This window comes from Oncorhynchus clarkii, chromosome 24, assembly GCF_045791955.1.
Source record: "Oncorhynchus clarkii lewisi isolate Uvic-CL-2024 chromosome 24, UVic_Ocla_1.0, whole genome shotgun sequence".
NCBI lineage: Eukaryota > Metazoa > Chordata > Actinopteri > Salmoniformes > Salmonidae > Oncorhynchus > Oncorhynchus clarkii.
Window position 1 is genome coordinate 31363679 of NC_092170.1, and position 58186 is coordinate 31421864.

At 42.9% G+C, this 58186-nt stretch overlaps 1 protein-coding gene and 1 pseudogene across 1 annotated transcript; both read right to left on the reverse strand.

Moving 5' to 3' along the window:
• Positions 1–1470: 1470 nt before the first annotated feature.
• LOC139382632 (von Willebrand factor A domain-containing protein 5A-like) lies at positions 1471–12362 on the reverse strand (annotated as a pseudogene).
• A 4418-nt stretch (positions 12363–16780) lies between these two features.
• Positions 16781–54715, reverse strand: LOC139382310 (von Willebrand factor A domain-containing protein 5A-like). The gene is made up of 18 exons (XM_071126213.1): positions 54578–54715; positions 48849–48899; positions 48524–48726; positions 48026–48248; positions 47519–47694; positions 44315–44429; positions 43943–44118; positions 43648–43736; positions 36213–36357; positions 26118–26197; positions 21573–21687; positions 21282–21440; positions 20980–21083; positions 20160–20410; positions 19626–19778; positions 18718–18875; positions 17636–17759; positions 16781–17367 (listed from the first exon to the last, which is right to left on the reverse strand). Exons 2-18 carry the CDS (start codon positions 48889–48891, stop codon positions 17288–17290), a joined length of 2394 nt encoding a protein of 797 aa, XP_070982314.1. The 5' UTR covers positions 48892–48899; positions 54578–54715; the 3' UTR covers positions 16781–17287.
• Between the last annotated feature and the right edge of the window lie 3471 nt (positions 54716–58186).

Genomic DNA, 58186 nt, shown 5'->3' on the forward strand with positions numbered 1-58186 from the left:
GCTCACTAACAGGGATGTAAACACATTTCTGCATATAATTTGAAAGAAATAAGCTTTTTGTGCATATGGAGCATTTCTGGGATGTTTTATTTCAGCTCATGATACATGGGACCAACACTTTACATGTTGCATTTATATTTCTGTTCAGTATAAATAGCTATACAACAACAGTAAATTACAGTAGTGGTATTATTGGTAAGAGGTTAGTAATTAAGCTTGTTCAGACTGGTACAGTAACTAGTTCCACCATGTTGTTTTGAGGAGGGGACCAAGAACCCGATGGTCACTCTGACAGAGCTCTAGAGTTCCTCTGTGGAGATGGGAGAACCTTCCAGAAGGACAACCATCTCTGCAGCACTCCACCAATCAGTCCTTTACGGTAGAGTGGCCAGACAGAAGCCACTCCTCAGTAAAAGGCACATGACAGCCACCTTGGAGTTTGCCAAAAGGCACCTAAAGGACTCTGACCATGAGAAGCAATATTCTCTGGTCTGATGAAACCAACATTGAACTCTTTGGCCTGAATGCCAAGCTTCACGTCTGGAGAAAACCTGGCACTATCCCTACGGTGAATCATGGTGGTGGCAGCATCATCCTGTGGGGATGTTTTTCAGGGACACCTTCCAACAGGACTGATGGTAGCGCTCACCTTGTCTTCTCCGGACAAGCTCGATGGAAAAATTAACAGAGCAAAGTACAGAGAAATCCTTGATGAAAACCTGCTCCAGAGTGCTCAGGAACTCAGACTGGGGCGAAGGTTCACCTTCCAACAGGTCAATGACCCTAAGCACACAGCCAAGACAACGCAAGAGTTGCTTCGGGACAAGTCTCTGAATGTCCTTGAGAGGCCCAGCCAGAGCCCGGACTTGAACCTGATCAAACATCTCTGGAGAGACCTGAAAATAGCTGTGCAGCGACACTCCCCATCCAACCTGACAGAGTTTGAGAGGATCTGCAGAGAAGAATTGGAGAAACTTCCCAAATACAGGTGTGCCAAGATTGTAGCATAAAGAGTAAAGAATCTGATTTTTTTTTTTTTTATACATTTGCAAAAATGTTTTTGCTCTGTCATTATGAGGTATTATGTGTAGATTAATGAGGGGGAAAAAACAATGATACATTTTAGAACAAGGCTGTAACGAAACAAAATGTGGACAAAATCAAGGGGTCAGAATACTTTCCAAATACGCTGTATATACCTATTAACACGTCTATCAATAATAATTAAATATTAAAATTACAGTTTACTTCTATAAAAAATAAATCAATATGAATTATGTGATTCAAGCACATCTGTAAAGCTTATGAAATGTGAAAAGGATAAAGCTATAAAAATGTGTATTATCAATTTAGCATTTTGTCAAATTCAATTATTATTTGAATTGACTGTGAAATGAATAAAACATGTGGTTTCATCAAAACATGCAGACTTAAAATGTGAGTACATACACTTGGAGAAGTCAGCCATGCTTAAGGGACCACAATCTACACAAAACATGAACACAAAATCAACATAATCCACAGCCAAAATTATAAAGTGGTTATTTCCACCCACACCACCAATGGTATTACTTAAAAAAATATTCATACAATTGACCTTGTATAATGACATTGTCAGTCCAAATAAAATGGATCAGCAACAGTAATTATGTAAAAGTAGCAAAGTAGCACAGAGCTGCTGCCATCGTGCCTGGCAGTGAAAATTCATAGCTTAAAGGGGGTGTAGCTAAGAAGATAAATGAACATTTAAATTAGTCTTTTATTTAAAAAAAAAATCTCAATTTGAACTAAGTTAGCAAATTATACGCCTTGTTTAGAGAAGAATCGTTGCAGCAGCACACAATAAACCAGGTAAAGGAGAAAGAGTAGTATTAGTAACTTCCTCAATCATTCAACATGATCACTCAAATTTAAACTTAATTTGTTTTTAAGACTAAGCAATGTTAAAGAATGCTTAGACAGTTTAGCTTGATTTATTTGTTCAAATAAAATTGATTGGAAACAGTAACTTGTCGAAGTGGCAAACTAGAACAAACCTACTGCCATGACTGGAGCGAGAGCGGAAAAGTCTGATGGGACAGCAAATGATTGAAACAGTTACATCCTGAACCTAACACCTTAACTGCTCCATTATAGCGCCAGTGGTTAACTGGATCACCCTAACCGGAACCCTAACCCTAATCCCAATCATTGCGGTAAATTCTTTGTGCTGTGAATAAAGTAGCACAGACCTGGTGGCCATAAAGCTCCAATTAGACTCCTGTCCATCCTCCTGGTCATAGCCTTGGGCATAGCCATACTACACAGCATCATCCCGCACATGGGGCTGTATACTGAGAGAAAGATGGAAAAACACACAGGTCACTGGGTTACAAACATAAAGGAACACATTTATGAATTAGCTCGCACCTATCACACATTCCACACTCTATACATCAAATCTGCATTAAATAATTTCTTTGCTCAGCCTCTCTGTCACATACACTCACTCACACACTTGGCGTGGGGACTTATCTGAGTAGCATTGGTCCTTGCACAGCCTCTCCATCTACTTTGTGGACAGAGATGAAGGCAGTAAAGACACTGCTCACTCCTGATTGGATGCTGAGCTGAGCTGAGCTGAGCTGAGCTGAGCTGAGCTAGCTAGCTGTCTGTCTGTCTGTCTGTCTGTCTGTCTGTTTGTCTGTCTGTCTGTCTGTCTGTCTGTCGACGTGACTCCCAATTTTTTATTTTTTTTGCAAATAAGGTAGCGACTTACCAGTTTTTATTGGGGCACTCGTCTTAGAATCTTGACATACTGTATGTTAAACAATATTAACACATAACAGTAGAAGGCAGAGCCCTCACCTTCCCAGTGAGCTAGGCATATAGCAGTGCCCTTTGACCCTGGAGGAGAACTATGATTGGTGGAGACAAAGGGGTGACAGACACCCCCTTTGGGGCATTCCACTTGACTGAGATGTCCACCACAGTCGGCTGCAGGGCAAACCGGAGGGACTGTATCCCCTGAGGTAGGGAGGGAGGGAGGGAAGAGGGAGAGAGAAGAAGCAGTAGAGTTAATTATTATCATAATTATAATCATATCAGGGAATAAGGAAGCCGTCACTTCACTTATGCGAACATGCACACACATACGCATACTCTCACATACAGTCGTGGCCAAAAGTTTTGACAATGACACAAATATACATTTTCACAAAGTCTGCTGCCTCAGTGTCTTTAGATATATTTGTCAGATGTTACTATGGAATACTGAAGTATAATTACAAGCATTTCATAAGTGTCGAAGGCTTTTATTGACAATTAGATGAAGTTGATACAAAGAGTCCATATTTGCAGTGTTGACCCTTCTTTTTCAAGACCTCTGCAATCCGCCCTGGCATGCTGTCAATTAACTTCTGGGCCACATCCTGATGCTTGGAGTTTGTCAGAATTTGTGGGTTTTTGTTTGTCCACCTGCCTCTTGAGGATTGACCACAAGTTCTCAATGGGATTAAGGTCTGGGGAGTTTCCTGGCCATGGACCCAAAATATTGATGTTTTGTTCCCCGAGCCACTTAGTTATCACTTTTGCCTTATGGCAAGGTGCTCTCGGAGGATGAGTTGGTACCATTCTTTATTCATGGCTGTGTTCTTAGGCAAAATTGTGAGTGGGCACACTCCCTTGGCTGAGAAGCAACCCCACACATGAATGGTCTCAGGATGCTTTACTGTTGGCATGACACAGGACTGATGGTAGCGCTCACCTTGTCTTCTCCGGACAAGCTTTTTTCCGGATGCCCCAAACAATCGGAAAGGGGATTCATTAGAGAAAAGTACTTTACCCCAGTCCTCAGCAGTCTAATCCCTGTACCTTTTGCAGAATATCAGTCTGTCCCTGATGTTTTTCCTGGAGAGAAGTGGTTTCTTTGCTGCCCTTCTTGACACCAGGCCATCCTCCAAAAGTCTTCAACTCATTGTGCGTGCAGATGCACTCACACCTGCCTGCTGCCATTCCTGAGAAAGCTCTGATGTGCCCCTGAATCAACTTTAGGAGACGGTCCTGGTGCTTGCTGGACTTTCTTGGGCGTCCTGAAGCCTTCTTCACAACAATTTAACCGCTCACCTTGAAGTTCTTGGTGATCCGATAAATGGTTGATTTAGGTGCAATCTTACTGGCAGCACTGTGAAGCCCTTTTTGTGCCAAGCAATGATGACGGCACGTGTTTCCTTGCAGGAAGAACAATGATTCCAAGCACCACTCTCCTTTTGAAGCTTCCAGTCTGTTATTCAAACTCAATCAGCATGACAGAGTGATCTCCAGCCCTGTCCTCGTCAACACTCACACCTGTGTTAACGAGAGAATGTTTTATTTTATTTTTTATTTTTTTAACCTTTATTTAACTAGGCAAGTCAGTTAAGAACACATTCTTATTTTCAATGACGGACTAGGAACACTGCCTGTTCGGGGCAGAACGACAGATTTGTACCTTGTCAACACGGGGATATGAACTTGCGACCTTTCGGTTACTAGTTCAACGTTCTAACCACTAGGCTACCCTGCTGCCCCACTGACATGATGTCAGCTGGTCCTTTTGTGGCAGTGCTGAAATGCAGTGGAAATGTTTTTGGGGGATTCAGTTGATTTGCATGGCAAAGAGGGACTTTACAATGAATTGCAATTCATCTGATCACTCTTCATAACATTCTGGAGTATATGTAAATTGCCATCACACAAACTGAGGCAGCAGACTTTGTGAAAATTAATATTTGTGTAATTCTCAAAACTTTGGGCCACGACTGTACACACACAAGCTCTCTTACTTTGGGCTGCATCCTGTCCTGTCCTGTGATAAACTGTGCGCGCCCTCCGCCCTGCTTGGCCACCCCAGAGATGAGAGCAGAGCTGGCCCCCTCTCCAATCCCAAAGGAGAAGCACCTGGCAGGGACACACCCAGGGAAACAGTATTATTGTTGTTGTCAAATACCAAAATAAGGCTATCAAACAAATCACTGGTATCGTTTTTCTTGTGCTTGATGACTGAATTAAAACATAACTGTTCAGGAAGAATCATCAATTCTTTCATGAGGAAGGTAACAGAGCTAGTTAAAGCAGGGCTCCCATAGCAGTGCTTGTTGTGGGTGGAAGCCCTGCTCCAACTAGGTAATGATAGGGGAAACAGTGATTGTTGTGGGTGGAAGCCCTGCTCCAACTAGGTAATGATAGGAAAAACAGTGATTGTTGTGGGTGGAAGCCCTGCTCCAACTAGGTAATGATAGGAGAAACAGTGATTGTTGTGGGTGGGAGCCCTGCTCCAACTAGGTAATGATAGGAGAAACAGTGATTGTTGTGGGTGGGAGCCCTGCTCCAACTAGGTAATGATAGGGGAAACAGTGATTGTGGGCCCACCTGTGAGAGCCGGCATTTGCCTTCACCAGATCCAGGACTTCCTTGGTGTTCCCCACCTCACCGTCAGTGAACAAGAAGAGCTGAGGACGACAGAGAGGGTATGTTCATCATGTGTTAATGTTAAATAAGGTACATGCAGCCTTGAATTATACGGAGAATGTTTCCTCAGTAACCAAAAACACAGGTCTATTTGATGTACCAGTAAGAAATGCATGGTAATATAAATACCACACACTTAAAAGATACTGTTTGGTTGGATGTAACTCTGTAACTAAACATGCCATTGGTTGGGTGTAACTCTGTAACTAAACATGCCATTGGTTGGGGTGTAACTCTGTAACTAAACATGCCATTGGTTGGGTGTAACTCTGTAACTAAACATGCCATTGGTTGGGTGTAACTCTGTAACTAAACATGCCATTGGTTGGGGTGTAACTCTGTAACTAAACATGCCATTGGTTGGGTGTAACTCTGTAACTAAACATGCCATTGGTTGGGTGTAACTCTGTAGCTAAACAAACCGTTGTAGTGATTGTAGTTGAGAGTGGAGAGGAGTTTGAGGTGCTTCAGGAGGAAACGGTGTGAATTACAGTGTGTGTGTGTGTGTGTGTGTGTGTGTGTGTGTGTCTATAAGGAATGATTAAGGCGTATGAGTAGGCTGTGTTAGCTACCTGTCTGGGCTGGTCAGGGAGGCAGGGCTGGCTGTAGATATATTTTAAAGGCTGGAGGATCTCTGTACCTCTGAGGTCAGCCCTCATTGCCTTCACCTTCTCCAGAGCCTCATCCAATGTCTTCTGGCTGTACTCCACACTCTTACTGATGTCCACACACACAAGGTCAAAGGGTCATCACCACAACATATTACAGACCCAAGACAAACAGTAACTGTCAAACACTGTCACTGATTATCTTTGGATTTGGACTACCTGGTACAACATACATGATAAAACCCTAGAATGACACAGCTAAATGTGTTTGTAAAAAACTGAACTCCTCAGACACGGACTTGAACTGATTGAGACGAGGGTTTGGAAGGAGAGAACACTTATGGAAAGAAGGACTTATAAATGTTCCCAAAACCGATGATGTTGAAGTAGCATGGGCAGGCTTTTCAGCAAGAGCAGCAGAGTGTCCTGCAAGAGAGAACGTGTCTTTACTAATCAATAAACGATACCACATACAGTCTCAAAGAACTAGTTGCCTACAGAGAAGCCACTTGGTGTACTGGTGAATCATGTGCAGATCGAGATGTTAATTTACTAGTACAGGGTTGTGTGTTTGCGTGTGTGTCTGCATGTGTGTGTGTGTATACCCTGGCACTGCCTATGCGGTCCAGGTCCATTGTGCATGGGGCATGACATGCTACCAGAGCGATCCATAATGAACAGAAACTCTGCATGTGAGGTCATCGATGACATCACATCGTTGGGGAAATCTGGGTACAGGCTCAGCATGACCACTGGGTTGCCCATCAGAGAGCCTGGGAGAGCCTGAGAGAGAGCCTGAGAGAGAGCGAGAGAGAGAGAGAGAGAGAGAGAGAGAGATGAGAGAGAGAGAGATGAGAAAGACGGAGTGAATGGAGAGAAAGACGGAGTGAATGGAGAGAAAGACAGAGAGAGAGAGAGAGAGAGAGAGAACAGAAGTGTCCAACAGCCTTTCTCCTCTTTCTCCATCTCTACATCTACTGTATCTTCTGTCTCACCATGTTACTCCATGTAAACATGGATTAAGGTAGTAGACTAGACTACTCATTGATCTCATATCAGCACATCTACAACAGAGTACACCCACCCCCCCTCACCTGGCTTGGCAGAAGTCTGTGCTGCCTCTACTATAGCAGTAGGCTGATGGGTGTCTTGGTAATACAACAACAGCTCAACGTCCCGGTCAAACTGATGACCTGCAGCCAGACTGACCTGCAGTTAGAACAACATTCACATGAAGACAGAGCAGTCAGAGGGAATTTAACAACTATGAAGGATTCTGATGGTTCATGGTTCTAGTGAGAGTGCACACACACAGACATACTGCACACACAGACATTCATACATACAGTACCAGTCAAAAGTTTGGACACATCTACTCATTCCAGGGTTTTCCTTTATTTTAGACTATTTTCTACATTGTAGAATAATAGTGAAGACATCAAAACTATGGAATCATGTAGTAACCCAAAAAATATAATTTACATTTTAGATTATTCTTGCTTTGATGACAGCTTTGCACACTCTTGGCTCTCAACCAGCTTCACGAGGTAGTCACCTAGAATGCATTTCAATTAACAGGTGTGCCTTGTTAATAGTTCATTTGTGCAATTTATTTCCTTAATGAGTTTGAGCCAATCAGTTGTGTTGTGACAAGGTAGGGGTGGTATACAGAAGATAGCCCTATTTGGTAAAAGACCAAGTCCGTATTATGGCAAGAACAGCTAAAATAAGCAAAGAGAAAGGACAGTCCATCTGTCACGCCCTGGCCTTATATATTCTGTATTCTGTGTTTTCGTTAGGATTTTGGTGAGGCCAGGGTGTGACATGGGGATTTATGTGGTTTGTTTTGTCTGGGGTTGTTTGTAGTTATGGGATTGTGGTTAGAGTAGTACTCTAGGTAAGTCTATGGTTGCCTAGAGTGGTTCTCAATCAGAGGCAGGAGTTTATCGTTGTCTCTGATTGGGAACCATATTTAGGCAGCCATATTCTTTAGGTCTCTTGTGGGTGATTGTTCCTGTCTTTGTGGCACCAGATAGGACTGTTTCTGTTTTTTCACGGTTCTTGTTTTGTAGATTGTTGTACTTTCATCTTTATTAAAGATGTACAAAACTAACCATGCTGCATTTTGGTCCGCCTCTCTTTCACCAGAAGAAAACCGTTACACCATCAATACTTTAAGACATGAAGGTCAGTCAATCCAGAAAATGTCAAGAACTTTGAAAGTTTCTTCAAGTGCAGTTGCAAAAACCATCAAACGCTATGATGAAACTAGCTCTCATGAGGACCGCCACAGGAAATGAAGACCCAATTGCTGCTAAGAAACCACTACTAAAGGACACCAATAAGAAGAGACTTTCTTGGGCCAAGAAACAAGAGCAATGGACGTTAGACCGGTGGAAATCTGTCCTTTGTTCTGATGATTCCAAATGTGAGATTTTTGGTTCCAACCGCCGTGTCTTTGTGAGACGCAGAGTAGGTGAATGGATGATCTCCGCATGTGTGGTTCCCACTGTGAAGCATGGAGGAGGTGTGATGGTGTAGGGGTGCTTTGCTGGTGACACTATTGGTGATTTATTTAGAATTCAAGGCACACTTAACCAGCAGGGCTACCACAGCACTCTGCAGCGATATGCCCTCCCATCTGTGAGACGATTTAGGAAACTAGGCATATGACACAAGTCACGACTTCACAGTAGAGCCGTTTGAATGTAAAACATATTTTTTTATCAAAACATTTTATTTTGGCAGACATGCCTTCTTGAACATGTTTACTTTCATGTGCCTTAATAACACATTTGTATGACATCTGTAAATACAAATACAATTGTTAAATTACAAGCCTTGTTGGTTAAGCAACAGAAAAAGTTGACAACCTTCCCAAGGAGAGTGATGGAGTGCTACATCAGATGACCTTTTCTCCACAATCACCCGACCTAAACCCAATTGAGATGGTTTTGGATGAGTTAGACCGCAGAGTGAAGGAAAAGCAGCCAACAAGTGATCAGCATATGTGGCAACTCCTTCAAGAGTGTTGGAAAAGCATTCCATGTGAAGCTGGTTGAGAGAATGCCAAGAGTGTGCAAAGTTGTCATCAAGGCAGAGGGTGGCCACTTAGAAGAATCTCAAATATAAAATATATTTTGATTTGTTTAACACTTTTTTTGGTCACGACATGATTCATATGTGTTATTTCATAGTTTTGATGTCTTCACTATTATTCCACAATGTAGGAACCAAAATTATCACTGTTATCAGTATAATCACGGTATTGTTAAAATGTACTTGACATTTTCAGAAAGTACTGATACACACACTGAAATTATTTCACCAAGTTTTATATTGAAAACCAACAAATTAAATTAGCAGCACTATGTACTTTTTGTGTGCATGAACATTAAAATAACATTAATGTAAGCAAATCAAATGTTCCAACATCAGCTTTAACCTGGTTGTACAGGTTTGGAATTTCAGTATTGGAAAATAATGTTGGTGATGGCACTTTGTAGTGAGGCACGGCAACCTTCATCAGCCTCAGAAAGCCAGGCCTCTCAACAATTTGAAATGGCATCATGTCCTTTGCAACTTAATATGAAAAGGCTGCAGTGAGTTCTTGAGCATGTTTTGATGTGGGTGCATAAGCAGCCTGTAAATGCTTACTGGAGTGTCTGTGTCACAACTGTAGATGAGGAGGGACCAGTAGCATCACTGGGTTTGCCTGCTGCACACTCACTCTGTAAACAAACAAGAGAATAGCAAATGTATTATTATTATTGGTGTTGTTACATTATAATTATACACATACATACACACACACACACATACACACACACACACACACACACACACACACATACAATCTTCTGTGTTGCATTTGAGTATATGCAATGACCCCATGTACAATTGACATAAATACAAATCAGTCTTAAGAAGACAGTGATAGTAATTGCAATGAGCCCAACAATTGACATAAATACAGGAGGCTTGTATAGGAGTTTATAGTGTTTCTACTGTTGAAACACTTTTACAACCAAGTTGACGTCTGACAGATTTTAAAGGAACAAAATATGTTGGTTGGGTGACTAAACTACATAAGGTGTGCAATGGGAGAATAGAGTCTGCAGACACCACGCATACAGCTGCAAAACAACGTGTAGTGTTTTTACAACAGTAGGTAACACTGAACGCTTCAGTTTACATTATTGACAAGCTATTAGCAAGTTAGACAGACAAACCATGACATTTTCCCCCATTCCGAAGTCCCCACATCATGCACTGAGCTAAAAGTTAACTTACCTTGTAGTCACTATAAAGTAGTGGGTGGTGGTCACGAAGATGACTCGAGATTTGAAGTGTTGTCCCCTTTTACTGCGATTTTTGTTGTTGTTGCATGTTATGCAGACAGGATGACCATCTTCGATTAGGTTTCCCACAGCACTCGTATAAAACCCCAAATATGACCACACAAAACCCAGGTTGCATGCTGCGCCTCCATCAGACTGTTGCTAACTTTGGTTGATGCTGGTCAGTATTTACCGTGCTGATGATAAACAATTATTCACTTAAGATTGACTTTGAGTGTCCCTGTGTAAGAATTTGCAAGACAGGTATTTCTGTTTTGTATTTTTAATACATTTGCAAAAAATTCTAAAAACCAATTTTTGATTTGTCATTATGGGGTATTGTGTGTAAATTGATGAGAATTGATTTTTTTTAATACATTTTAGAATAAAGTTATAACGTAACAAAATGTGGAAAACGGGAAGGGGTCTGAATACTTTCCAAAGAACACACACACACACACACACACACACACACACACACACACACACACACACACACACACACACACACAGTACCGTGGTTTGGGTTTTCTCTGTGTTGAGGTAGTTGAGTGGGTCCTAGGGACAGTTGGACTCTACTCTACAGATGGGATGAGGGGACGACGCATGGGCACTGAGGGACAGACTGTGAGGCACAGAACCAGCAGGCACCGAGGACACCAGGGCACTGCCACCACTGCCATTGTCTGACCCTTAGAGAGAGATTGGGTCAGGGAGGGAGGAGGAGGGAGAGAGACAGAGAGAGAAGAAAGAAGGATAGAGAGGAGAGAGAGACCCACAAATTAGCATGTTTTTGTTCTGGCCCAGCACTTCTACCTTTCAACTCAACTACTCACCAAGACCTTGATTAATTCAATCAGATGTGTTTAAGATAGACTGGAACTAAAGCCTGCACCACCCCCTGTGGGTCTCCAAGAGCAGGACTGAAGACCACCACCCTATGGGGCCAGCTGCTGGTTCCTAGTCACACTGCTGCCCACAAGGTTTTACCTTGTTTTGCAATGCCCTATGATGTATTAGTGGTTTGTGTCTCTCCATACAGGGGTCCATGTTCTTACCCTGGGGTTGATAGCGGGGGTTGAGCACAGCTGGAAGGCAGAGCCTCAGGCCATAGTCAGCCTGTACAGCCAGCTCTCTCACATAGTCCAGGCTGACAGAGGCCTTCTCCCCTGGAGGCAGACTACCTACACTCAGCTTGAACACATCCGGGCTCTCATCACTCTCCTCCAATAGAAAGGCCTGCTGGCCCGAGCTCAACAAATCATCATACTGCTCCCACGCCTGAGAGGGGAACAGAGGAACACAAGGACGCATCATCAGCCTGAGACAATAGTGATATGAGAGTGGTCAAAAGGATAATACTGATTCTTGAAGCTCCGCAAGTCATAGACTGCTTGGTTAACAAATTGGGTATAGTTGCCCACAGTAAGACTTTACACCAAGTTGTTCTTAAACCTGTGTAGTAACTATGTAACTATGAATCCTGCAACAAATTATACTTTTGTGGATCTGCATTGTTGCTTTTGTCTCATTGTTGACTTGTCATCTCCCCTCACCTTCTGTTTCTCCTGAACCTCAGCCACCACCTCAGTCTGTCCTATCTTGGTGCTGAACCTGCAGACAGCAGCCTCTCCTGGTAGAGGGAAAACAAAGATGGCCTCCAGAGGGCTCTCCTCCTGGTTATGATACTGCAGAGTGGAGCTCACAGTGGCTACATGCCCCTGGACACTCACCTCCACAGCAATACTCTTCAGAGGCACTGCGAGAGGGAGCGATGGATGGAGAGAAGATAAACAAGATACTGATGAGAGCTCATGCCTGGGAGAATGAAAATCCACACAGACATGGAAGTAAACAATCATTTCTGCTTTCAAACAGTACCTGGTTCATTCTTGACAGTTACCAATCCACAGCAGTTCACCATTTTGGCACCTGAATGGGGAAGTCAGGTGTCATATTATTGTCCTCTTAACTCAAAACAAGCACTGTTTACATCACTTTGATTAATTTTGTGTTTGAAACAGTAAACATTCAAATCTTGATTTGCCAAGTGTTTTCTGATGAATTGTTTTATAAAGGCAGCCACTGAATGCAACTACTGACAGTATGATGAGAGCCATTGAGAGGTTTATCTAATCGTTGACAGTCATGCACCACATCTGCTGTTTGCAGATAAAGAATGTTGCTTTGTACTTTGTACTGTTAGGTTCTAAATAAACATAGTAAAAACGAACGGACAAATAGTCATATAATATTGCTCTTCTCAGAACATATTTTCTCATACAACAGTTGCTTTGTGCAAAAAGGGACTTTATCAAGCCTGTAGTTCATTTAAACAATGAACAATGAAATGATCATCAGCTTGAGCAATAATGTCAATCTCTGTCCATTGTCCAGCCTGTGTAACCTCTGGTTGAAGTAGTCATAGAGATCCTATTCAATGATTCTAATTCCTAATTCTTTCAGACTACTGCAAAAGGATGAAATGCAATAGTCAATAGTGAATGATTTTAAGTCTCCTGACTTAAGGTAAGTTTAAGTTGTAAGTTTACCTGTGTTGAAGGAATTTGATTCCTCTGTTTTAATTCCCAATTACAATTAAACACTCTGTCAATTCATAAGAATTTGTAAGACCCTTATTTTATAGGAATGGACAGAGCCCGGTCTTAAAAGTCAAGTAACAGCCTTTATTCAAGAGAGTACTGAGTACACACACATTTTACCACAGGTTATAAACTGAAAATGACGTCAGCGTTTTCTAAATGTTCTGTCTCTTCTTGATACTGGTAGAAAGGCTCTGTAGCTCTCAAGCCTTCCCTCCTCGCCTAGAGCTAAGGTCAGTCAGTGTAGATAAGCATTCTAGACAGTCTGGAGATATAGTTCATTAATTTGTACCAAGGAACAGACCGTTATTGTTCTAAACTCGTGACTACATTCACACACACATTATCTTCAGTACTGGGATCAAGAAAGAAAACTCAAACATCTACAGTAACATTTAGTATTCTGATTAGTACATATACAGTAACATAATAGTATTCTGATTAGTACATCCTGATTGAAATGCATACATAATTAGTCATTATAGATGAAAAATTCCCTTAACAACCTGCCACCTTGATGGTGATGGTCAGGTATTGTAGAGCCCGTGATGAATGTCGGTTCAATAAACATGATACATTCTGAACGTTCTGTAACGTTGAACAGTGTTGAACAGAAGTCTATAATAATAAGCATATTAAATGTAATTTCAATATCTGATACAATTTTGATTTTTTAAAGAAGGAATGCTTTCACAAAGTAGCCTTACCAAACGCTGCACTTACGTATAATAATAGCCTACCTTAAAATCTGTGATAGGCTGGTTTTCAATCTTCAGAGCAGGTCTGATTGGTAAAAAGACAAATTGGTGAAAAAAGCGCTCAGAATTGGGCTTCCAGTGTAAACGCAGCCTTCTTCCTGGTTTATAAAGAAAGGTAAATGTCAATAGTAAACACGTGTAGGTGCACCGGTGTGCACTCATCTCATTGTCATAGTCACAACTGCTATCTTCCTATTGGTGGTGGTGGTGGATAGACACATTAGGCCTATTCAACCACTGGTTGTTTTTGAGTCTGTAATGCAGGTTTCTACGTTATGTCTTTGACAGTCTTATTATAAGGCATATATGTATATAGGCTATGGCAATTCTTTGTCCCTAATCTATGGATTTCACATGACTGGGAATACATATATGCATCTTTTGGTCACAGATACCGTTAAAAAAAAGGTAGGGGCGTGGATCAGAAAATCTGTCAGTATCTGGTGTGACCACCACTTGCCCCTGTCACACCCTAATCTGTTTGACCTGTCTTTGTGCTTGTCTCCACCCCCCTCCAGGTGTCATCCATTTTCCCCATTATCTCCTGTGTATTTATACCGGTTTTCTCTGTTTGTCTGTTGCCAGTTAGCTTTGTTTTGTCAAGTCTACCAGCGGTTTTCCCGTATCCCTGGCTTTCTCTAGTTCCTGTTTTCTAGTTTTGACCATTCTTCCTGCCCTAACTCTGCCTGCTGTTCTGTGCCTTGTCACACCACCCTGGATTACAGACCTCTGACTTCCCTGACCCTGCCTGACGTTCTGTACCTTGTCACACCACCCTGGATTGCTGACCTCTGCCTGCCCTGAGCCTGCCTGTCATTCTGTACCTTTCGGACTCTGCTCTGGATTACTGACCTATGCCTGCTCTGAGCCTGCCTGTCGTTCTGTACCTTTCGGACTCTGCTCTGGATTACTGACCCATGCCTGCCCATGACCTGTCGTTTGCCTGCCCCTCTGTTTTTGTTATTAACTTATGTTACTTCAAAACTGTCTGCATCTGGGTCTTCTGAGCCTTGAAAGCCCATGCAGTGCGAAAAATATCCTTCCTTCGCATAGAGTTGATCAGTTTGTTGATTGTGGAATGTCATCCCACTCCTCTTCAATGGCTGTGCGAAGTTGCTGGATATTGGCGGGAACTGGAACACGCTGTCTTACACGTCAATCCAGAGCATCCCAAACAAGCTCAATGGGTGACATGTCTGAGTATACAGGCCATGGAATAACTGGAAAATGTTCAGCTTCCAGGAATGGTGTACAGATCCTTACGACATGGGGCCATGCATTATCATGCTGAAATATGAGGTGATGGCGGCGGATGAATGGCACGACAATGCGCCTCAGGATCTCGTCACGGTATCTCTGTGCATTCAATTTGCCATCGATTAAATGGAATTGTGTTCGTTGTTCATAGCTTATGCCTGCCTATACCATAACCCCACCGCCACCATAAATCAATGTGTTCACAACGTCTCAAAGGAGAATAGGGGGTTTAAAGTGTGTGTATGCGTCTGTCACCAGATCTCAACCCAATTAAACACCTCCACTTCACTGATTCTCAACACAGGGGCTCCACAATGGTGCTATCATCGAGAAGGCGAGGTCAGTACAGGTGCATCAAAGCTGGGACCGAGAGACTGTTAAATAGCCATCACTACCCGGCTACCACCTGGTTACTTAACCCTGCACCGTAGAGGCTGCTGCACTATATACATAGACATGGAATCACTGGTCACTTTAATAATGGAACACTAGTCACTTTATTCATATTTACATACGGCTTTACTCATTTCATATGAAATATACTGTATTCTATTCTACTGTATTTTACTCAATGCCACTCCGACATTGCGCATCCAAATATTTATATATTTCTTAATTCCATTACTTTTAGATGTGTGTATTGTAAATTGTTAGATATTACTGTATTGTTGGATCTAGGAACACAAGCATTTAGCTACACCCACTGTAACATCTGCTAAATATGTGTATGTGACCAATAAAATATGATTTGATTTGAGACATGCAACGAGGGAATGGCTGGAGCGACACATTTGCTGTAGTACAGAGATGTTTTCCTGTCTTGTACCTGTAGATGGGGTAAAAGGCCCAGTATTACCAAGCAACAAGTAGTTGGTGAGCTTCTCAGGATACAGTAAAGGAACTGGGTAGTCAACATAGTGTGTCTCTGTGAATAATTCTGCCTTCAAGTATTATAAAGGCAGTATTATATATTCAACGTGGTCTTCTAGCCTCTACTCTTCTTCATCAGGAGTTACCGAACACTACTGGAGAGCTATTGGAGGTGCAGGTTTCTGTTCCAGCTCAGATTAAACCCCCTACTCATTTAATCAAGGTCCTGATGAGAGGATGATGTGTAGGACGTATTAACCGGGTGTGTTAGAGCAGGGCTGGAAAAGCCTGCACATCCAGTGGCTCTCCAGAAGGGGTTGGCCACTCCTGATCTAGGTTCCATGAAGAAGGAACAGAGGTTGGTGTCATTAAAAAAACAAATAAAATGGCCTCCCGGGTGGCACAGTGGTTAAGGGCGCTGTACAGCAGCGCCAGCTGTGCCACCAGAGACACTGGGTTCGCGCCCAGGCTCTGTCGTGAACCGTCCGCGACCGCGAGGTCCGTGGGGCGACGCACAATTGGCCTAGCGTTGTCCGGGTTAGGGAGGGCTTGGCCGGTAGGGATATCCTTGTCTCATCGCACACCAGCGACTCCTGCGGCGGGCCGGGCGCAGTGCGTGCTAACCAAGGTACACAGTGTTTCCTCCGACACATTGGTGCGGCTGGCTTCTGGGTTGGATGGTGCTGTGTTAAGAAGCAGTGCGGCTTGGTTGGGTTCTGTATCGGAGGACGCATGACTTTCAACCTTCGTCTCTCCCGAGCCCGAACGGGAGTTGTAGCAATGAGACAAACAATTGCATACCACGAAAAAGCGGTGAAATTTAAATAAAATAAAATAGATGAAATGACCAATCAACATGTAGAATATCATTGAGTTCCATGCAGAAGGAACAGAATATCATTGATTTTAAAGGACAGTGGTAAAATATGAGGAAATGCATGAATATAGACAGTGTTACATGATCACACAGTAAAGGCACTCATCTAGCTTTCCATTTTACCAAGCATTTTGGATAGTGATGACAAGTACAGTTAACACATTGTTTCCAGTAGCCTATTGAATTGATAACCAAAGCAAAGTCTGACAAGTATAGCTGTATATGTAATACATAGATTCATGTTGATATATGTTAATGTTAATAACAACCAATACATTGAGATACATAAGTGCCCCTACATTAAATGACAGTAGGCTAATATAGGTGAGAGGTTGATAATTAGGCTTGTTCAGACCGGGACAATAGCTAGTTCCACCATGTTGCTTTGAGGAGGGGACCAGGAGCAGGTTGGGTTGTGTGTATATCTGACCCCAGGCAGAGTAGCAGGAGTGTGGGGGACAGAGAGAGGACAGGCAGTGTGAACCTCTCAGAGCCCCAATGTGTCTTTCTGCACCTGGCAACCCAGAAGGGTGTTTCCAGCCTGGACACACTCGGACACACTGGTCGCTGAAACACACATCACCAGGACAGGTATCACTATATTGTGGAATCATGGGGACAAGGGTGGGCAAAATGTATCCTCAAACACTTGTTAGAAGACAAAATACCACCAACATTGTATTGTGAATGATTGATTATACTCAAAATAGAGAGATTAAGTAATAGAGTGGATCCCAACCAGGAAATTGCTTTCACCGAAACAATTTATTTCCAATCAGGTTAGATGAAGGCCAAAATTTTAGATGCCAGGACTATGAGAGTGAGCCATAGCTACCTTTCTGAGCCTGGATCCATGATACTGCCTTCAAGGCCAGAAACTGCCACTCCTCCTGAGCCTCCATCTTGAACCCATAGAGCCATACCAGGGCTAGAACCGTGGCCCACACCTCCTGGTCCACCTGAGAGAGAGAGAACAGAACAGAAAGACAGACGGGGAGAGAGAGACAGACCGACAGACAGACAGACAGACAGACAGACAGACAGACAGACAGACAGACAGAGAGAGAGAGCGACAGACAGAGAGAGCGACAGACAGAGAGAGAGAGCGACAGACAGACAGAGCGACAGACAGAGCGACAGACAGACAGACAGAGCGACAGACAGAGAGAGAGAGAGCGACAGACAGACAGAGAGAGAGAGAGCGACAGACAGACAGACAGAGAGAGAGCGACAGACAGACAGACAGAGAGAGAGCGACAGACAGACAGACAGAGAGAGAGCGACAGACAGACAGAGAGAGAGCGACAGACAGACAGAGAGAGAGCGACAGAGACAGAGAGAGAGCGACAGACAGACAGAGAGAGCGACAGACAGACAGAGAGAGAGCGACAGACAGACAGACAGACAGACAGACAGACAGACAGACAGACAGACAGACAGACAGACAGACAGACAGACAGACAGAGAGAGAGCGACAGACAGACAGAGAGAGAGCGACAGACAGACAGAGAGAGAGCGACAGACAGACAGACACACAGACAGAGAGCGACAGAGACAGAGAGCGACAGACAGACAGAGAGCGACAGACAGACAGACAGACAGACAGACAGACAGACAGACAGACAGACAGACAGACAGACAGAGAGAGCGACAGACAGACAGACAGAGACAGACACACAGACAGAAAAAGAGAGTAAGGGAAAGAGAACGAGAGAGATGATGAGAAAGAGAGGAAACAGGCAGAAGATAAGGATACTGAGACATGGGAATCATGGTGAGATTCAGTTCAATGGTCATCATGCCGTTGTCCAGAGCTGATGGTCATTCTACAGAATATATGTGCAGATAGTCTGTGTGAGTGCAGAGTCTTGCAGCACGCTCATATTGCTGAGTCTCAGTTTATTTCTGTGGACCTACCGGTGCAGGCTTTGGCTTGGCCACTTCCTCCTCAGTCTTCCCCAGTACCTCAGCCAACGCTGCCTCCAGGACCCAGGAACCAGAGGCCTTCTGGAGGGAGATCAGCTGGAGGAGAGGGTCCTTCACAGGATTAGAGGATGTGGCTGGACAGTCTAAGTCTGATGGGACAGGACAACAAATAGTCAGAACGGTGACAACTGACCAAAACGTTTTTTATCTAATACCTAAACATTATAGCACCAGTGGCTAACTGGGTCACCCAAACCCAAACCCTAAAAACAGTGGTAAAGTCCTTGTACTGGGCTTGAGTAATACAATCACAATAAATGGATATGCTTTGGGGAGTATCAAACTGTGTTACCTGTTATTCACATGGGAATTGTACTTGAAATGAGGTTAACACAGATATTAACCCTTTGCAAGAGTCTTGGTCACAGTCTAATAATTCAGGTCTCCAAACCAGAAAACTAATGTAAATGGGTAATGTTTGTTTTGTACATTCCTATCAACAAAAAAGTCTATCAATAGCAGATCATAATTCAATATTACAATTCAATACCCAAAATAATTCAACATTTACAATGTTCTTTCCAACATTTCTGTAAAAGCCATGATGTGAAAAGGAAAAAAATATATAAAATGTGTATTGTCAATTCCGGATATTGTCAAATGTAATTATTATTTGAATTGAACCTGAAATGAATAAAGACATGTAGTTTCATGAAAACATGCAGCCTTTAAACATGAACCCATCAGATCACAATCTAAATACAAATGAACAGGGATCGTATTAACAGGGTTCAGTCAAAATATGATTATCTCATAATAGTGATAGGAAGCATATTGAAATAGAGGCATGAGCATGAGTCATGCAATTTGTTTCATAACCAAATGGACTCAGTGCTTACCTTCACTTTGAAGCTTACTCATTTTGCTAAACTTTGACCTTAATCCTAGGGGACCCATATCAGCTTGGACATTGAAACTCATATTTTGGGGCATAGACATGTTCATAGCCGCACCACACACCATCCTCCTGGACAGGGAGGTTTTTAACAATGCTGAGAAAGAAACACACAGGTCACTGGGTTACAAACAAAGGAAAACACACAGAACACATTTATAACTAAACACTGAGGCTTACATGTGCAGAGGGCACAGTTTGTGACACTGCAGCTCGGGTTACCACTTATTTATTTGGGGCAGCAGGGAACCTAGTGGTTAGAGCGTAAACGAAAGGTTGCTAGATCGAATCCCCGAGCTGACAAGGTAAAAATCTGTCGTACTGCCCCTGAACAAGGCAGTTAACCCACTGTTCCTAGGCCTTCATTGTAAATAAGAATTTGTTCTTAACTGACTTGCCTATTTAAATAAAATGTAAACATTTTTATACATATATTTTGTGCTGTTTACACAATATCTGCATAAAATAATTTCCTTACACCGACGCTGTTGTTTCACAGACACAGACACACTTGGCGTGGGGACTTGTCTGAGTAGCATTGGTCCTTGCACAGCCTCTCCATCTACTTTGTGGACAGCGATGAAGGCAGTAAAGACACTGCTCACTCCTGATTGGACGCTGAGCTCTACCACCTCCTCTTGCACTCCCTTCTTCTTCCCATCCCCCTGTCTCTCTTCCATCTCCAGGGAGCGGATCAGGGTTCGAGCCCCCAGCCTGTGGATGGTCAGTCTGGAGAGGAGGGATAGAGAGATTAAGATGTTGGAGTGGGGGAGAGAAGGGATAGAGAGATTAAGATGTTGGAGTGGGGGAGAGGAAGGATAGAGAGATTAAGATGGTGGAGTGGGGGAGAGGAGGGATAGCGAGATTAAGATGGTGGAGTGGGGGAGAGGAGGGATAGAGAGATTAAGATGGTGGAGTGGGGGAGAGGAGGGATAGAGAGATTAAGATGGTGGAGTGGGGGAGAGGAGGGATAGAGAGATTAAGATGGTGGAGTGGGGGAGAGGAGGGATAGAGAGATTAAGATGTTGGAGTGGGGGAGAGGAGGGATAGAGAGATTAAGATGTTGGAGTGGGGGAGAGGAGGGATAGAGAGATTAAGAGGGGAGGATTGCTGATGGGATGGGGGTACCTACTAAATGTATCAAATCATACAACATAGATTAAATGCATTAGTAGTGCTGGCACTGTTTCTGTTAATGGAGCGTCATGGCAGTCTTGTCTGTAAGTGGTGGCACATTCTTTTAATGTATCTGACCAAGGCCTGCACACCGTAAACAGTAAAAACAGTGCTGTTTTTACCCAGTGTCTTCTGCAAGCTTGAGACTGAAGCTCAGCTGGTTCTCAACAGGCTGCTCAGCCAGGTTGTACTTCACTGTCACTGAGCCCTCTGTGTCCCCTGAGCTCTGAGATAAGGAGATAGGGAAAGAGAAAGACAGAGAGACATAACGATATAGAGAGAAAACAAGGAAATATGGGGTTGAGTGAAACACGTGGACCTTGACCAAACAAATAGTTATGACCTTTCCAGTGCCCTTTGAACATTGACATACTGTATGTTAAACAATATCAACACTCATAACAGGAGAAGGCAGAGCCCTAACCTTCCCAGTGAGCTGGGCATACAGCAGTGCCCTCTGACCCTGGAAGAGCACTCTGATTGGTGGAGACAGAGGGGTGACAGACACCCCCTTTGGGACATTCCACTTGACTGAGATGTCCACCACAGCCGGCTGCAGGGCAAACCGGAGGGACTGCATCACCTGAGGGAGGGAGGGAAGAGGGAGAGAGAAGAAGCGGTAGAGAAGAAGGCAGGTGATGAAAACACATTTCTAACCAATACAGCCCTCTTTACGTATGCACACACACACTTTCCCACCCTCTCACTCTCTTACTTTGGGCTGCATCCTGTCCTGTCCTGTGATAAACTGTGAGTGCCCTCCACCATGCTTGGCCACCCCAGAGATGAGAGCAGAGCTGGCCCCCTCTCCAATCCCAAAGGAGAAGCACCTGGCAGGGACACACCCAGGGAAACAGTATTATTGTTGTTGTCAAATACCAAAATAAGGCTATCAAACAAATCCCTGGTATCGTTTTCTTGTGCCTGTGGGCTGACTGAATTAAAACATAACTGTACAGGAAGAATCATCAATATAGAAGCTGTTGTTTTCTCACAGGGGTGAAAAACCCCTAACCTACATAATCTCCCAAACTGCTGCCCACAACCAGATTGGATAGGTTTACATTAGATTAAGTTTAACAATTAATATTTTGAGTCAAAAAGACCAGTGGTTAGAACCTTGTAGACAAAGATGGCTTTACTTTCCAGACAGGTGCAATGGCCTCTGTTACAAACTACAGTGGGGCAAAAAAGTATTTAGTCAGCCACCAATTGTGCAAGTTCTCCCACTTAAAAAGATGAGAGAGGCCTGTAAATTTCATCATAGGTACACTTCAACTATGACAGACAAAATGAGGAAAAAAATCCAGAAAATCACATTGTAGTATTTTTAATGAATTTATTTGCAAATTATGGTGGAAAATAAGTATTTGGTCAATAACATAAAGTTTCTCAATACTTTGTTATATACCCTTTGTTGGCAATGACAGAAGTCAAACGTTTTCTGAAAATCTTCACAAGGTTTTCACACACTGTTGCTGGTATTTTGACCCATTCCTCCATGCAGATCTCCTCTAGAGCAGTGATGTTTTGGGGCTGTTGCTGGGCAACACGGACTTTCAACTCCCTCCAAAGATTATCTGTGGGGTTGAGATCTGGAGACTGGCTAGGCCACTCCAGGACCTTGAAATGCTTCTTACGAAGCCACTCCTTCGTTGCCCGGGCGGTGTGTTTGGGATCATTGTCATGCTGAAAGACCAAGCCACGTTTCATCTTCAATGCCCTTGCTGAAGGAAGGAGGTTTTCACTCAAAATCTCACGATACATGGCCCCATTCATTCTTTCCTTTACACGGATCAGTCGTCCTGGTCCCTTTGCAGAAAAACAGCCCCAAAGCATGATGTTTCCACCCCCATGCTTCACAGTAGGTATGGTGTTCTTTGAATGCAACTCAGCATTCTTTGTCCTCCAAACACGACGAGTTGAGTTTTTACCAAAAAGTTATATTTTGGTTTCATCTGACCATATGACATTCTCCCAATCTTCTTCTGGATCATCCAAATGCTCTTCTGACGGGCCTGGACATGTACTGGCTTAAGCAGGGGGACACGTCTGGCACTGCAGGATTTGAGTCCCTGGCGGCGTAGTGTGTTACTGATGGTAGGCTTTGTTACTTTGGTCCCAGCTCTCTGCAGGTCATTCACTAGGTCATTCATGTGGTTCTGGGATTTTTGCTCACCGTTCTTGTGATCATTTTGACCCCACGGGGTGAGATCTTGCATGGAGCCCCAGATCGAGGGAGATTATCAGTGGTCTTGTATGTCTTCTATTTCCTAATAATTGCTCCAACAGTTGATTTCTTCAAACCAAGCTGCTTATCTATTGCAGATTCAGTCTTCCCAGCCTGGTGCAGGTCTACAATTTTGTTTCAGGTGTCCTTTGACAGCTCTTTGGTCTTGGACATAGTGGAGTTTGGAGTGTGACTGTTTGAGGTTGTGGACAGGTGTCTTTTATACTGACAACAAGTTCAAACAGGTGCCATTAATACAGGTAATGAGTGGAGGACAGAGGAGCCTCTTAAAGAAGAAGTTACAGGTCTGTGAGAGCCAGAAATCTTGCTTGTTTGTAGGTGACCAAATACTTATTTTCCACCATAATTTGCAAATAAATTCATAAAAAATCCTACAATGTGATTTTCTGGATTTCTTTTCTCATTTTGTCTGACATAGTTGAAGTGTACCTATGATGAAAATTACAGGCCTCTCTCATCTTTTTAACTTGCACAATTGGTGGCTGACTAAATACTTTTTTGCCCCACTGTATATTGAAACCAGTTAGGGACAGTTCCCAATGTTTGAAAATATTCTCAATGACCATCCCCTTTTATATTTTTCCATATGTACACATTTTCGGTATTAAAACTTCTTAGGGCTGCAATCCCGTCAACGGGATCGATATGACAACAGCCAGTGAAAGTGCATGGAGCCAAATTCAAAACAGAAATCTCATAATTAAAATTCCTCAAACATACATGTATTTTATACCTTTTTAAAGGTAATCTTGTTGTTAATCCCACCACAGTGTCCAATTTCAAATAGGCTTTACAGCGAAAGCACCACAAACGATTATGTTAGGTCACCACCAACTCACAGAAAAACACAGCCATTTTTCCAGCCAAAGAGAGGAACAAAAAAAAAGCACAAATAGAGATAAAATGAATCACTAACCTTTGATGATCTTCATCACACTCATAGGACTTCATGTTACAGAATATATGTATGTTTTGTTTGATAAAGTTCATATTTTTATAAAGAAAATCTCAATACACATTGGCGCGTTACGTTCACTAGTATCAAAAACATTCGGTGATATTGCAGAGAGCCACATCATGTTGCAGAAATACTCATTATAAATTTCGATGAAAATACAATTGTTAGACATGGAAATATAGATATACCTCTCCTTAATGCAACCGCTGTGTCAGATTTAAAAAAAAACTTGACGGAAAAAGCTAACCATGCAATAATCTGAGAAGGGCGCTCAGAAAAAAATAATTCTCCGCCATGTTGGAGTCAACAGAAATCAGAAATAACATTATAAATATTTCCTTACCTTTGATGGTCTTCATCAGAATGCACTCCCAGGAATCCTAGTTCCACAATAAATGTTTGATTTGTTCGATAATGTCCATTATTTATGTCCAAGTAGCTACTTTTGTTTGGGCGTTTAGTACACAAATCCAAACGCTCGTGCAGGTCCAGCCAAACGTCGGACAAAAACTTCAAAAAGTTATATTACAGGTCGTAGAAACATTTCAAACTAAAGTATATAATCAATCTTTAGGATGTTTTTATCATAAATCTTAAATAACGTTCCAACCGGAGAATTCCATTGTCTGTAGAAAAGCCATGGAACGCAGGTCGCTATCATGTGAAATGCGCATCACCAGGACCTGGCTCTCTGCCAGATCACTGACTCAAAGAGCTCCCACATCACCGTAGAAGCCTCATTCAAGTTTCTAAAGATGGATGATATCTAGTGGAAGCCTTAGGAAGTGCAACATAACCAATATCCCACTGTGTATTCGATAGGGGCTGGGTTGAAAATCGAACAACCTCAGATTTCCCACTTCCTGTTTGGATTTCTTAGGTTTTTGCCTGCCATATGAGTTCTGTTTTACTCACAGACATAATTCAAACAGTTTTAGAAAGTTCAGTGTGTTTTCTATCCAATACTACTAATAATATGCATATATTAGCAACTGGGACTGAGGAGCAGGCTGTTTACTCTGGGCACCTCTGGGCACCTTTCATCCAAGCTACTCAATACTGCCCCTGCAGCCATAAGAAGTTAATGCAAAAATAATGATTTCCACCACAAATACCTGTGCTTATAAATATGTATATCATCTTTACTACTGCAGCATGTTTTGTGGCAAAGTGAATGGCACGCAGGGCTACGGGCCAGCAAGGTGAGCTGCGCTCCCTCTCCCTGCCCGTCTCATTACACTACGATCAGAGCCGGTTGCAGACAATGATCAGCAAGAGGAAATCTGATTTTTGCGCGCAGCTTGGAAGGGACATTGCTCACTACCCTCCCCTGCGCCCAATAAAAACACCACAACCCTCCCCTGCACCCAATAAAAACACCACTACGCTCCCCTATAACCAATAATAAAAAAACACAACCCTCCCCTGCACCCAACAAAAACACCACTACCCTCCCCTGCGCCCAATAAAAACACCACTACCCTCCCCTGCGCCCAATAAAAACACCACAACCCACCCCTGCGCCCAATAAAAACACCACTACCCTCCCCTATGCCCAATAAAAAAAAACACAACCCTCCCCTGCACCCAACAAAAACACCACTACCCTCCCCTGCGCCCAATAAAAACACCACTACCTCCCCTGCGCCCAATAAAAACACCACTACCTCTCCTGCGCCCAATAAAAACACCACTACCTGCCCTGCGCCCAATAAAAACACCACTATCCTCCCCTGCGCCCAATAAAAACACCACTATCCTCCCCTGCGCCCAATAAAAACACCACTATACTCCCCTGCGCCCAATAAAAACACCACTACCTCCCCTGCGCCCAATAAAAACACCACTACCTCACCTGCGCCCAATAAAAACACCACTATCCTCCCCTGCGCCCAATAAAAACACCACTACCCTCCCCTATTGTGGACAACTCCCCCATAACAGTAATTTTAGAACTGTCCCGTACCTTTCAGGTGGGAGGTAACAGAGTTATTTAAAGCAGGGCTCCCATAGCTAGGTAATGATAGGGGAAACAGTGATTGTGGGCCCACCTGTGAGAGCCGGCATTTGCCTTCACCAGATCCAGCACTTCCTTGGTGTTCCCCACCTCACCGTCAGTGAACAAGAAGAGCTGAGGACAACAGAGAGGGTATGTTCATCATGTGTTAATGTTAAATAAGGTACATGCAGCCCCTGGGGCATCAGGTAGCCTAATGGTCAGAGCATTGGGTCAGTAACCGAAAGGTTGCTGGATCGAATCCCTGACATGACAAGGTAAAAATCAGTCGTTCTGCTCTTGAACAACCACAGTTCCCTGGTAGTGTTATGGTGAGTGAATGAGGACCCAAAAGCGAACTAACTTAAACAGAGCTTCTTTAATAACCAAACATAGGTAGGCTCAGATAGACCGGCAGATTCCGACAGGACAGGACAAGGTTACAGCAAACATGACGATAGTCTGGCTCAGGCATGAAACACAACAAACAAGAATCCGACAAGGACAGGAACAGAAACAGAGAGAGATATAGGGACCTAATCAGAGGGAAAAAGGGAACAGGTGGGAAACGGGGTGAATGGGTAGTCAGAGGAGACAAGGAACAGCTGGGGGAAAGCGGGGGAGAAAAGGTAACCTAACAACGACCAGCAGAGGGAGACAGGGTGAAGGGAAAGGACAGAGACAAGACACAACATGACAGTACATGACAGGTAGGCTGTCATTGTAAATAAGATGGTGTTCTTAACTGACTTGCCTAGTTAAATAGAAGGTTAACAATAATTGTTTAAACATGCAGCCCTGAAGTATACAGAGTATGTTTCCTCAGTAACCAAAAACACAGGTCTATTTGCTGTCCCAGTAAGAAAGGCATGGTAATATAAATACCACACACTCAAAAGATTCTGTTTGGTTGGATGTAACTAAACATGCCATTGTAGTGGAGTGCATGAGTAGCGGACATGAGTCAGTCATGGTCATGTGATGAGGTAGCCCCGCCTGCGAACTTTAAAAAAAAAAAATCTGTGTGTGTGCTCCCTCTTGGTCTAAGACCTTGGTTGCCCCCGTGGGAGACACGTGTTACATTGGTGCCCAACGTGGGGCAAGTATGGGTAGCTGCAGCCCAATATGACAACCAGGGTATGGGCGAGTGGGTGTTTCGAGAGAGGATGTATGGAAACCGAATCAGCTAATTGGGCAGATTTGCTTCCACTTGAGATAGTTTTGCATGGCTGATTGGGATACGAGTAGTAAGCCTGCAATTAGTGCTCCTGTGTTGTGCCTGCCGACTTGGAAGTGATTCCTGTTGTGTATCACGATCGGCAGTAGCTACGTGGCCATTTTGTTTTGCTTACATTATTTTATTTAAAGTAAGAAAAGCAGCATAAACAATAAATAACTAATATTGATAACCATTTACACTACCGGTCAAAAGTTTTAGAACACTTACTCATTCAAGGGTTTTTCTTTGTTTTTACTATTTTCTACGTGGTAGAATAATAGTGAATACATCAAAACTATTAAAAAACACATATGGAATGCTGTAGTGTTTTATATTTTATATTATTTAAAGTTGCCACCCTTCGCCTTATTGACAGCCTTGCACACTCTTGGCATTCTCTCAACCAGCTTCACCTGGAATGCTTTTCCAACAGTCTTGAAGGGGTTCCCACATATGCTGAGCACTTGTTGGCTGCTTTTCCTTCCCTCTGCAGGCCGACTCATCCCAAAACCATCTCAATTGGGTTGAGGTCGGGTGATTTTGGCGGCCAGGTCACCTGATGCAACACACCATCACTCTCCTTCTTGGTCAAATAGCCCTTACAGAGCTTTGAGGTGTGTTGGGTCATTGTCCTGGTTAAGTGTGCCTTGAACTCTAAATAAAATCACTGACAGTGTCACCAGCAAATCACCCCCACACCTCCTGCATGCTTCACGGTGGGAACTACACATGCAGAGATCATCCGTTCACCTACTCTGCATCTCACAACACAACATCTCACATTTGGACTCAGACTAAAGGACAGGTTTTGCTCCCATGATGTGGAGTATCTGATGATAAGCTGTAGACCACACTATCAACCTAGAGGGTTATCTGCATTTCTCGTAGCTGTCTACATACCACCTCAGACCGATGCTGGCACTAAGACTGCACTCAATGAGCTGTATTTAGCCATAAGAAAATAGGAAAACACTAATCCAGAGGCAGCACTCCTAGTGGCCGAGGACTTTATTGCACATTTCTATCAGCATGTTAAATGTGCAACCAGAGAGAGAGAAAAAAAAACTCTAGACCACCTTTCCTCCACACACAGAGAAGCGTAACAAAGCTCTCCCTCCATCTGACCATAATTCTATCCTCCTGATTCCTGCTTAAAAGCTCAAATTTAAGCAGGAAGCACCAGTGACTTGGTCAATAAAAAAGTGGTCAGATGAAGCAGATACTAAGCTACAGGACTGTTTTGCTAGCACAGACTGGAATATGTTCCGGGATTCTTCCGATGGCATCGAGGAGTATACCACATCAGTCAATGGCTTCATCAATAAGTGCATCAATGATGCCTCCCCCACAACAGTGACCATACGTCTTCACTGACATTTTCAACCTTTCCCAGTCCATGCCACCATAGACCCTGTGCCCAAGAACACTAAGGTAACCTGCCTAAATGACTACCGACCCGTAGCACTCACCTCTGTAGCCATGAAGCGCTTTGAAAGCTGGTCATGGCTCACATCAACACCATTATCCCAGAAACCCTATACCCACTCCAATTTGGATACTGCCCTATCAGATCCACAGATGATGCAATCTCTATTGCACTCCACACTTCCCTTTCCCATCTAGTCAAAAGGAATACCTATGTGAGAATGCTATTAATTGACTACAGCTCAGCGTTCAACACCCAAAGCTAATCAAAAGCTAAAGACCCTGGGACTAAACACCTCCCTCTGCAACTGGATCCTGGACTTCCTAACAGGCCGCCCACAGGTGGTAAGGGTAGGTAACAACACATCCGCCACGCTGATCCTCAACACAGGGGTCCCTCAGGGGTGCGTACTCAGTCCCCTCCTGCACTCCCTGTTCACTCATGACTGCACAGCCAGGCACGACTCCAACACAACAGTGGTAGGCCTGATCACTGACAATGACGAGACAGCCTATAGGGAGGAGATCAGAGACCTGGCCGTGTGGTGTCAGGACCACAACCTCTCCCTCAATGTGATGAAGTCAAAGGAGATGATTGTGGACTACAGGAAAAGGAGGACCGAACACGCCCTCATTCTCATCGATGGGGTTGCATTGGAGCAGGTTGAGAGCTTCAAGTTCCTTGGTGTCCACATCAACAACCTAACATGGTCCAAGCACACCAAGACAGTCGTGAAGAGGGCATGACAAAATCCTATTCCCCAGGAGACTGAAAAGATTTGGCATGGGTTCTCAGATCCTCAAAAGGTTCTACAGCTGCACCATCGAGAGCATGGTTGCATCACTGCCTGCGACCGCAAGGCACTACAGAGTGTAGTGTGTATGGCCCTGTACATCACTGGGGCCAAGCTTCCTGCCATCCAGGACCTCTATACCAGGCGGTGTCAGAGGAAGTCACAAAAAATTGTCAAAGACTCCAGTCACCCTAGTCATAGACTGTTCTATCTGCTACTGCATGGCAAGCGGTACCGGGGCGCCAAGTCTAGGTCCAAGAGGCTTCTAAACAGCTTCTACCCCCAAGCCTTAAGACACCTGAACATCTAATCAAATGGCTTCCCAGACTATTTGCATTGCCCACCACCTCTTATACACCGCTCCTACTCTCTGTTATTATCTATGCATAGTCACTTTAATAACTCTAGCTACATGTACATGTTACCTCAATTATCTCGACTAACCGGTGCCCCCGCACATTGACTCTGTATCGGGACCCACTGTATATAGTTTTGCTATTGTTATTTTACTGCTGCTCTTTAATTACTTGTTCCATTTATTTCTTATTCACATTTTTTTAACTGCATTGTTGGTTAGGGGCTTGAAAGTAAGTATTTCACCTGATGTATTCGGCGCATGTGACTAATACAATTGTTTGATTTCCACCGGTCTAATGTCCATTGCTCATGTTTCTTGGCCCAAGAAACTATTTCTTATTGGTGTCCTTTAGTAGTGTTTTTTTGCAGCCATTTGATCATGAAGGCCTGATTCGGAAGAGTTGGCGCAGTGGTTAAGGGCAGCGTCAGCTGTGCCATCAGAGACCCTGGGTTCGCGCCCAGGCTCTGTCGTAACCGGCCGCGACCAGAACAGTTGGCGCAGTGGGTGACACACAATTGGCCTAGCGTCGTCCGGGTTAAGGAGGGTTTGACCGGTAGGGATATCCTTGTCTCATCTCGCACCAGCGACTCCTGTGGCGGGCCGGGCACAGTGCGCGCTAACCAAGGTTGCCAGGTGCACGGTGTTTCCTCCGACACATTGGTGCGGCTGGCTTCCGGGTTGGATGCGCGCTGTGTTAAGCAGTGCGGCTAGTTTGGGTTGTGTATCGGAGGACGCATGACTTTCAACCTTCGTCTCTCCCGAGCCCGTACGGGAGTTGTAGCGATGAGACAAGATAGTAGCTACTACAACAATTGGACACTATGAAATTGGGGAGAAAAAGGGGTAAAAAAAATAAATAAGTTGTGTCTGTTACTTGAACTCTGTGAAGCATTGATTTGGCCTGCAATCTGAGGAGCAGTTAACTCTAATGAACTTATCCTCTGGCTCTTCCATTCCTGTGGCTGTCCACATGAGAGCTGGTTTCATCATATCGCTTGATTGTTTTTGTGACTGCACTTGAAGAAACATTCAAAGTTCTTGACATTTTCTGTATTGTCTTAAAGTAATAATGGACTGTTGTTTGTCTTTGTTCATTTGAGCTGTTACTGCCATAATATGAACTTGGTCTTTTACCAAATAGGGCTTTCTTCTGTATACCACCCCTACCATGTGTCTCAAACACATTAAGGAAAGAAATTCCACAAATTAACTTTTAACAAGGCATATCTGTTACTTGAAATGCATTCCATGTGACCACCTCATGATGCTAGTTGAGAAAATGCCAAGAGGGTGCAAAGCAGTCATCAAGGCAAAGGGTGGCTACTTTGAAGATTTTACTTTGTTTGTTCCGGCACCTATCTGCCCAGATCCGGTACCTCTCACAGCATGATTTATTAATTATTTCACTGTTCACACTGTAGACATTCTAATAAAAGCAGTCAGCATTAAATCAAGTTGTCTCCTTGTTATTCCTCCCGCCCCCCAGAAAGACCATCATGTAAAAGCGCAGTGATCTTTCTATGTAATCATCCTATCCTGCCACACTGATTCCAGACCTGCTCTCTTTCATTGTACATAGAGGTTATGGGGAGGACCAGTGGGGTAAGTAACTGATCTTGACACAGGTCTTGGTAGTGGTGGTCAGCTAGTGAACAGGTCCCTATGTAAATCACATCACGTAACCTAGTCGTCTCCCTAATAAATTTGAATTGTGGGAAAACCAAATAAAAAAAAAGAAGAAAAAGGTGAAATTTGATTGCCTTTTCTTAAGTCCAAAAAAACAGAGAAACATGGTGAATTGAACCCAGAACGTGCCAGAGAACTGTCAGAGCCGGAGGAGAGGATTGAGGGGCATCACCACCGGCACCTCCACTGGCCAGTAGGCCTACTAGAGTCAGACTCAGCGGGAGAGGGAGATGGGGAGCTGGGGGGGAGCTGGGTTGGAGGGGGGCAGTGCATCAACTGACGAAGTGCTCGGAGCAGGTGCAATTTGCAGTTCAACAACAACTAAACGTATAACCCCAGCTTGTCATGCAGAATTCAAAGTTGGGCTGTACAACATGCAAAAAGGAGCATCGGTCTAGAAATGACTGGAGGGATTCAACTAGAAGAAGAGTGTGTGGCATGTACGGTAAATTAACATCCTATGCTTCAGACATAAAAAAACAAGAGCCCTCAGAAAGAAGGTTTTTGAACATGCCTGAACCAAGGCGCATTTGGTGGCAGCAAGCCTTGAAAACCAGGCTAAAGAGGACACCTAGGTTAACACTCAAAATAAAATAACAAATAGATACTACAGCCAGAGTCTTCAGAACAGCCTTAGAAGGTTAAATATCACAGTCACATATACACTCATGGATTCGAGCAAGAAGTTGACTCTCAGGAGTTAAATGGACTTGACATGGGAAGAGTCATTGTGAGAGGTTTTAAAAACTCAAGGTAGGACATTTTTTTCCCTTTACCTTCACAGCATAGAACAAGTTTGTAATGTGAAAATGTGCTTCATATTACCACAGGCAGGAGGCCTATATTATCATGTGTGTGTTCTAGAGTATTTTTAGTTACTTAACTAGGCAAGTCAGTTAAGAACAAATTATTATTTACAATGACGGCATACACCGGCCAAACCCGGACGACGCTGGGCCAATTGTGCGCCGCCCTATGGGACTCCCAATCACGGCCGGTTGTGATACAGCCTGGATTCGAACCAGGGTGTCTGCAGTGCCTTTAGACCGTTGCACCACTTGGGAAGCCTACATTGATTTAATTTATTGTGATATTTGTTCTGCTACATTGTTTTGAAAATGATGTAAAATGTGTGTCTGGTAAGCCCCACAGCGGCGATGTGTGCATATGGGAGGTGTTCTGCAGTGTTGTCTAAAAATGTTGTTGAGGTCTAGAAAAACAGAAGTCCTAACTCTCATGGTATTGTAGCTCAATGTACAATATTTGTATGTTAAGAAACAAAAGACAAAACACAGCTCAATAAAAACCGTCCATCCTCTAATAGAGTTTAACACCCGTTCCTTTCCACACGCCCACTACTTTCCTTTAGACACACCTACTACTTTCCTTTAGACACACCCACTACTTTCCTTTAGACACACCTACTACTTTCCTTTAGACACACCCACTACTTTCCTTTAGACACACCCACTACTTTCCTTTAGACACACCTACTACTTTCCTTTAGACACACCTACTACTTTCCTTTCCACACGCCCACTACTTTCCTTTAGACACACCTACTACTTTCCTTTCCACACGCCCACTACTTTCCTTTCCACACGCCCACTACTTTCCTTTAGACACACCTACTACTTTCCTTTCCACACGCCCACTACTTTCCTTTAGACACGCCCACTACTTTCCTTTAGACACACCCACTCGCCCATACTCTGGTCACCATATTGGGATGCAGCTACCTCACGTGGTAAGGTCTCTTGTGGGGGAGGGGGTGAATGTAGCAGACATTAGGTTATGGTCACGTGATGATGTACCCCCACCTGCGAACTTCAAAACCCTCGGCTCAAGAGGGAATTTCTTCATGGTCGAAGACATTGGTTGGGAGACCCGGGTTCATATGCCAGGTGTTACATATGGAAAGGTGGGAGGAGTTAAAGGTGTTTCAGGAGGAAACTGGATTAATCACATTAAGGCATTTAAAAGACCGAAGAGTAAGGTGATTGGAAAGAAAAGAAAGTCTCACCACAATGATATACTTTTGACATATTTTTAAAAACTCCATTGTGGACCACTCAGAGTTTAGATACTAGGAAACAAACTTAGTCAAACGTGGTACAATGGTTCCTTTGGCGTCATCTATAATACATTACATCAACTACATTATTGGTAACAGTTATTTAAACAATAAGGCCCGAGTTGGTGTGGTTTATGGCAAATATACCACAACTAACGACGCACACGGAGTGTGTGGACACAGTCCTTAGCCGTGGTATATTGGCCATATATCACAAGGGTGCCTTATTGCTATTACAAATACATGTTATCATACCAGTGATATACAGTCTGATACCACTGCTGTCAGCCAATCATTCAGGTTCTCGAACCACCCAGTTTATAATATACATTACGTCATCAACACATGTATGCATAAACCAAACTAAATACAGTCAATAAAAAGGACATGCAGGCATTTATAAAGAAACGTCTCCGTTGGGGGAAAAGGTGGCAGGCTTTGGCAGAGGCATTTATACTGAACAAAAATAGAACATGTTGGTCCCATGTTTCATGAGCTGAAATAAAAGATCCCCGAAATGTTCCATATGCACAAAAAGGGTATTGGTCTCAAATTGTGGCCAAATTTCTTTACTTCCCCTGTTAGTGAGCATTTCTCTTTTTCCAAGATAATCCATCCACCTGACAGGTGTGGCATACCAAGAAGCTGAATAAACAGCATGATCACTATACAGGTGCTGGGGCAACAAAAGGCCACATTAAAATGCACTTTGGACAAACACCACAATTCCATAAATGTCCTTGAGGGAGCGCGCAATTGGCGTGCTGACTGCAGGAATGTCCACCAGAGCTGTTGCCAGAGAATTTAATATCTCTACCAAACACCACCTCCAATGTTGTTTTAGAGAATTTGGCAGAATGTCCAACCGGCCTCACAACCGCAGACCACGTGTAACCACGCCAGCCCAGGACCTCCACATCCGCCTTCTTCACGTCAGGATCATCTGAGACCAGCCACCTGGAGAGCTGATGAACCTGAGAGGTATTTCTGTCTGTGATAATGCCCTTTAGTTGGGTGAAACTCAATTTGATTGGCTGGGCCTGGATCCCCAGTGGGTGGGCTTGGCCCCAAAATGGACGGGCCAATAGCTGCGCCCCTACCCAGTCATGTGAAACCTAAGATTAGGGCCTTATCAATGTATTTCAATTGACTGATTTCCTTTTATGAACTGTCAGTGGTGGAAAAGGTACCCAATTGTCATACATGAGTAAAAGTATAGATACATGAGTAACTTTCTATTAAAGTAAAAGTGAATGTCACCCTGTAAAATACTACTTGAGTAAAAGTATTCGGTTTTAAATATACTTTAGTATGAAAAGTACATGTAATTGCTAAAATATACTTAAGTATTAAAAGTAGAAGTCATTTAAAATAGCTTATTAAGCAAAGCACCATTTTCTTGTTTTTAAAATGTATGGATAGACAGGGGCACACACACCAAAATTATTTACAAAAGATCCATGTGTGTTGATAAGTGCGTGAATTTCACAATTTTCCTGTCCCGCTAAGCATTCAACATGTAATGAGTACTTTGGTTTGTCAGGGAAAATGTATGGAGTAAAAATTACAATGCGTGTGTTAGGAGTATAGTGAAGTAAAAGTAGTCAAAAATATAAATAGTAAAGTAAAGTTACACCAAAAAACGAATTAAGTAGTACTTGAAAGTATTTTTACTTAAGTATTTTACACCACTGTGAACTGTAAACCTTTGAAATTGTTATATGTAGCATTTATATTTTTGTTCAGTAGAAATGATTTTCACTGTAGCGGGACAGCTGATGAAATAGGATCATCCCTAATGTCAGTGTATAACCCACAGTGAAGATCATCCCAACTGTCAGTGTATAACCCACAGTAAAGATCATCCCAACAGTCAGTGTATAACCCACAGTGAAGATCATCCCAACTGTCAGTGTATAACCCACAGTAAAGATCATCCCAACGGTCACTATATAACAAACAGTAAAGATCATCCCTACGGTCACTGTATAACCCACAGTAAAAACCAGCCCTAATATGACTGTATAACAGTAAAGATCATCCCTACGGTCACCGTATAACCCACAGTAAAGATCATCCCTACGGTCATTGTATAACCCACAGTAAAGATCATCCCTACGGTCATTGTATAACCCACAGTAAAGATCTTCCCTACTGTCACTGTATAACCCACAGTAAAAATCAGCCCTAATATCCCTGTATAACCCACAGTAAAGATCACCCCTACTGTCACTGTATAACCCACAATAAAGATCAGCCCTAATATCACTGTATAACCCACAGTAAAGATCATCCTACGGTCACTGTATAACCCACAGTAAAGATCATCCTACGGTCACTGTATAACCCACAGTAAAGATCATCCCTACAGTCACTGTAAAACCCACAGTAAAGATCAGCCCTAATATCACTGTATAACCCACAGTAAAGATCCGTAATAATATCACTGTATAACCCACAGTAAAGATCAGCCCTAATATCACTGTATAACCCACAGTAAAGTAATGCATGAGCTTCTCAATGGAACCATCGTTACAGAAAGTGCAGACACATTTATCTATGGGGTGTTTGTTTATGTAAGGTGTGTAAGTTACCTGTCTGGGCTGGTCAGGGAGGCAGGGCTGGCTGTAGATATGTTTTAAAGGCTGGAGGATCTCTGTACCTCCGAGGTCAGCCCTCATTGCCTTCACCTTCTGCAGAGCCTCATCCATGGTCTTCTGGCTGTACTCCACACTCTTACTGATGTCCAGATAGACACACACACACACAAGGTCAAAGGGTCATCACCACAACATATTATAGGACATGGACATTTTAATATTACCCTACCTAGAGCTGTGGCAGTCATGACATTTTGTCAGCCAAGTAATTGTCACCAAATAACTGTTGGTCTCATAGCAATTGACCGCTATTAGTATAAGCATGTGTAGCATCTCCTGGCTTCCAAGCATAGCCTTCCAATCATAGCCTTCCAATCATAGCCTTCCAATCATAGCCTTCCAAGCATAGCCTAAACAAGCCACTGATGCAGACCTTTGGAACATCTACATTTTAAAAAGTATAATAAATAAATGTAATATAGTCTACACCATCACAATATATCCATTACTTATTTTTGACAGGTCTAAAGAAACAAGATATGAAGAAAATGTAGTCTATTTCTTGAAACAATATGTCTAATGTAAATAATGTTCAAAATGGTTGGTGGGACTTAAACAATAATCATATAAAATCAGTTGTTGTTATGTGATATCGTTAAGGACGATATAACTAAATAGCTGTATCTCTGAAAGTGTACACATTCAAGGGGTTAGGTTTACATCTAAATGTTGTAAAACGTATATGATTAAATATTAAACTATTTGTGAGAAGATTAAATGTGATTTTAGCCTTCTAAATGAGAACGTTTTTTCATAAGAGACTTTTGCCAAGTCAGTAACCACGCCCACGTGAGCACAAACATTATGCCAAAGGAGGGAACGCCCCTTTTTCCCCTAAAGAATTACTAGACCAGCATGATCGACACGAGATGGTTAGAAACTCTGAAACGTTCAACAGAGAAGAACAAAATCTCAAGAGACCAGTACATTGCCAGGTTGCTACTGGCATGTAAAATGGTTCTAAATGTACCCTGAATAATCAAACATTGAGACCAGTATACGGACGGTGTTGAGCCGGACGTCAGGAATGGTAGGACTCTACCAGACCAGAAGATGGTAAGAGTCACTTTGAGTTAAGACAAAGACTACATCGGAACATTCCGTCTGCAGCTGTTTAACCTGTTGGATCTCTAGGGGCGCTATTTCATTTTTGGATAAAAAACGTTCCCGTTTTAAGCGCAATATTTTGTCACGAAAAGATGCTCGACTATGCAAATTCTTGACAGTTTTTGAAAGAAAACACTCTGAAGTTTCAGAATCTGCAAAGATATTGTCTGTAAGTGCCCCAGAACTCATTCTACAAGCGAAACCAAGATGATACGTCAACCAGGAAATGAGCAGAATCTCTGAAGCTCTGTTTTCCATTGTCTCCTTATATGGCTGTGATTGCGCAAGGAATGAGCCTACACTTTCTGTCGTTTTCCCAAGGTGTTTACAGCATTGTGACGTATTTGTAGGCATATCATTGGAAGATTGACCATAAGAGACTACATTTTCCAAGTGTCCGTCTGGTGTCCTGCGTGGAATTCGGTGCGCAAACGCCAGCTGCTTGTACTTTTCCATTTGATTGAGGGGAGAAACCATGCTTCCACGAACGATATATCATTGAAGAGATATGTGAAAAACACCTTGAGGATTGATTCTAAACAACGTTTGCCATGTTTTCAGTCGATATTATGGAGTTAATTTGGAAAAAAGTTCGCGTTTTGAGGACTGAATTTTCGTTTTTTTTTTGGTAGCCAAATGTGATGTGCAAAACGGAGCTATTTCTAATACACAAATAATCTTTTTGGGAAAAACTGAGCATCTGCTATCTAACTGAGAGTCTCCTCATTGAAAACATCCGAAGTTCTTCAAAGGTAAATGATTTTATTTGAAGGCTTTTATGTTTTTGTTGAAATCTTGCGTGCTGGATGCTAACGCTAATGCTAACGCTAAATGCTACGCTAGCTAGCCACTTTTACACAAATGATTGTTTTCCTATGGTTGAGAAGCATATTTTGAAAATCTGAGATGACAGTGTTGTTTACAAAAGGCTAAGCTTGAGAGATTGCATATTTATTTCATTTCATTTGCGATTTTCATGAATAGTTAACGTTGCGTTATGGTAATGAGCTTAGGTCTGTAAATAGAATCCCGGATCCGGGTTTGGTCGACGCAACAGGTTAAGTACTTTAGTCTAGTAAACTCGACCGAGGACCACTACGATTGTACCTTTTGAAGGATCCAGTCTAACAAGGATGAGAAGGGAAGAACATTTCCCTCCCACCACCATGTGGTACTCTGATGTATCCATTTGAACGGACACGAAGAAGAAGACTGCTACTGCGGACATGGTGACCTCTGGTGGACAACAAGAGACTTACACATCCAGAGACTTTCTGATGAACTTCTCTCCACAGGCTGATCGGGCAATTTCAACAGAGAGAGACTACAAAGACATACAAGCGTAAATATGTACATTGCATTTCTAAATCCGAATGAGTGGTTGTTAGGGTGCAAAATGTCCATATTTACATGAGCGTATTATTCAACTGCATGTACGATAGTTAAATTCCTTTGTCTCCCCTTCTCCCGCTCTTTCTTTCCCCACCCCTTTTCATTGTGTAACAAGCCATCATGTCAGGTTAGTCCACGAGGGACTTTTTATTACATTTAGTTGGTAATCAATGTATAATCTATCCTGTGTGTGTTTATGTAATTCTGTGTGATTATTTAGTTTGTAAATAAATAATTAAGCCAATCTCTGTATTGCTGAGTCATCATGTAAATTAGTGTTCCTGCAGATATAACGGATTATGGAATGTTCAGAATGGCATTGATATGAGGAAATGCTATGATATCGAGATTCTGATTTTCTTGAGTTAATTTGGGAAACGGTAACTCGTTAAACTTTTCCTGTGGTGCCCCAGGTTACTAATGAGGTAATTGTTACTTTATTAATTTAAAATCAAGTAATAATTACAGTTAATTATTCGATAAATAGCATGTTACTGATAGCAACATCACAACACTTGTCATATGAGAAATTATAGATAAAACATATCGGTGCTCATCGGACACACATTACACAACAAGTTGGAAATCGCAAATTCAACAATGAGGGCTGAGGCGCAACTGCAGCCTCAGGTTCGACCTCAGGCTGTGTGACAGCCGGCCGTGACCGGGAGACCCATGGGACGGGTTGAACAATTGGCCCCATGTCGTCCGGATTAGGGGAGGGTTTGGCCGGCCGGGACTTCCTTGTCTCCTTGTGCTCTAGTGACTCCTTGTGCCGGGCGCCTGCGAGCTGACTGCAGTCGTCAGTTCAACAATGTTTCCGCCGACACATTGGTGCTGCTGGCTTCCAATTTTGTGTGATATCTAATTGGTAAAATTTTAATACATTGGCCATGTGGTCAATCCAGCATGACTTCTGCCGCGTTCAAGACAACTGGGAACTCTGGGGGAAAAACTATCTCCGACTGGAAAAATAACTGAACGGTTATTCCAAGTCGGGAACTCGGGCCTCTTTCTAGAGCCCACAAGAAGGACTTCCGCTCCACCTTCCTGTTCAAGTGAGCAGAGCACAATAAGGTGAGTCCAAAAATGTATTGTATGCTGCTACATAAATGATGTAAAATGCCAGGGAGATATGTATACTGTAGCCAAGAAAGTAATACTAAGTGTATGTTGTGTAGTAAGCAGTTAGTAGACCATGTGCCTCACTCTAATAATTTGGTCCCTTTTCCCCCTCATGTAGCCTATAGCCTGTTTTCAAGAAATGTAATCATTGAATATTGTAAGAGCTTTCATTGTCTGTTTATAAGCCCCCTTTATTTAACCTACGGCTCTGACTTGGTGTACAGGGAGAATAATGTAAGAACGGCCCACGTTCTGAATTCTGCTGCTGTACATTTCAAAAGCGCTGAACATATTGACTACGTCCAACCTAGCTTGGATTGCCTCTTATCCGCTCGTCGTTCCCTTATGCCGTAGTTTGTACATCTCAATTGTTAGTAATAACCACATTTGTTTAAGCAAATCAGCCATATCAGCTATGTTTTTTGTTTTGTTTTTAAAGGCAGTAATGTGGCTGAATGAACTGTTTCGCTGCCAGAGAAGGCTCGCTGATAACCAGGTGTAGCGGTGGTAAGGATTCACTCCATGGTGCTGAAAAGAAAGCTCTGCTTTTGGGACAGCTTTATGTTGGCCCTAACATTTTGTGGGCACCATTTGTCACCGTTATAGTGCAATGAATGTATTGTTTAGTGTTGTGTTGTGGCTTTGCTGGCATGCATCAACATTTTTTGTTGTTGTTGTTTGACCCACCAAGATTTACATGCTAAAATCGGCACTGATAATACATCAATCTACTTGCACATCATCATCTGCATATCTATCACACCAGTGTTAATGCTAAATTGTAAATACTTCGCCACTATGGCCTATTTATTGCCTTACCTCCTTACTTCATTTGCACACACTGTATACAGATTTTTCTATTGTGTTACTGACTGTACGTTTGTTTATTCCATGTGTAACTCTGCGTTGTAATTTGTCGCACTGCTTTGCTTTATCTTGGCCAGGTCGCAGTTGTAAATGAGAACTTGTTCTCAACTGAACTACCTGGTTAAAAAAAGGTGAAAAATAAATAAATAATCATAAGTGATATTCTAACATTGTCACCATCAGACTATTCTTAAATTGAATGTTGTCTTTACATTTAATAACTTTGTGATACTTATTTTGACTTAGAATGGACCATTATCATGCCCCTGTCTCAGAACAGGGGCATGAGAAAATAGCACTTCAATAGCAAATGGAGGACACTTTTCCCATGGTTCATTTTCATGAGAATTGTGCTTTATTTTAGGAAAGTTGATGAATAAATATAGCAGGCCTAGCCTATAGAGGCCATCAAAACTCTGTTTTCTCACACAATTGCATAGCCTACAGAAATGTTGCACAACATGAGCTCATGGGCTCTCATGAAGTGTTTGATGACATTTGCATTGATGTCAGAGTGATTAGAGGGACAATAGAGTGCTGAGTACCAGGCAGTTAGAAAGTTTGGAAGGTTACTAATGACCATCAGCAGCATCAGAGCTTGGAGAAGCCTAATTACCGTGACTAAACGGTCATGTGGAATTTGACTGCTTTCATGACTCGTGACAGGGGTTCTGGCGGTAATATAGTCACAGTGAGGGCTCTACCCCTACCTGCTGCAAATGATTAGCTCATCATTCTGCCCCTGAACAAGGCAGTTAACCCACTGTTCCTAGGCAGTCATTGAAAATAAGAATATGTTCTAAACTGACTTGCCTAGTTAAATAAAGGTCAAATACTGGAGGTCTCAGCCTCCAGTATTTATGCTGCAGTATTTTATGTGTCGGGGGGCTAGGGTCAGTTTGTTATATCTGGAGTACTTCTACTGTCTTATCCGGTGTCCTGTGTGAATTTAAGTATGCTCTCTCTAATTCTCTCTTTCTTTCTCTCTCTCGGAGGACCTGAGCCCTTGGACCATGCCTCGGGACTACCTGGAATGATGACTCCTTGCTGTCCCAAGTCCACCTGGCCGTGATGCTGCTCCAGTTTCAACTGTTCTGCCTGCGGCTATGGAATCCTGACCTGTTCACCGGACGTGCTACCTGTCCCAGACCTGCTGTTTTCAACTCTCTAGAGACAGCAGGAGTGGTAGAGATACTCTTAATGATAGGCTATGAAAAGCCAACTAACATTTACTCCTGAGGTGCTGACTTGCTGCACCCTCGACAACTACTGTGATTATTATTATTTGACCATGCTGGTCATTTATGAACATTTGAACATCTTGGCCATGTTCTGTTATAATCTCCACCCGGCACAGCCAGAAGAGGACTGGCCACCCCTCATAGCCTGGTTCCTCTCTAGGTTTCTTCCTAGGTTTTGGCTTTTCTAGTGAGTTTTTCCAAGCCATCGTGCTTCTACACCTGCATTGCTTGCTGTTTGGGGTTTCAGGCTGGGTTTCTGTACAGCACTTGGAGATATCAGCTGATGTACAAAGGGCTATATAAATACATTTGATTTGAAATAAAATAAAAGATGTAAATATTAACTGTCAAACACTGGAATCCATTTATCCGGAGGCTGCATTCATTGTAGCTGGGGATTTTAACAAGGCTAATCTGAAAACAAGACTCCCTAAATTTTATCAGCATATCGATTGCGCAACCAGGGGTGGAAAAACCTTGGATCATTGTTACTCTAACTTCCGCGACGCAAATAAGGCCCTGCCCCGCCCTCCTTTCGGAAAAGCTGACCACGACTCCATTTTGTTGATCCCTGCCTACAGACAGAAACTAAAACAAGAGGCTCCAACGCTGAGGTCTGTCCAACGCTGGTCCGACCAAGCTGACTCCACACTCCAAGACTGCTTCCATCACGTGGACTGGGACATGTTTCGTATTGCGTCAGATAACAATATTGACGAATACGCTGATTCGGTGTGCGAGTTCATTAGAACGTGCGTTGAAGATGTCGTTCCCATAGCAACGATTAAAACATTCCCTAACCAGAAACCGTGGATTGATGGCAGCATTCGCGTGAAACTGAAAGCGCGAACCACTGCTTTTAATCAGGGCAAGGTGACTGGTAACATGACCGAATACAAACAGTACAGCTATTCCCTCCGAAAGGCTATCAAACAAGCTAAGCGTCAGTACAGAGACAAAGTAGAATCTCAATTCAACAGCTCAGACACAAGAGGCATGTGGCAGGGTCTACAGTCAATCACGGACTACAAGAAGAAATCCAGCCCAGTCACGGACCAGGATGTCCTGCTCCCAGGCAGACTAAATAACTTTTTTGCCCGCTTTGAGGACAATACAGTGCCACTGACACGGCCTGCAACGAAAACATGCGGACTCTCCTTCACTGCAGCCCAGGTGAGTAAGACATTTAAACGTGTTAACCCTCGCAAGGCTGCAGGCCCACACAACATCCCCAGCCGCGCCCTCAGAGCATGCGCAGACCAGCTCTGTACCATCACTCATTCATATATCCTTATGTACATATTCTTTATCCCCTTACACTGTGTATAAGACAGTAGTTTTGGAATTGTTAGTTAGATTACTTGTTGGTTATTACTGCATGGTCGGAACTAGAAGCACAAGCATTTCGCTACACTCGCATTATTAACATCTGCTAACCATGTGTATGTGACAAATAACATTTGATTAGATTTTTTTTTTAACACAGTCACTGATTATCTTTGGATTTGGACTACATGGTACAACATACATGATAAAACCCTAGAATGACACAGCTAAATGTGTTTGTAAAAAACTGAACTCCTCAGACACTGACTTGAACTGATTGAGATGAGGGTTTGGAAGGAGAGAACACTTACGGAAAGAAGGACTCATATCTGGACCCAAAACCGATGATGTTGAAGTAGCAGCCCATTGGCAGGCTTTTCAGCAAGAGCAGCAGAGTATCCTGCAAGAGAGAAATTTAACAAGTTTCTCTACTCTTCAATAAACCATTCAGGACAATCTTAAAGACCAGAGGAATACAGCGTAACCACAGGGTACTGGATTTCACTCTAAACTACCTCTTGGTGAGTCCTGTGCAGATGGAGATGTTAATTTACTAGTGCAGGGTTGTGTGTGTGTGTGTGTGTGTGTGTGTGTGTGTGTGTATACCCTGGCACTGCCAATGCGGCCCTGAGCCACAGACCCATTGTGCATGGGGCATGACATGCTGCCAGAGCGATCCACAACAAAAAGGAATTCCCCGAGTGAGGTCATCGATGACATCATATCGTTGGGGAACTCTGGGTACAGGCTCAGCATGACCACTGGGTCGCCCATCAGAGAGCCTGGGAGCGATAAAGAGAGACAGACAGAGAGAGAGAAGTGTTCAACAGCTTTTCTCCTCTTTCTCCATCTCTACATCTACTGTATCTTCTTTCTCACCATGTCCCACTATGTAAACATGGATTAAGGTAGTAGACTAGACTACTCATTGATCTCATATCAACACATCTACAACAGAGTACACCCACCCCCCCTCACCTGGCTTGGCAGAAGTCTGTGCTGCCTCTACTATAGCAGCAGGCTGATGGGTGTCTTGGTAATACAACAACAGCTCAACGTCCCGGTCAAACTGATGACCTGCAGCCAGACTGACCTGCAGTTAGAACAACATTCACATGAAGACAGAGCAGTCAGAGGGAATTATGAAGGATTCTGATGGTTCATGGTGCTAGTGAGAGTGCACACACACAGACATACTGCACACACAGACATTCGTACGTACAATGCCAGTCAAAAGTTTGGACACACCTACTCATTCAATGGGTTTTTCTTAATTTTTACATTCAAGAATAATAGTGAAGACATCAAAACTATGAAATAGCACATATGGAATCATGTATTAACCCCCCAAAAGTGTTAAACAAATCAAAATATATGTTATATTATACTTTCTTCAAAGTTGTCACCCTTTGCCTTAATGACAGCTTTGCACACTCTTGGCATTCTCTCAACCAGCTTCACCTGGAATGCTTTTCCAACAGTCTTGAAGGAGATCCCACAGATGCTGAGCACTTGTTGGCTGCTTTTCCTTCACTCACGCTTCACGCTTTTCCTTCACTCCTTCCAAACCATCTAAAATGGGTTGAGGTCGGGTGATTGCGGAGGCCAGGTCATCTGATGCAGCACTCAATCACTCTCCTTCTTGGTCAAATTGCCCTTACACAGCCTGGAGGTGTTGTCCTTTTGATAAACAAATAATAGTTCCACCAAGTGCAAACCAGATGGGATGGCGTATCGCTGTAGAATTCTGTGGTAGACCTGCTAGTTAATTGTGCCTTAAATTCTAAATAAATCACAGACAGTGTCACCAGCAAAGCATTCCCACACCATCACATCTCTTCCATGCTTCACAGTGGGAACCATATATGCAGAGATCATCCGTTCACCTATTTTGAATCTCATAAAGACATAGAGGTTGGAACTAAAAATCTCATATTTGGTGTCATCAGACCAAAGGACAGATTTCCACCGGTCTAATGTCCATTGCTCGTTTTTCTTGGCCCAAGCAAGTCTCTTTTTATTGTTGGTGTCCTTAGTAGTCGTTTCTTTACAGCAATTTGACCATGAAGGCCTGATTCACGCAGTCTCTTCTGAACAGTTGATGTTGAGATGTGTCTGTTACTTGAACTCTGAAGCATTTATTTGGACTGCAATTACTGAGGCTGGTAACTCTAATGAACTCATCGTCTGCAGCAGAGGTAACTCTGGGTCTTCCTTTCCTGTGGCTGTCCTCATGAGAGCCAGTTTCATTATAGAGCTTGATGGGTTTTGTGACTGCACTTGAAGAAACTTTAAAAGTTCTTGAAATGTTCCAGATTGACTGACCTTCATGTCTTAAAGTAATGGACTAATGTTTCTCTTTGCATATTTGAGCTGTTCTTGATATAATATGAACTTAGTATTTTACCAAATATGGATTTCTTCTGTATACCAGCCCTACCTAGTCACAACACAACTGATTGGCTCAAACACAGGAAAGAAAATCCACAAATGAACTTTTAACAATGCACATTTGATAATTGAAATGCATTCCACCTCATGAAGCTGGTTGAGAGAACGCCAAGTGTGCAAAGCTGTCATCAAGGCAAAGGGTGGCTACTTTGAAGAATCTCAAATATATTTTGATTTGGTTAAGATTTTTTGGGGTTACTACATGATTCCATACCATCTACTGCACCTTGCCTATGCCGCTTGGCTATATATAGTCAGAAGTTTACATAAACTAGTTTTAATGACTCAACCACTCCACAAATTTCTTGTTAACAAACTATAGTTTTTGCAAGTCGGTTAGGACATCTACTTTGTGCATGACAAGTAATTTTTCCAACAATTGTTTACAGACAGGTTATTTCACTGTATCACAATTCCAGTGGGTCAGAAGTTTACATACACTAAGTTGACTGTGCCTTTAAACAGCTTGGAAAATGGCTTTAAGAAGCTTCTGATAGGCTAACATTTGAGTCAATTGGAGGTGTACCTGTCAATGCATTCCAAGGCCACCCTTCAAACTCAGTGCCTCTTTGCTTGACTGTAACGGCTGTCGTGGGAAGAAGGTGAGGACCAAAGCGCATTCATCTTATTTAAAGAAAAAACTAAACACTCAATAACAAACAAAGAAACAACCGAAACAGTTCTGTCTGGTGCAGACACACAAAGACTGAAAATAACCACCCACAAAACACAATCGAAAACAGTCTACCTAAATATGGTTCTCAATCAGGGACAACGATTGACAGCTGCCTCTGATTGAGAACCATACCAGGCCAAACACAGAAATAGAAAATCATAGAAAAACTAACAACAACCCACCCAACTCATGCCCTGACCATACTAGAACAAAATACAAAACAAAGGAACTAAGGTCAGAACGTGACATTGACATCATGGGAAAATCAAAAGAAATCAGCAAAGAAAAATTGTAGCCCACAAGTCTGGTTCATTCTTGGGAGCAATTTCCAAAACGCCTGAAGGTACCACGTTCATCTGTACAAACAATAGTACGCATGTATAAACACATGTATAAACACCATGGGACCACGCAGCCGTCATACCGCTCAGGAAGGAGACACGTTCTGTCTCCTAGAGATGAACGTGCTTTGATGCGAAAAGTGCTCAACACCAGCTCTGTCAGGAGGAATGGGACAAAATTCACCCAACTTATTGTGGGATGCTTGTGGAAGGCTACCCAAGTTAAACAATTTAAAGGCAATGCTACCAAATACTAATTGAGTGTATGTAAACTTCTGACCCACTTGGAATGTGATGAAAGAAATAAAAGCTGAAATAAATCACTCTACTATTATTCTGATATTTCACATTCTTAAAATAAAGTGGTGATCCTAACTGACCTAAAACGGGGAATTTTTACTCTAATTAAATGTCAGGAATTGTGAAAAACAGAGTTTAAATGTATTTGGCTAAGGTGTATGTAAACTTCCAACTTCAACTGTACATATTCTCATTCACCCCTTTAGATTTGTGTGTATTAGGTAGTTGTTGGGGAATTGTTAGATTACTTGTTGTATAATTACTTCACTGCCGGAACTAGAAGCGCAAGCATTTCGCTACACTCGCATTAACAGGTGCTAACCATGTGTATGTGACCAATACAATTTGATTTGACTGTATATCAAATACACACACACACACATGCATATGAACACACACACACACACAAGGTACCGTGGCTTGGGTTTTCTCTGTGTTGAGGTAGTTGAGTGGGTCCAGGGAACAGTTGGACTCTATTCTACAGATGGGATGAGGGGACGACACATGGGCACTGAGGGACAGACTGTAAGGCACAGAACCAGCAGGCACCGAGGACACCAGGGCACTGCCACCACTACCCCTGTCTGACCCTTAGAGAGAGATGGGGTCAGGGAGGGAGGAGGAGGGAGAGACAGAAGAAAGAAGGATAGAGAGGAGAGAGAGACCCACAAATTAGCATGTTTTTGTTCTAGCCCAGCACTTCCACCTTTCAACTCAACAACACGTCAATCAGATGTGTTTAAGCTGGACTGGAACTAAAGCCTGCACCACTCCCTGTGGGTCTCCAAGAGCAGGACTGAAGACCACCACCCTATGGGACCAGCTGCTGGTTCCTGGTCGCACTGCTGCCCACAAGGTTTTACACTGCACTATGATGTATTAGTGGTTTGTGTCTCTCCATACAGGGGTCCATGTTCTTACCCTGGGGTTGATAGCGGGGGTTGAGCACAGCTGGAAGGCAGAGCCTTAGGCCATCGTCAGCCTGTACAGCCAGCTCTGTCACATAGTCCAGGCTGACAGAGGCCTTCTCCCCTGGAGGCAGACTACCTACACTCAGCTTGAACACATCCGGGCTCTCATCACTCTCCTCCAATAGGAAGGCCTGCTGGCCCGAGCTCAACAAATCATCATACTGCTCCCGCGCCTGAGAGGGGGACAGAGGAACACAAGGACGCATCATCAGCCTGAGACAATAGTGATATGAGAGCAGTCAAAAGGATAATACTGATTCTTGAAGCTCCGCAAGTCATAGACTGCTTGGTTAACAAATTGGGTATAGTTGCCCACAGTAAGACTTTACAACAAGTTGTTCTTAAACCTGTGTAGTAACTATGTAACTATGAATCCTGCAACAAATTAGACTTTTGTGGATCTGCATTGTTGCTTTTGTCTCATTGTTGACTTGTCATCTCCCCTCACCTTCTGTTTCTCCTGAACCTCAGCCACCACCTCAGTCTGTCCTATCTTGGCGCTGAACCTGCAGACAGCAGCCTCTCCTGGTAGAGGGAAAACAAAGATGGCCTCCAGAGGGCTCTCCTCCTGGTTCTGATACTGCAGAGTGGAGCTCACAGTGGCTACATGCCCCTGGACACTCACCTCCACACCAATACTCTTCAGAGGCACTGAGAGAGGGAGCGATGGATGGAGAGAAGATAAACAAGATACTGATGAGAGCTCATGCCTGGGAGAATGAAAATCCACACAGACATGGAAGTAAACAATCATTTCTGCTTTCAAACAGTACCTGGTTCATTCTTGACTGTTACCAATCCACAGCAGTTCACCATTTTGGCACCTGAATAGGGAAGTCAGGTGTGATATTATTGTCCTCTTAACTCGAATTAGGCACTGTTCACATCACTTCAATTAAGTTAATTGGCGTGTAACAATAAATCGTAATATGCCAAGCGTCTATGATAAATTGTTTTATAAAAGGCAGCCACAGAATGCAACTACTGACAGTAAGATAAGGGCCATTGGAGAGGTGTATCTAACCATGATGGTCATGCTCCATAACTGCTGGTTGCTGATAAATACATACACACACACATGCATATGAACACACACACACACAAGGTACCGTGGCGGCAGGGTAGCCTAGTGGTTAGAGAGTTGGACTAGGAACCAGAAGGTTTCAAACCCCTGAGCTGACAAGGTACTGTTGTTCTGCCCCTGAACAGGCAGTTAACCCACTGTTCCTAGGCCGTCATTGAAAATAATAATTTGTTCTTAACTGACTTGCCTGGTTAAATAAAGGTAAAATAAAATAAAGAATATTGCTTTGTCAGGTAATCCAGTATTGGTCTTCCCAGAACACATTTCCTCATACAACAGTTGCATTGTGTAAAAAGGACATAACCATGCCTGAATTTCTTGTGAACAATAAACAATGAAATGATCACAGCAGCTTGACACAATAATGTTAATTTCTGTCCAGTGTCCATCCTGTGTAACCTCTGGTTGAAGTAGTCATAGAGATCCTATTCAATTGTTCCATTTAGGTTCTCTCCCTGTTTCAGAAGTTTCATACTAATTACACGTTTATGGGCAAGGGGTGAATGTAGTTCTTCTACCGGCTGTATTTTTCTTGTTTTGCCCAGAGCATTAAAGTATAAGAATTTAAACTACCATCGGTTAGCAAAACATTGGCATGATAGACATGTCACAATTGTTGTCTCTTGCTGTAAGCACATTTGGTTTTGTCATGGCTGCTCGGGTTGGGGGCAACTGTAGCACAGTATTCAAATGATCCCGAGCCAAGCAGCCACATTATGAAAACAGTAAGTGATTTAAACTTTAAGATGGTATGAATTATACAAATAATAACTTTAAATAGCCTTCGGGTCCTGTGGAGTAGGTTACTGTACCACCAAGTACATGTTGCTCTGTCCAGAGTACCCCTGAAGTACTCGCTCATGTGCATGTAACCAGTTAGCCTACGGTCTCATGAGTCTTCTCAAGTACCCCCTATGGATAGGCCAAATACCCTCAGGGGTCCTAGTACCCCAGGTTGGGAAACACTACTGTAGACTGCCAAATAAATTGCAAACAGATATAATCTGGGAAGCATCAGATTACTCAAAATGTTTTGAGGAACAAAACAGCCATGCAGAAACAGGGGGTATAACTGTAAATATTGGTTACGAACATAACTCTCTCTTAACCTCTTAGAGCTACTACCCCCCTACTTTTTTCAATTTCCACCTGAAGACATTCCCCAAATCTAACTGCCTGTAGCTCTGGCCCAGAAGCAAGGATATGCATATTCTTGGTACCATTTGAAAGAAAACACTCTTGAAGTTTGTGTAACTGTGAATTGAATGTAGGAGAATTTAACACAATAGATCTGGTTTAGATAATACAATGAATAAAAACATATGTTTTTTTTTTTATTGTTGTATCATCATCTTTAAAATGAACAAGATAAAACAAACATTCAGATAGGATGATGGGGACAATTTCAGTGAAAAACATAAGAGGGCAACAGTACTTGTGCAAACTTTCAGAATGATAACTTCCAAAATGAGTGTGCTACATGACATTTATCAAGAAGTCACCCAGGAGTCCCACACAAGTAGCCCAAATGTACCCAAGTGGCCAAATTGGTGAAGGTATACATTTTGAAACAAATAACTATATACAAAATGCCAAAATGGTATTCTAACACACAACCCCCCAAAAAATGGAGAAAAAAACATGTGGGGAAAAAATATGAAGAAAAAAATACACTGCTCAAAAAAATAAAGGGAACACTAAAATAACACATCCTAGATCTGAATGAATGAAATATTCTTATTAAATACTTTTTTCTTTACATAGTTGAATGTGCTGACAACAAAATCACACAAAAATTATCAATGGAAATCAAATTTATCAACCCATGGAGGTCTGGATTTGGAGTCACACTCAAAATTAAAGTGGAAAACCACACTACAGGCTGATCCAACTTTGATGTAATGTCCTTAAAACAAGTCAAAATGAGGCTCATTAGTGTGTGTGGCCTCTACGTGCCTGTATGACCTCCCTACAACGCCTGGGCATGCTCCTGATGAGGTGGCGGATGGTCTCCTGAGGGATCTCCTCCCAGACCTGGACTAAAGCATCCGCCAACTCCTGGACAGTCTGTGGTGCAATGTGGCATTGGTGGATGGAGCGAGACATGATGTCCCAGATGTGCTCAATTGGATTCAGGTCTGGGGAACGGGCAGGCCAGTCCATAGCATCAATGCCTTCCTCTTGCAGGAACTGCTGACACACTCCAGCCACATGAGGTCTAGCATTGTCTTGCATTAGGAGGAACCCAGGGCAAACCGCACCAGCATATGGTCTCACAAGGGGTCTGAGGATCTCATCTCGGTACCTAATGGCAGTCAGGCTACCTCTGGCGAACATATGGAGGGCTGTGCGGCCCCCCAAAGAAATGCCACCCCACACCATGACTGACCCACCACCAAACCGGTCATGCTGGAGGATGTTGCAGGCAGCAGAACGTTCACCACAGCGTCTCCAGACTCTGTCACATGTGCTCAGTGTGAATCTGCTTTCATCTGTGAAGAGCACAGGGCGCCTGTGGCGAATTTGCCAATCTTGGTGTTCTCTGGCAAATGCCAAACGTCCTGCACAGTGTTGGGCTGTAAGCACAACCCCCACCTGTGGACTTCGGGCCCTCATACCACCCTCATGGAGTCTGTTTCTGACCATTTGAGCAGACACATGCACATTTGTGGACTGCTGGAGATCATTTTGCAGGGCTCTGGCAGTGCTCCTCCTGCTCCTCCTTGCACAAAGGCAGAGGTAGCGGTCCTGCTGCTGGGTTGTTGCCCTCCTACGGCCTCCTCCACGTCTCCTGATGTACTGGCCTGTCTCCTGGTAGCGCCTCCATGCTCTGGACACTACGCTGACAGACACAGCAAACCTTCTTGCCACAGCTCGCATTGATGTGCCATCCTGGATGAGCTGCACTATCTGAGCCACTTGTGTGGGTTGTAGACTCCGTCTCATGCTACCACTAGCGTGAAAGCACCGCCAGCATTCAAAAGTGACCAAAACATTAGCCAGGAAGCATAGGAACTGAGAAGTGGTCTGTGGTTACCACCTGCAGGACCACTCCTTTATTGGGGGTGTCTTGCTAATTGCCTATAATTTCCACCTGTTGTCTACTCCATTTGCACAACAGCATGTGACATTTATTGTCAATCAGTGTTGCTTCCTAAGTGGACAGTTTGATTTCACAGAAGTGTGATTGACTTGGAGTTACATTGTGTTGTTTAAGTGTTCCCTTTATTTTTTTGAGCAGTGTATATACACATTTACAAAATAACATGGGTAACTATTTACACACTTCCAATATTTGGAAGACCCTCAGTCCTCTATCAAATCAAATGTATTTATATAGCCCTTCGTACATCAGCTAATATCTCAAAGTGCTGTACAGAAACCCAGCCTAAAACCCCAGACAGCAAGCAATGCAGGTGTAGAAGCACAGTGGCTAGGAAAAACTCCCTAGAAAGAACAAAACATAGGAAGAAACCTAGAGGAACCAGGCTATGAGGGGTGGCCAGTCCTTTTCTGGCTGTTCCGGGTGGAGATTATAACAGAACATGGCCGAGATTTTCAAACGTTCATAGATGACCAGTCAAATAATAATAATCACAGTAGTTGTAGAGAATGCAACAGGACAGCACCTCAAGAGTAAATATGAACAGTTTAGGGTTCCATAGCCGCAGGCAGAACAGTTGAAACTGGAACAGCAGCAAGGCCATGTGGACTGGGGACAGCAAGGAGTCATCATGCCAGGTAGTCCTGATGCATGGTCCTAGGGCTCAGGTCCTAAGAGAGAGAGAATTAGAGAGAGCATACTTAAATTCACACAGGACACCGGATAAAACAGAAGTACTCCAGATATAACAAACTGACCCTAGCCCCCCTGACAAACTAGTGCAGCATAAATACTGGAGGCTGAGACACAAGGGATCAGGAGACAATGTGGCCCCATCCGATGAGACCCCTGGACAGGGCCAAACAGGAAGGATATATCACCCACTTTGCCAAAGCTCTACACAATATTGTGCTGCTGAGGTATAATAAACAGATATCGATATATATAGATATGAGTACAGGGAACATAAGGTTGAATATATTATTATAGACATGCTACATATACTGTCTCTTATATTATGACATTTCAGCTAGATCTACTGTCTCTATTATATTATGACAGATCAGCTAGATCTACTGTCTTTATTATATTACAACAGACTACAGTATCTACTGTCTCCATTTCACTTTGGCCATTGTTGTGGGCCTGTCCTCCCCTCAACAGCCTCAAATAGGCTATTTCATGTCACAAATAATATTTTATATTATTAATTTCAAACAACGGCATTAGAAGAACTTACCAGACCAAAACGGTGACATTGTTCCTCTTCTGCAGGCACGTTACAGATTATACACAGTGGCTACAACGGTGTCCTCTCAGTTCAAAAAATATTCCTCCACTTGGGAATCGCTAAATGAATCGTCCTACAACAATCTCTGTCTCACTTTTCCAATCAATTTCTTCTAAAATTGTGTGTACATCTGTATATCTAGACTTAGATTTAGCTTTCCCTGACTTAGTCGCCATACTGATTGATATATAAACAGCTGGATCTGTGCGTTTACCAAAACAACGCTGTGCGTAAAATGCGTGCGTAAAATGCGTAGCTCCTTCCGGAATAAAACTTCAATAGCGAATGACTCTCTTTACGCTGGAGTTTACTACATGGGACTACCTCATGAAGCTGGTTGAGAGAATGCCAAGAGTGTGCAAAGCTGTCATTAAGGCAAAGGGTGGCTACTATGAAGAATCTAAAGTATATTTTGATTTGTTTAACACTTTGTTTACTACTTGATTCCACATGTGTTATTTAATAGTTTTGATGTCTTCACTCTTATTCTAAAATGTAGAAAATAGTAAAAATAAAGAAACCCTTGGGGTTTAGGGTTTGGCCAGGGGTAGGCCGTCACAGTAAATAAGAATTTGTTCTTAACTGACTTGCCTAGTTAAATAAAGGTTAAATATTGTTTTTAATCTAAAAAAAATGCTAGAATGTGGTAATCCCACTAGTTCGTGCTTGGCTCGGCCCACCTCGTCCGGACTCCGGACTCTTTAATAACAAAACGCCCCATCCAGAAGACGCCGCCTTCCAATGACTTACGTGTAATGTAATGGAACTTCATGATCAATGTCTTGTCACACCCTGACTGCGCCTATTCTAGCAAGCTAAACCTCCATAAAATAAGGACAATGCGATACTGTATGTTGATATCGAATGGCTATTTATAACGTATATTGGCCACCAACAATAATAAGCAAAGTAGGCTAAGGGCCATTTCAGTGATGTCTGATAACTTTTTCATTTTTTTTACAACTCAACGCTGTCACATAATACGCTAGTCATCCCCAAACGAAGCTGCTCTGTAACGTATTACCTTGAAATGTGTGATAGGCTGGTTTTCAATGATTGCGTTTTACTGGTCCTCGTGATAAAATCCCTCCGTTTCTACTTTCGTTTAGAAATAATATATGAAGAGGCTACTTCGTCCTGGTTTATAAAGGCAAACGCCAATAGTAATCGTTGTGCATTCAACCCATTGGCCAGTGTTCATTGTCACGCCTACTATCTTATTTGCTATTGGTGATCTGACAGTGTGAACGATATTACAGTTTTTCTCAGTCGCTTTGGTGCATTTCTTAGATCAAAAGTGCAATTCTTGATACTACTTGTACAAATTCCAAATCATCTAGTCACTTGTGCACATCATTAAAGCAATTTCTTATTCCTTTGAACAAATTGCAATTGATAATGTACAAGTGCCAGCTTTTTTTCCACATTATCAATTGCTCATGTCATGTTGATCAAAATATAGTCGATGGTTCTCTGTTGAATAGTCTTACCCCTGAAAACATCTAGGCATTAGTTCCTTGCATAAGCCATTACATGCTAAATTGTTGAACTATTTGTCATAAACTGTCAAGCATAGTTTTACACATTTCTATTAGACCGTTTGTACAAAAACGTGAATTGATGAATCGTGCAGGTGAAATTGACCCTCACTCATGAAGGACTGTAAAGTGTTAGTTCAACCAACAACCAACCAGTTGTCTAAATTGCTCAAAGGTGCATCTCATGAAGAATCAATTGGCAAGCATATATAGACAGACCACAACACAGAGTTGCAATTTTCCAATAATGGATGGACCAGAAAACGAACAGGGTCAACAGCCAAGAGGAGGAAGAAGGGGAGCAAGGATGCGTGGTGGAAGGCAAAACAGAGGAAGAGGCAGAAGAGGACATAGGCGCATATCTGATGACATAAGGGCCACTATTGTAGACCATGTTGTCAATCATGGCCTTACAATGGCTGAGGCGGGTCAAAGGGTGCAGACGAATATTGGGAGATCAACCGTGTCCTCAATAGTTCAAACGTTTCGAAGAGAGAACAGGTATGTCCACCAATGTACAGTGCACTGTTACTGTATATAAGCAGTATACAGTATACTTCCTACAATGCTTCATATTACAGTAGTCCACTTGTATTTCACAGCATACAGAAATATACAGATATATATATATATACAGATACATACTGCACCCACCTGTATGTTTTACAGTAAAATGTGTGTTCACATAGTTTTTGTCTATGTGAAAGTGTGCCATGCATCACTGCATTTTTCCCCACATAGGACTGCAAGATTACCTCAAACCGGTGGCAGAGGATGCCTTTTCACACCTCAACAGGAGACTATTTGCACTATGGTCCGAGCAAACAATGCCATGAGACACAGGGAAATACAAAGGACCATTATAGAAGACAACGATGTCTTTGAAAACATCCATACGGTTAGCATCTCAACCATCGACAGGGTGCTGCATAGAAACCAGATGAGTATGAAACAGCTGTACCGCGCAGCCAGTTTGGGTTCCGTGTACCATTCCAAAGGAATGAGGACAGAGTTAAGGAGCTACGGTACCAGTATGTACAGGTAAAACATATAGTGATACATAGTACAGTAAGCATAAACTGCACACATGTGGAAGGAACATGCAATATATGTACATTTTATGCCACTCTTCCTTACCAAAACAAATTCAACTGTGTGTTCTGGGATATAGCGTATAATGGAGTTGGAATCAAGTGAATCCTCTCACAACTTTGTATACGTGGATGAGGCTGGCTTCAACCTGACCAAATGCAGAAGGCGGGGTCGGAACATCATTGATCACAGAGCTATGGTGGATTTGCCAGGCCAACGGGGAGGAAAAATCACCATGTGCTGCTATTTCGGAGCATGGTGTCCTAACCCATATCCCCCGTATAGGGCCATACAACACCCAGCATCTACTCAACTTTTTAGAGACTCTCTACAGGGCTCTCATCCCTGATGATGAGAGGGGTCTGTTTAGAGAGGATTTGCCAAAGTATGTGGTCATTTGTGATAATGTGAGTTTCCATCAATCAAACATCATAAGGTAATGGTTTGTGACCCACCCGAGGATGCTCATAGAATTCCTCCCACCTTATTCACCATTCCTTAACCCAATTGAGGAGTTCTTTTCAGCATGGAGGTGGAAGGTGTACGATCGTCAGCCACACACACAGATGACCCTGCTGGCTGCAATGGATGCAGCATGTGAGGACATCACAGTAGACGCCTGCAGAGGATGGATAAGGCATTCCAAAAGATTCTTTCCACATTGCATTGGAAGGGAAAATATCCGGTGTGATGTGGATGAGAATATGTGGGCCGACAGACAGGAACGTCTGGACGTGTAGAGACAGCACAACAGTGCTGCGGGCAAAGTTGTGCCTTAGGGGTGGTTTCCTGTGTTTCTTTCTAATTTAGTTTTTTTTTCCTTTGTGCCCCTTGGGTTGTCCAGTCTCTTTCAATCAATAACCCACATACAGTACTATGTAAATAGTATTGTTGAAATTGATATATGCCATAGAAGTGCAGCCTTGTGCATTTTCAATACAGTAACTGTCATCCAAACTGTAGCTTAAGTTTACATCAGGTAATACTGTCAAAGTACACAGTTACATTGACAACATGCCTAAACATTGTGACGACCTTGTTCGTGAACAATGACTAAATGACATATCATTCTGATGACACTGACATGATCATTGGCATGAATATTTACTTTTGAGAGATGTACTAAGGATTTTTAGTGACTGACTAGCTTTAGAAACATATCTATTGTATATTGCAGTTTGTACAAATTGTTCTGAGAAATGCACTTATTTTGCACATGTTAGGAATGATGTGAGAAATGCACCAAAGCGACTGAGAACTGTAACATCGGGGAAGTTTCCCTGCATCTCCAGGGGGGTTCAGGGGCCTAAATAAAACATCCAGAGTGTCATTGTGTGTGTGTGTGTGTTGACAGGGGCTGTTGCCTGGGTGGCAGGAGCAGACTGACTAACCACTGCAGGAATGACTGTCAGCAGGCTATATTTAGAGTCTACAACACAGAGCCAATTAAAGTCCTGAAGTAGAAGTAAATAAACTACACAAGAAGATGCTGTGTGTGATCAATTAAATATTCTGTGAGTTGGGACCGCAAGCATGACCCAGACGGACACATAGACGGGTGGTCTGAGGATATCCAGTCTGTCCGCTGGGTAGCCAACATAGTATGTCTCTGTGAATAATTCTGCCTTCAATTATCATAACACACTGACCTATATTCAACGTGGTCTTCTAGCCTCTACTCTTCTTCATCAGGAGTTACCGAACACTACTGGAGAGCTATTGGAGGTGCAGGTTTCTGTTCCAGCCCAGCTAACACCCCTTACTCATTTAATCAAGGTCCTGATGAGAGGATGATGTGTAGGACTTATTAACCGGGTGTGTTATAGCAAGGCTGGAACAAAAGCCTGTACACCCAGTGGCTCTCCAGGAGGGGTTGGCTACTCCTGATCTAGGTTCCATGAAGAAGGAACAGAGGTTGGTGTCATTAATAAAATAGATGAAATGACCAATCAACATGTAGAATATCATTGATTTTATAGGACAGTGGTAAAATATGAGGAAAT

Bases quoted from the DNA above. Each gene is read 5' to 3' on its own strand.
- LOC139382310 (XM_071126213.1), bottom strand. From the start codon at position 48,891: ATGGTGAACTGCTGTGGATTGGTAACAGTCAAGAATGAACCAG. The intron at 26,198-36,212 runs GTAACTTACACA...TGTTGTCCTCAG, and splicing joins TCCCTGACCAGCCCAGACAG to CTCTTCTTGTTCACTGACGG. The intron at 21,688-26,117 runs GTGGGCCCACAA...TGTCCCTGCCAG, and splicing joins GCAAATGCCGGCTCTCACAG to GTGCTTCTCCTTTGGGATTG.